Here is a 72089-nt window from a genome sequence, read left to right as displayed (position 1 = left end):
TTAAAAATTTGTTTGAAATGCCTTAAAGCAGTGAATATTCACTGAATCTAAGTGAGGGGCCTGGAAAATACTTGGTAGGTTTGGTCAGACTTGCTGATTGTAAGATGAAGTCTTTGTGCACAAATGAGTTGATCTGATTGAAAGGCCTCTTAGCTGAGGACCTCAAAAAGCCAAGTTTCTTTAGACCTGCATGTTTTACTCAACAATGAGTACTTAAGAACTCTTTAGAGTAAATCTGCAGAATTTATATTGCAGATCTGTAATATTCCATACTATATCTATATTCCCTGTTTCCCCTCTTTCATAAATGATAATGGATTATGAGCTATGATGTAGAAAAGCAAATTTTAACATAATTTTACAATGGAAAATCAGGAGTTCTTATTATTGAGTGTCAGAGCTAGTGCTCACAAAGCTTTGCCTGATGACACAGCTGTGTTTCTGCAACAGTGGTCATGGGTTCTCCAGGACACAGCTATGAAATGTAGCTTAGGTATTGGGGGTGGGATGGTTCCTTTAGCATCCAATCTCATAAACTGAGGACTTTAAAAATAAGATAAAAACTTTGAATTGGGCCCAGGATGGCCATGTTCAGGAGAAAGCTAAGTGAAGCAGCATTAATACACCTTAAGAGTGTGTACGTCTGCAGAATGCATGTTCCTTTTTCTGTTCAGCATAATCACTGAATTATAAAAGTGGAGGGGGACAAGAGACCTCATGAGATCTTACACTCCAAGTGTCACTTCCTTCCATCCTGGGAGCAGAACACGCCAACTGAGCAGATTTTGCACAGTATGCACCAGGGCCTAGGGCAAGCTCCAAAAGTCTGTGAGAGAAAAATGTGTGAGAGGTGATGTTTTCCACTTCCTGGCTCCTATCTGAGCTGCCAAGTCAGAATAAGGTCTGAAACTTGTAGAAACAAAATGCCTTCAAAAAAGTGGCCAGCATCTTTTCACCTCTGCATGATATGGTCTCCTGGCTTCCTCTGAATTTTGTCAGCTTAATTAGCCAGCAATTTGGGAAATAAAAATACAGGCTTGCAAAGACCCCTTGAAAGCTTGTCCACTTCTAAGTAAGTCCATCCTTTGGACTTTAAATAGGCCATCTGGAAATACTTTCCTCTCAACTTTTCCTTAAAAAGACCTACTTAAGAGGTTCCGTTGTATCTTGGCATCATCTATTATAGTGTGTCACGATCCCTGTAGCGAGAACATTTTCCCTAATTTTTAAACCAGCTCTCCTTTGTCACAGGTTAGGGCTGTTTTCTAATTGTGCTGTCCCTCACAGACACAGTGAACAACTGATCACTGTATTGTTTTTACAACCTTTATATAAATTAGAAGAGTCCTTTAATGTCCTTTACATCCTAAGATAAGCAAACTCAACTCTTTCAGTCTTTTTCCACTGGTCATGCTTTCTTACACTGTTGTCACTCTTCCTAACTTCTACTAAACTCACTGCAACTCACCTACATACCTCACAAAGTGTGGTTTCCAAAAAATAGATAGTGCATAAATATGGCCAACAGGGAGTTGCCATTGTGCAGAGGAGTCATGTTTTGGTGCAAGTTTGACATAGTGCTTTGTTGGGTAGCAGGAAGATAATAGTTGTTAATATGTGAGACTGAGAATTGTCATTTTTCTTACATGTAAAATGATAAAGAGTGAGACGGGAAAATTTTCAGAAAAATCAATATTATCTTTCTTTGCAAGACTGGAAGCATTTACATTTTAGCAATGAATTTAAAAGAATCTCAGCTCTGAAGCTTGTCCTTGTTAAATCAAATTCAATGTCACAAATGTTTACATAAGCAAGGATAATTAGTACCTCTGTAATCACTTTTACTGGCAATCTATGAAAGAGCTGAATGCTTCAACTTTAGCACTTTAATCTAGAGTAAAGAAAAGTCAGTGTTATGTAATCAAAACTATAAATATTGAACACAAAATTACCAATTAAGTTTAGGTACTAATAGGTCTCCAGGAATAATAATAATAAAAAATTACAGCATTCTAATTTTAAGCAAAGTTATTAACTAAGAGTTGGGTTTGTAGAATCTTCATTAGAACATCACCTCATTTTTCAGCATGTGTTTGCACAGAAAATATTAAACAAATAATGACTAACTCTGAATGGAATTGCAGTAAAATTTTTACAGTGGTAAAAATAGTCCCTGAGACTACCATATAGAGCTTGAAAATAAAAGGCATGCATAATCAAAGGAACAATTTCTCCTGATGGCAACTTTTTCTTTATTTCAGGAGTCATGCACTTCATGTACTAGAAAATTCTGTTTCATAATTCCTTCTTAAATATTGGTAGGAAGATTGCACATCAGGATACCTTGTGGTCACTTCTCTCAGTCATTTTTTATGAGAAATAGCATCCAACTTGATTTCCAGGATTAGCCACAATTTGACTCTCTTTCATGTGACCCGCAGTCAGTTTTGCCTTAATTATGCTATTTGAAAGGATGCTTTAGGGTTTTTCCATATTCAGGAGGTCTGCTCATCTGCAGGTGTTTTTCTTTCTGAAGAAGTTAAGTATTTTGAGTGTGGATGGGCTTTTACATATGTTTAAGCAAAACCATTGATACTGGAACAATTCACTTTCTTGTAATATCTATTTGATAGAGAAATTAAAATGAATAATAGCTTTCTTAGCTGTGTGTCTTTAGAACAGCTGATCTTCTCTGATTTATATCAGTGATTATGTTAATGCTCCTAAAACCTACAAAATTGCTTCTAAAGGTTTTCTATGATGAAATGTTCAAACCTCAATCCTTTTTTTGTTCCATTATAGATATCTATTTAGAAAAATTATCTAGTTCTTGTATATTGTACCTTTATTTTGTGAACCCCCTTCATTTTAAGATTATAAACAAATAGTGCTCTGAAACAAATATGGGCCAAGTTGTTCCTTTAGGGGATTATTTTAGACATCTGCACAGCAAATAAGTAGTGTGAGGCTTATTTACACATGGTCATTGAAGCATTCATTTCACTGATTTATAGGACAGCAAAAGGTCTTCAAGACACAGACCCAGCAATTTTGAGCTGAAGTTGAAAGAGAGGATTTTCTATCTCTGCCCCCCCAAAGGTATTAAAAAAAAAATCAATTGAAGGATTTGTTGCCAGAACTGATAGATACAGTGCAGTCCTACATCCTGGATAATATTGATCTCAGATGCTGAGTCTCCATTTTTCATGCTGTAATCATAATATATAGTTGCAAAAGTCTTAATAATATATGGTATTGCTTCTGTGAAAGGTAAACCATGCAGACTTGTTTTTAACTAAAATGTGAAGGTAATACTATGACTAATGCCACCAGGGAGTTTTGAAAGTGAAATGGACTAAATGTTAATGTGTTGATTTTGGGACACCAAAGTAGGGAGTGATTTTCATAACCATTGTACATATTCTGATCCCATTGACATGTTTTATTGATATTGAGCATTTCTTAATTTAATTTACCCTAATTAAAAAAGAATTACACCTCTGCATATGAGCTAGTTATGCAAGCTCTTACCTATAGGTATCCCCAGGAAGTGCAAGTCTTATCATAAGATGAAACCTCCAGGCTCTGGAGGTGCCTGTTTGTCATTACTGATGGTAGGGAAAGGGACGGACTAGCTTAGACTCAGAAATATGTTATAAAATTGGTTAGCATTACCACCCCCCCAAGGTATATTAGTGTAAGTAAGAAAAAATGAAGGTTTTTAAAATCAGTGTCCACTTCTGAAATGTGGACAGCTTTACTGAAAAGGGCAGGATGGGTCAGCTGTCTATGAGAGTAGCTGTTTCTCTCAATTAAATTAAACCTAAAGCATCTCTCTCTCTCCCCCTCTCCCCCTCTCTGTCCAGCCCGCCTGTCCCCTCCCAGTAGGTATCTACAGTACAAGGTCCTAAAGTTATACAAAGTGAATCTTTACCATGGAGATTTGAGAATGAGTGGTCTGAATAACAGATGTCTTTTAGAATTTGAAATCAGTAGTGTGAATGTTTACTTATGAAAATGTCTTTTGTCATTATTGTTGTTGAAAAAAAATTCCAAGGATTAAAAACCATTCACATCATTCTCAAAGAATGTGTATGAAATTTCATCTGTCCGTTTCATAGACTTTTGAGAATGATTCACACAGAGATGGTAAAATTGTCTTAATAGCCTTGCTCCCCTATTCAGCAAATGTCCCTGCTTGCAAGCAGTTTGTGTTGGTATACTAGCAATGTTATTATCCATGTAACTAAAAAGAAAAATACAGCAATATCAGTAAAAATGACTTTGAGATGTCTTTGGAAGGAATAATCTCTCAATTTCAAAATAATTCAGTTTAGAAGCATTACCGGAATCAGGTACCATTATGGTAAATGGTACATTTTTACTTGATTTATTAGTCAAGGGCAGAATAAAAATGCTTAAACTCTCTTCTAAAGGTTAAAAACATATACTTATCACAGACTACATGTTTCTTAGAAGGAAAAAACCCCCAAGCCATTATATTTTACGAGCACAGATTCCTTCAATTTCCTTCATACCTCATACATTCCAACTTCCCATGTCACCTCTGCAAAGCTATCAAATAGAAAATGTTTTAGTAAATTTAAAAACTACTTGGATAAGATGTGATAAAGCAGTAGGGTATCCATGAATAGGCTGATTTTCAGGACCCTGAGATCTGTCAGATCAACACTGATATTTATACACTATTCTAGATTAGGTTCAAAGGCATAAATGAAGTTTAGGGATACAGTCAACTGCTGTAATTTTTTTTTTGACAATAATGTCCTTGAGATTGCAACTCCAAACATCAGAATTTCTCAGAGTTTAATTCAAACTATTGAAATATTCTATACAATTAAAATTCAGTTTCCACAGCTTACAAATAGAATGGTTTATATTATTTAGCTGTTATTTTCTCCACTCTAAGGAAAAGTCTTTATTTTCCTTTGAAAAATATTGAATTGAACTTCTATATGATTCTGAGAGGAATTAAATTACTTCTAGCAAATAAATGAATACTTTTGCCTTTTCTCTCTACCTCACTGTCCTATCCTGGCATCACTTTTGATCCTTTTCTGAGCTAAATCAGCTGTCTATGGCTAGTCAAACTTACTGCAAAATGCAGTAGAAGACTTGAAATGTGTTACAATATTTTCCAGGTCTCTGCTTACACACATGTATGCTAGCTTCAATATGGACAGTGGTGTATGGTCAGCTACTGCAGTTATTTCCTGAAAGAATCCTAGTTCAGTGGTTGCTCACAAAGGGTCTAAAGAATCAGTTCCAATCAAAGTCAAAGCAGAGAACAAACCCTACCTTTGCTCTTTCCTTCCTTTCACTCCTTCTCCCTCAAAGCCATGTTTAAGTAAAAGCCTTGCACAACTGCCAGATATTATTCCCATGAAATGGATTTACAAGTTTAAAAACCTGTTTGTTAAATAAAATTTTAAAAATGTTTGAAGAGATGTCAAATAAACAAGTGCAAATATCTCTGAATCAGCTATGGTTTTGGAAGCAACATGTATATGCTAGTGGAGTGCTCAGCATGTGCTAAGCCACCACTATCTAATACTGCATCTTGGTAACACTGGAGCCAGCTAGTCATGTCTATCATAAATGACTTCATTAGTCTCAATCAAGCCTATGATGTCATTATTCAAATACATTTGTTTGAAGTAATGCTGACTTTGTTGACAAATTTTTATTTCAGTTTGGCTCAGAGAGCCTTCTACTTTAGGTAGAGCCATGTATAGGCAGGAGGAAAGAGACCAAAGACAGAAGGTTCCCAAGATTCTTCTGCCCTATTCTGACGCTGGCTTCTTGTTCAGTCCTTCCTTGGGTATGAACTCTGTGAGGCCTTTGTGAGAGTTCAGGGATATGTGGAGGGCAGTGGCTTCAGACGACCTGCGTCTTCCTTCCATCATCTTCTGCACTTCTGGCAGCCTCTGCACACCAGGAGGCACACACAGTCCAGGGCTGGCTGCAAAATCATCCCAAGAGATGATTTTGTCAGCAGGATCAAGGCCTGCATTAGGAAGTTTTAATATGGAATATGTAGCAAACTCCAACCACTAAATAAAGTGTTAGATATATATGGTATAACAATCATCGGAATAACTTCAGAAAATCCTTTATTTGTTTCCCATGTAGAAGAAAAATTTTCACAAGTGTCATCTGGTGACGAGCCATAAAAATAGCTCACACCCTAAAGGTCATTCTCAACCAAAAAAGCCAGTGAAGTCTACTGACAATTGTTTCAGTATAATTTGGTTTAGAATCATAGTGGTATACAGGAATACAAAGGAAATAAAAGGTATACATACAAGATTGCAGTATGAAGATACTAGATGATGATTTTATGCATGCCTTTAAATACATCAACAAACCAATATGATTCTGTGATTATGAGATATCTTATATTCGATCAGTAACTAAGACAGACATGAAATAGTTTCTGAAGTTAGACATTTACAGGCAAGCCCAAATTGTTTCAAAGCTTGCTATAGAGATCCATGGATAATTTGTGCTAGTTTTCTATAGCTGTCACAGCAAGGAGGAAGCTCAGGAGAAGAGAGATAATGTTGTGCCAATATTTAAATGGAATGACCCTTAGACATCAGCCTGATATTGATTCTGGGCAAAATAACGGAACAAGTGATATAAGATACAAGTAATAAAGAATTAAGGAGGGTAATTAATGCCAGTCAACAGTTTGTACAAAATAGATGTTATTAAACTAACATAATACCCTTTTAATGAGATTACAAGTTTGACTGATAAAGGTAGCAGTGCTGATAGAATACAAATGCTTATATGTAAACATCTGCAAGGGATTTGACTGGACTCTGCATGACATGTTGATTGATAAAAGAAAATATAATAAAATTAACATGATTTTGATCAGATACATGACATAAACTGATGACTTGTCTCTACTTTTAACTGTAAAGAGGTAATAATCTTGAGGGCATAGGTTTCCAGCAGTACGCATGATTTTTTTCAAATCAACGTTAAAGAAGAAAACAGAGTAACTATTGATCAAATTTACAGATTAACAAATTTAGGGGAGAGGTAAAAAACAAGGAAGGGTCTTCATTGCAGAAAGATCTGAATTATTTGTTTGCCTGGACATAATTTAATGTAGTTAAACATGCAGCCATCATTGGCTGTTTTGAAAAGTATTTTGACCTCCTAAGGACTTTCAAAGAGATTTACCTGATATGGTAGATGACCAGTTAATGGTAAGCCTCTGGTCTGAGTTTTTTGCACTTCTGTGTCCTTGGCCAACTAAACAATAAACTATCAAGAAAAGCAGACATTTCATTTTACCACTATATTTAGTATAGTGAGTCCATTCCTGGCTTGTTGTAACCAGGACAAGTGGTAGAAAGCTAGAATGCACACTTCAGCAGGCATTTTCATACCTCAAAATTTATTATCTCGTGCTACAGAAATCCAAATATTTTTAAATATGCAATGATATTGACAAACAAATGAGTATAAGCTTTGCAAATTTTCAGCAGATTGTATTTCTGATAATCAAACTTCATCCTGGGATTTTTCCTTTTATTGATTGTTTCATTTCTATATAATTGTCCATAATGTAAGGTGCTGACCCTGGTATTCAGTGACAGGACACATGGGAATGGTTGAAAGCTGCATCAAGGGAGATTCACACTTCATATTATGAAGCATTTCTTTACTGAGAGGGTGGTCAAGCACTGACACAGGCTTCCTAGAGAGGTGTTTGATGCCCCAAGCCTGTCAGTGTTTAAGAGGTATTTGGACAATGCCTTTAACAACATGCTTTAACTTTTGGTCAGCCCTGAAGTGGTCAGGGAAATGGACTAGATAATCGTTGTAGGTCCTTTCCAACTGGAACTATTCTATTCTATTCTATTCTATTCTATTCTATTCTAATTCAACTCATCCCCTAATTCTCTTAGGAAACAATCTCTTTCCGTCATCCTATTACTTAATTATACTGATTATATCAATAACAATTTACAGAGATTAATTACACTTTGCATGAGCAAACAGCATATACCCCTTTACTAACTTATTACATACATTAAAAATAAACTTTTTTTGCTTTATAATCAGTAATCTAAGTAAGAAAATATTGTGTTATTTATTCATAAACTAAAATATCAATGCTATCAAAAACAATTAAACATTTAGTGCAAAAATAATTGTAAATTCCATCTAAGTATAGTATTTATATTAATTTTATGCTACTAAAAACATATAAAAAGCTGACATAATTTTTATATCAGTGTGTCTCGAAGCATCTTATGACATTGTAGAATCAAAAATTCATTCAGACTGGAAGGGATGTCAGGAGGTCCCAGGTCCAACCTCCTGCTCACAGCAGGGTCAGCTATTGGGTAAGGCCAGGTTGATCCACCTGGGGCTTGAAAACCCTCAAGTACAGAGACTGCACAATCTCTCTGGGCAGCATGTGCCACTGCTTGACTGTCCTCATAAGAAAAAGCTTCTCCTTACATCCAGCCTGAACTGAACTTATTTGAAGTTATGCTGTTTGTTGCTTGTCCTAGCACCATATACTGCTGTGTAGAGCCTGGCTCCTTCTCCCTGATAACTTCCTTGAAGTTCTGGTTCAAGGTTTCAGATGTTTGTATTGTAACAAAACATCTTTGCATTTTGCACATAATAAACAGCCACTTTGCTTAAATACTAGAGCTAGAACCCTTCCCTTAGCAACAATTTTAGTATCATTTCCACTGATTTTCACTGAGGACTTTGGTGACACCTATCCATAATATCTGTAAATAATCATGTCAAGCTAATACAAACCAGCCTCATAGCTAAACACTGGCAAAGCTATCTGCATAGTTTAACAAAGGAAAAGTTAAGGCATGACCTCATAATAGAGAAGACAAAATATGGATGTCTTCTTTGATCTAGCAGAGCACAACAAAAGCCCAGGGCTGAATGTTGAAACCATGCCAATTCATGCCAGAAATAAGGTGTACACTTTTAACACTGAGGATAAGTAGTGCTTCAGATAACCTGCCTGAGGTCATGGCATATTCTTCTGGAAATATTAAAGAGAACTGAATGCTTTTCTCCCTAAAAGACATGCTCTACTTCAAACAGGAATTAAATCAGGAGCATCCTGTGGCTTGTGTTATGCAGGGGGTCAGACTAGACAATCACAATGGTCCCTTCTGGCCTTAACATCTATGAATCTAAATGGAAAATAGCACCAGGAGAACTCAAATCCCCTCACAGATTTAATAAAAGCCAAGAGCACATGACCGACCCAGAGGCAATTTTAAGAGTTGCTAGCATGACCAACTGCTGATAATGTAGGGCTCTGCCAAGTGGCCAGACACTGGCACTGAGAGAACACATTTCACAACCTGACATCTGGGATTTCAGGTAGGTGTGCACATCACATGCGGCAACGCAAATGCCTAGGGAAGATGAGGAAAGCTTTAAGATGCTAAGAAAGAGATTCTTTTAAAGAAACAAATAGAAGAAAACTCAGTTTGCTTAATTTTATCTCTTCACAAATTAAATAATAGGATTAATCAACTGAGTATTGCAGTATGTATTTTTTACTTATAAATAAATATCTAGTAGTTATGAACACTACATATAAAATTTATTCAGATTCTAGCACTGGTATTTATTTTGAATTCTTAGCTGAAAACCTTATTATTAACACTGCAATAAAACCCGGAGAAACTATAAAGGAAGAAGACATAGCTATAGCTGACATAGTGGCTGATCCTGGATTTTTCATTTCCATATCTCTGTACACAATGAATGAGCCAATTTTATTGTTTCATAGTCACTTTTTCTTGACCACCTTAGCTCTATTCATTTATTGCACCCTGGAATCACTGCACTAATTTCAATATAATTATCTCTCATTTAAAATGAGGTATTTCACAGAAACAGAGGATGAGACTGATCTCATCTAAATTTAAAAGTACACAGCACAAATGTCTGGTTTTTGGTTTAGTCATCCTGGGCTCCCTCAGTAATCAGTAAAGAGGAACTGGCACTTTTGAAGTGTGATTTGTCTGACCTACTTTAGATGTATATTTGAGGATGAGATTAATTTCTCAGGCTAGTACTCTTCAGACTGAAAAAGAGACAACAGGGAGAAAGGATGTGAAATGCTAAAGAGCTACAAAGTCATGAATGGCCTGCAAAAAGGTGAAAAGAGATCAGCTGTTCAGTGTTTCTAAAAAAAATAAAATCAAATAGAAAACATTAAACAAAGATGACTGTAGCTTCACGAAACCAAGCACACTGAGAATGAACAAAAGGAAGTGGTTCTTCAGATTTGTCAAACTCCATGCCAAAGGGCTGTGTGGCTGCTTAAAGTGTGTATGGGTGTTAAAAGTTGTACAAGTAGATGTAAAAGAAATAATTTGTAAATTCCTAGCATCTCAAAATTACATGCACTGTACAAAAATCCTTTGAGTTGAAATAACTGGAGACCAGGAGAGTAATCAGGAAAAGTGCCATGTATGCTCTTACTTTTCCCTGAGGTAGGTGGACCCCTGGTCAGCCTAAGTATGGTTGCTGTTATGCTCATACATTGACTATAATGGGGAGCTTGGAATAGTGGTTCAAGGTGAAAGTTAACATCTACACTGCAGATGACTACATTTGATCAGATGAAATCCACAGAGTGTCTTTGACAACAAGATGAGCTTAGGTTTAAAATAGGTTGTATGTGGGAGAAGGAGGGAAAACAGCCAATAAGGTGCTGGATTTAGCATTTTTGTAGGCAATCCAATCTCCCACCACTGTTCTGATTGTACCTGGTTCCTGCAGTCCATTAATATAATCATAGGGCTGTTGGCTGTTCAAATATTACTTTTCTAGTTCTTGAAATCTGAAAACCAAGGGGTTTTCCCCACGGAGGTTAAAAAGGACTACTGTAGATTAACCCCAGTAGGCAGCTAAGCCCCCCACAGCCACTCACTCACTCTCCCCCAGTAGGATGAGGGAGACAATCAGAAGGGCAAAAGTGAGAAAACTGAGTTACATAGCCCACCAGTGGGACTTGATTGTTATTTACAATAGGAGTTGATTAGACATCTTAGTTTTAATGTAAACTAGATTAATTCCACTCTTCATTTCTGTGCTTTTCAGAAAAGGTTAAAATTATTCTGCGTTAATACGTTGAAGGTCGGGGGGGATGTTTATGTGTGTACATACTCATGCAGTGACAGAACAGAGAAACTAAGGTATGTTTGGACTACCATCCTGTCAAAATATGACTCTTCTCCACATCACTATTGAATTTAAAAACTGTATTATGTTCATCTGTGAACTTAGAAGAACATCTAAGCAGATTATTTCAATTACTATAATGGCTGACTATTCATTTCAAATACCTAAAATAGCACACCTAAAAACTTCCACATTGTCTCCCCTTTCCTGTGACTCCTGCCAGATCTTGTAACACAGCTTGGCATATGCATATCATCACATTCTCTTTAAGGAACTACAAGGTTTGTATGACTTTCCTTTGGTCTTAACTGACTACTCTAATGAAAGTCCTGGCAAGAAGCAATACTGCCTTTAAGAGCAGAGTAAGAAAACTGTGCTGAGAAGGCTCTGCAGAGCTCAGGGCTCTCTGCACATGCTCTTCCCATGATGCCCATAGTCCATTTTCACAGTGTTTCCTTGATTCCCTGATGGACCACAGACAGAAATCTGAGCAATATCAGCAGCCACAGGCTGCTGCCCAGTTTACTTCCCTCTTACATTTCTCTCCCCTCTCCAAAACTGGTGTTCAATACATAATGAAACTCAGTATAGTCTACAGGATGCAGAATAACGTATCCTATATTTATACTCCAGTGATACTGCTATATCAGCCAAGATAACAGGTATTTTATACACACAATTCATACATTTTCTGAAAAGCTGAATTATAGTTTCCTTAAATCAAAAAACAAAATGAAGCCAGAATGTGTAGCAACATTACTCGGATCAGTATCTTCCTCTACGTTGATCACTTCGAATTTTTCACACCAGAGATTTGATACATTTAACTACAGAGAAGCCTAAAGCGAGTGACAAAAAACCAACCCTCCAGACTTCCCATATGCTTTTAAACAGAATGTGGAATTGGGGGGGGGGGGGGGGGAGGTGTGTGATAAAAAAATACTTTATAGTACATTTCGAAGAATAGGCAACTTTACCTACTGTAACATTCTCAGTGTGTTTCAAAAATGTGCAGCATCACAGAATATAAAGTAATAAATAGACCTTCAGCTAACAGTGAAGCAGGGAGGTTTTTAAAATATTGAGTTAATGTGTACAGAGAAGATTCTCCAACATTGTAGATTGAAAGGGATATAAATCAACAGGAACTTTTTTGATAAAATGTCTGCATTGCTCGAACAGTTTTATGGAATACATGAGATGATCTTTGGAAAATTATGGTGTAATGTAGAGTACAAGGAAAGATATTCTGCTGAAAAAATAGAGCAACGCTGTGGCTAGAGATGGTGGAAAATATCCTTTGGTGTTTTGTAGTGGCAACCAATGCAGTTTAAGGGTTTTCTGTATCTCACTAATGTTCATGTAGTTTGAGTATTAGATCATAAAGAAGCTATCTTAAGGATTTATGAACAAATTACAATGCTGATTTTGCTGATGACATTACCTAGCTCAGCCCTGTGTATTGATGGTAAACAAAAGACCCACCAAGCAGCAAGCAAATCAAAACAAAACAGGTTGATGGTTTCATCAATGCAAGGAAGACAAAAATATGGTTATTGATGTCCCAAAAGGAGCATAACTTCAGAAGGACAATATTAAAAGAAATAAGTCAGTTTTCCAATCAAAAGTGGAGCCTTACAATGAAAATGATACTGTGGCAGACATCCAGCAATGATGACCAAATGCTGCTAACAGCTTTTATAACCTTGAACAGATTTGGAAAAATAGCATGATTAGCATTGTCCCAAAAATGATTTTTCAACACTGTCATCTTTATGAAATAAAGATTTTCAGTAGTGGTTAGGAAGAACTATTAACGAATTCAAAATCTTTGATTGCAGGAGTTTATCAAAAAGTATTGGGAAGCTTATTATACTGTAATTTCTACGTAAAGGAACAAATGTCCTGAATCAACTATTAGAAAGGAATGGGGATCAGCATATTCAGGATAAGCTTTAAGAGTAATATCAATATGACCTTTATGTTCAAGTGGTAACATGAACACCATTCAGAAGCAGAAGATGAATGAGAGCTAAGAAAACATTACAAAGCACAATAGGGAAAGAAACCCAGTCCATCAACATGACACTTAAAATTTGGAGTCCATCATAAAAATAATGAAATAAATTGCAGAAACCAGGGTCCAGCCTATGAACAGGATGGTGCAGAAAAACAGACAGCAAGAGAAAAATTAATTTTCTTCACTGAGGATATTATAAAAGGTTTTAACTCCTCATGGAGAGCTGAATAATCCCTTTAGGATTTATGATCAGTTTCTCACTATTCACAGTTTAACTGTGCCTGTAGTCCTTTCCCAGTATGCTGCTTTTGTTTAAGGAATACTAATCAGCAAATCAGTTAAAAAAAAAAACCACTATGATATAAGACACTGTGAGAGGACACAAGGGATTCCTTCATGACCCTCTACTAGTCCCCATTTAATAACATAAATATCAGTCAAATTTAAGGAGCAGTGTAAAGAGTAATGAAGAGAGGTTCCAAGTCAGCTTCTCCTCATTCTCCTGAGAGACTTTGATCCAGTGTTATTAATGTCACTAGAAGTCTGTCTGCTAACATCTAGGAGCACAGCAAAAGGGTCTTACCTGCAAAACCACGTTAGACCAAAAACCCATGCTCTATGTTGAAGGATTCTCTTTTTGTTACAAAATGTAGCTATTCTTCTTATGCCACAGTTTTCAAATAAATATATTCAAAACATTGTCTAAAGCGGTTGTGTTATTATTTTGTATTTGTTTTTAATTTCAAGTAGTGTATTCAGTATTCTGTGTTTACTAAACATCAATATTTTTGTAGTCATTCAGAGATACATGCTAAAGACATGGCCAATTGCGCCTGGCTAATGTTATACATCTATCTAAACGTGACCTTCAACTGTTCTCTCTGATCAAAACTATTTCTTCACTGTTCTTCAGCTAATGGATTTTTAGCACCATATGTGAAGTGTGGAGTATGCATCAGCATCTTTCACATTAGCTCTCTCCAGAAGACAGAAGGGAAAAATCTGACTAAAAATGTCTAAACGGATTCAGCTGTACAAGCACAACCTATTCATTTGCACAGGAGGGTCTGAATGACAGAGCTAAGTTTAAATGTGGCAAACTGCCAACTTAATTGAAACTGATAAATATGCATATGAAGGGCAACAGACATCCGGTTTATTATTTGTGGGGTTTGTTCCTGTAAATTCTGCTCAGTGAAAGCTGGTTAAATCTTTATGTCTGACTAGAATGAGTCCCTTTTTCAGACTTTATTTTTATTGAACTTCTTTACATTTGACACAAGTCGTTTGGGTGTTCCTTTAAGGGTCTTGCACCTGCTTTCTTCTAAGGCATGCAGCCAGATGTGGAAAAACACACTGAGTCTGTGGATGAAGGGAGTTCACTGTAAGATAGCTGCATATCCCTTCAGTATCTTTGAATCTAAGACAATGGATTTCCACAAAGAAATTCACATGAAGTCATGCCTACTTTTCACTTTAATGGAAACATATCGATATGATATGATATGATATAATGTCATACTAAGTAAAGGTATATTTTTATTGCATTAGCTTTCATTTAAGTAACTAGAAACATAAAAGGGAAGTAACTTCATGTGTTCGTGGGGGAACCACTGCTCTTTACAGACTTTAACTAATTTCTCTTTTCCATGAATATCACCATACTCTTCCTACCTGTTGCCCATCCATTACGGTTAAAGTTTAGTTTTAAACCTTAGTCTAGTACATATTTCACATGTAGCTTCAAGCATTAAAATATTCTTCCACAGTTCAATTGCAAAACTTGTGTGTGCAGATACTATATGTGTAAATGAATGATTGGTGTCTTGCATTGTCAGGCGACTGAATAAGGGAACTTGAGCACAATTCCTGGCCAACATGTAAACACAAAGTCAAATGGACATGGACAGTGAATAGTTAACTATGACTGGTAGTTGAAAGAAGGCTGTTTTAAATGTGATTTTATGGGCTTGGGGTCCTCTGTGAAATTCAGAGTCTTTAATTCTGACTGCTACTAAAATGCCTTTTTTTCTTATATGTCTTTTGGTATGCAGTACCTTGCATTCATTTTCTCTGTTTATAGGTCAAAGTGCATGCCAAACCTTTCATTCAAAAGTTTATGTCCAAAAGCTTTGCAGTCTTGCAAAACTCTCATGAAAATTTACAAGAGAAACCAAAGACCTTAGAATCAAGCCACATAGAAATCAAGTCTATTAACACACTGATCCCGGATAATGAGAAATCTGATAAATCACAGAGTTTAAGGACAAAGGGGGCCATTATGATAATCTATACTGATCTCCTACGTTGCACAGACTATAACTTTTCACCCAGTAATTCCTGATCTCTGGATGAGCTACAGCTCTTCTTCTAAAAAAGACAAACAGCTTTAGTTTAAACTTTAGTGGCAGATACTCTGTCTGAACCCCGTGTAGTAGTTCTAGCAGTTAATCACACTGATTTTTGCATAGACATGGTTGATTTCTGGACTGAATTTACCTAGCATTCTCTGTCTGCCTTTGGATGTCAGTATGCCTTTGCTGTATCAGACAGCTCTCTGCTATCAGAATTGTTTCCCCAGTACTACTGTCATCATTTCATGATCACTAAATCTCTTCTTTGATAAATTGAGAGAGATATCTAGTCCTTCAAAGATTCAAAAAATTTGAGATTTTTTTCCATCTCTGTTCTGAGCTCCTTCAATAGGGCTGTTGAAGCATTGACTTAATTAGTTTACATGATCCAGTAACTGTACCTAATCTGCTTCTTCCATACCAGCTATTAACTCAGCCATAACTGGGGAAAGTGCCTACCAGAGAACACAGGACCATCCTGCTAGTATGACCTGTATGTCTGGTTCCTAGGCATATGGACTTATATTTGGCTTTAAATGAGAAAAGCACATCAAGGAGCTCTCAGGAATCTATTTTTACACATGATTATTCCTTTTCACTCAACCAGTTTCACTCATCTGCAAATTTTATTACAGCTTTATGTTTGCTTCTGGTAAAGTACTTGATTAGCACTGGGCCAAAGAGAGATTCTTCCAGATCTCCTGGTTGTCATCCAAAATTTAACAGCTGAAGATGCCCACGTTCTCCAACAATCATTACATGCAAATTAAAGCCTACATCACTTATATTCTCCATGAATTCTGCATTCGGATTTAACAGTCAGTCCTCAAGGATAAGGTACCAGACCAAACACTTTATGCAATTTATGAGCTGCAGTAATAAACCTTATACGTGAAGGCAAGAATTTATCGCTAGTTTAATTCATATCCAAACAATCTTATCAAATAATTTAGTCCAGCTGTAATGACAGTAAAACTTACCATTCAAATTATCTGATTATCACGTCTCTTTCTCAATAATAATTTAGCCAAAACTGATACAGACAGGCTTCCTACTGTCTCCCTTTTCTCTGATAATATGCTCACCCTTTCACTTCCTCATTAGATTATAAGCTTGATAAAAGCTTTTCCTCAAGAACTGGAGTGGTGGTGAGCCATTTGTGACCCCAGATCTTACCTCACTCATTGAAGAAGTGTGATATCGATGTTTTCTTCATCTTAGCTCTTGAGTCTGCTTTGGGTCATTTTTATATTTTTTGCGAAAATCACCTTAACTTGTTCTTTTTCCATTGATTATCCTTAAATCCACTTTTACCTGGCTTCCAGGTTACATTCCTTTAATGATCAGTGTGATCAATTTGTGATTTGTGTTGTGAGCTCTGTGGCCTTTGGTATCATTCTGTGCTTGTACATTATGAGGCCTTATAATCTTGTGTTTTGAGGGCCCATTGCAATCCTCTGCTTTTTTTCAGCAATCTCCAAGCTGCTCTCGGTTAATCCAACTAATTTTTTATTAGCTTAGTGTAGTAATACATACATCTTTGTCCTAGGGCCATTAATAGCACATTTTACAAAAGCAGCAATGTGGACACTGTGCTCTGGTAACTACTGACTATCATGTTATGGTAGTTATGGTAATAATATTGGTAAATTTTTTAAAGCTGCTTAATGATACAATCCATAGCTGGAGTTGAATCATATTTTTTTTTCTTTTTCTTTTTCTTCTTCTTTTTTTTTTTTAATTTTTAAATTCAAGTTCAAATATTCTTATGCCTACTTACTCAAATAAGAAAACAAACCAACAAACCAGACCATTCTCTGAGCAGATCAACTGTCTAGTCAGAAAGTAAAAAAACCTCTCTTGGTATATATACTCTGCCTTTCACAGATAGGCACAAACTTGCTTTGGCAACATTTAGAGTCAGTTGAATTGGATTCTGGTCTGATAGGAAAATCATGTAGCTTTGCTTGGTGTAGCACTATATGCATTACCTAATAAATTGTCAGCAGGTTTTATCAGTTTGAACACTAACCTTATTAAGTTTACCTACTGCGTTAGCTGCATAGTTTTTGGATCAGAGGTGGTTTATAACTACCTGGTTTGGGGTATGGTGAGGGAATAACAAACACATGGTTGTGTTTGTTACAATAAACTCTGAAAATTACATAGACACAAAAGTATTTAGAGCAATGATTTTCACTTGGGAACATAGGCTGTGAGAGACATATGCATGATTTTTACCAGATCCATAAAAATCTAAAAAACCCAAATATTTGGTCAGTAACCTTAAAAACTTGAGAAAGGGGATTGGATCAGATGATCTCCAGAAGTCCTTTCCAAACTCAACCATTCTGTGATTCTGAACATTTTCCTGTGGGATCCAACACTTTCTTTTAAGGGAATAATCACCAGTATGGCTTTGTTGGATACTTTAGGATTCAGGGAGGAAGAAAGATCTGGAATTTAAAAATCCCCAACACATTGTTTGAAAAGCATTGATCTACAATAAATCACAAAATTGGAAGTAACTACTGAGCTGATTTGCTCTAGATTTATATCTATGCAACTCAAAGAAGCATTTTGCTGCAGGAAACTTGCTCAAAGAAATTGTTAGAGAATTTTTAATGAGGTAATTATAAAATAATGAGACACATTAACTAGCAAATCACTTTTGACACAGAAGTTAGATCAAGTAGTTACTTGTATTTTATGTATTTCTGAATACCGCACAATAGTGGTAAGCTTATTATATTCCAAACATAAACATAGCAATAAATACTTATTGTCATAAACCTGTAGTTTAGGCCACTTGTTTTTGCTATCGGTTCAGTTCCTTAGATGCAGAAGAATCAACTTTTCAGTTAGTCAACTGCAGACATCACATTTTGATGACATAACAGCCATCTAAATTCATTCATCTGAAAACCTTCATTCTTTGTAATAAGATTGTTTCAGACTACCTGACAAAACATAAGGGTTCATTGCAGGTAATGAAGCAAATTCACTCCTAGGATTTGTAATTACTCTGGCACTATTTCTCCCTGAAAATGACTGAAGAGAATTAGTGGACTTTTTAAGTTCCTGCTAACTAATAAAGATCAGATTTTTTTGTGGGGTCTATGTCACAGTGCCCAGAAAACAAAACAATTATACAAGGTAGGTTGATATTCTAGCTGTTGCACTTGTCCCTATCCAGATTCAAAATGCATATATGACAGTAACACTAATAGTCTGAGATTGACTTGTCTATTAAAGGCTGGATTTTCCCTCTGATCACAGCATAACGCTTTCACATCTAAGACAGAAAGATTTCTTGTGAGTGTTACACTCCAGTGAGACGCAAAAAGCACTCTTGGTATAGGTCAATGGGTCTAATTCTTTGCCAAAATGCAACAATCCCCACCAAAGTCAATGCAAAATAAAAATGCCAGGAAAATTTGCCTTGTATGTGTATGACTGAATTTGGCGTGTTGTCTCAGGTAAATACTTTTAAAGACAAACAGTCTTGCAGCTATATGTCTGGTAGCAATTTCTGAAAAACTGCTATTGCAGCACATATATGTGGTATACATACGTTAATTTTAAGTGTCCAACAGCACTGAGCAGCGAGCATGAAATATTTATACCAAGCATAATGAATTAAACCTTTATATCTAGAAAAGCATTTTTGTTGTTGTGGTGGTTGTTTTTCTTAGGAAAGGAGGTCTTTGCTTTGGTAGCTACTTATTGGTGAAGACTAAAATTAAATGGTAGTCTCCATAAGTTCCTAATAAATTAGTGCAAATGGTAAAAAATCTTTAAATGAGCTTGTGGAAGATGAAATTCACAGAAATTCACACACTGCATCCAAATTTGCATTTCAGATGATCAAGAATCATTTGCAAAGAAAAAGATGGCTTTGATAGGAACTGATAGGGATTTCCAGAGACCTTGACTCAATCTCCAAGTCTGTCACAGGTTTGCTATGTAATTTTAGTCATCCAGATGCAATTCATTGGACTAAACCTAGCTGTATATAAGCATAGTTGTTAACAGAGATGAAGACATTAAGCTGCCTTTATAGTCAGTTGAGAGAAAAAGACATTTTTAGGGTGTGATTTATCTGCTCTTTAGATACTTAGTTGATGTTGAGAATTACAGCTTGGAAGTGCCTGTTTTTCAATCCTGATTTAAAAGGGATCCTAAAGTCATTGACTTACATATAGATATGTACACCATGGACAGCTACAACTGTTCAAATGAGCCCTGCTGCTTGTGTATTTGTGCCTTAGTTTCTGCATATAAATTGAGGATAATTATCTCTTCTTTTTACAGTTGTTTGCTCTTTAAGTCTGTATAAAGCATATGTTCCCAAGATAAGGTCTTCTCTCATTTTATATACAAATGAGGTTTCAGCTTGGAACAGTTCAAGAACTACGTTGGTATGAACATGTTCACGTTTTTAAGAAATAAATCACTAAATTAATTTTAATAAATTATTTTCCTGACCCTAAATGGGGTTTCTTTTTTTGCTGATAGTAACATAGTTTCTTTTTAATGGCACATATATCTGCAAGTTGTCAGAGCATCTCAATGTCAGGGTATGCTTTAATATATGAAACTTCATTCAGAAAATTCATAGCCTTAACACTGATCCCATTTTGCCAATTTCATCAACTGAAAACCTACCTGAAAACAAAAACATAATAATTTTTAATCATTTCACCCTACCCTACAAAGATACTGCATGTCTCTGTCAGATGCTGTTGCTACTGTAAAGCAAGCATGTGCAAATTAATGCTAAGGAAGACAAAGTGCCTGAGCGATTTTGGACTTTGCATAACTTTTTGAGAATGTGTATCCCCTTGATGAATACTTTCAGACAGCAGAAGGGTGAGGACATCATAGAAGCATAGAATGGTTTAGCTCTCCAGTAGTCAAAATAGTGAATTTGGACATGTAGATCTCCCTGGATTTCAGTACTGCAGAGCATTTAATTTCTTGTTAGTTTTGGTTTTCTAAATTCTGATATTGCATAGTCCCTAACATTTGAAAAACAATGTTAATGGATAGAAAAGGATTAAAGAATGCTAGATGTAACTTCTGCTAGGCTTAACTGATCATAGTTATTCAACCTAATGAGAACCTCCAAGTGGTTTCCAAAAGGTAGATGGGTGTGTAAACATACAAATCAAAGAGCAGGTAAAAGCTAAGATTTCACCCTGCACAGCAACACAACTGAAAATGAGCTACCAGGCTACCATGTGGTGATGGAAAATCATCTGGCTTGCTGTGAACAAAGGCTTGACACTGCAAAGTTAAAATCTCTAAGTGACTCTTACATGAGGGGGCCTAGCTGTAGCTGACTGTCTTATGTGTTGAACAGGCTGGCTTGGCACTAAAGAAAAATTGCAGAAGGCTGTCCTCCCACCAGAAAATATGAGTAACCACACTGATGCTTTAGGATGACTACATGAGGGAAGTCATATGCCACACTGAGTTTTTATTTTGCTCTTTGAGGGGTGTTTTCATATACCAACAAATTTTCTGATGGTATCTTCTTTATAACAAACATCTTTGTACTATCACCCAGTGAAAGACCTGAAATGTCAGATGGAAACTGAGAATGAAGTAGGAGTGAAAAAATACCAACTAATTACAATTAGGCAAAATATTTGTTCTAACATTTCAGGAACAATAAGGTTTGTTTTTTTAAAAAAACCCAACATTATATTAAATTATTTTGATCATATTTTAATAATGCATAATATTTCAACTTTAGACATAATTAATTACATATGGCCTGTATCCAGGGCTCCCACACATATTCAGCAGGTCTGGCTATCTGAAAATTCCTGCCATGCAGCTATATGGACACAAGCAAGAGATATTTCACAGCTATCAAACTAAGGAATTTTTTCTTTTTTTTTAATTCTGTGGTTTATCCTCATATCCCATGAAAACTCTATATCTCCATTGATTGACAATGAAGTAGAAGAGCTGAGACTTTTTAACTAAGATAAAACATTTTTTTCCACCCAAAAAAACACCCACCTTGAGCTGAAAAAGAAATTTTAAGACAAAATTAAATATTTATTTCTTAATTAATTTTTCTTTGTGCTTTAAATTATATCTATTCTTTTTGGTTTAAATTTCTACAAACCAAAAATATCATATAAATGTCATAAAGCTATTCATTTTAACTTCTAGGTATGAAAATCTTTACATTTTCCAAACTTCTTTCATTTATGTGAAAGTACTTGGTAAATTTGAGCTAACTTTAAAAATAATTTAATTTCACTTCTTCTCTCAACAAGCTTTCTTTCTCCGTAGCTGCAACATGTTTTACAGCTATTCATTCAAAATCTTTTAGAGACCTACAAATTGTCAACACGTAAATACCAGAAATAAATTAAAACACAGTCCCTTCTTGACATAGCCATCAATATTTATTCCTTAATTTATAAGCCAACTGAATTTCTGTCCTAACTGTAAGCAAGCAAATAATGAGCTTCTTTTCTCAAGGCTGTATGTCATGATAGCTGAACTGTTTTTGAAGATTTGTATTTTTCATAAGCTTTCTAGTAGTTGTCTCATACTTCACCTGGTCTGCACTGAGCTCATACATATAGCTATTTTATTACCTGCTAAGTGTTTTGATTACAGATTCTAATCTTTAAAATAAAGCAATCTCTGCTGATACCTTCTAGCTACAGTCTCATAGCAACAAAGCTTCCCCGTAGTTCCTTTGATTCTGAATTCAGAATAATTTATGGATGCTTAAGCTTTTTTGTTTTATTTCAAGCAGTCTGAGTTTTTCTCAGGAAAGGCTTTATTTCCTTAAAATGCTATAAATCCATGCAAGATCACAAATAGGCAATTTTAAACATCTTTTGTTAAGGAAAACAACACCTTAACACACTTGCAATCTTATTTGAATTCATTTGGTCCACAGACATATTAAACTTTTATTCTCTGTATATAAGGCTGGCAGAATTCGATAGCAAATGGAGAAAGTTCCCTTCTTAAAAGTGTAAAAGAGGAGTTTGTAGCTGGTAGAGTAGTAACTTTCACAAACCTAAATTCCCTTCTTCTTTGAAACACAGAAAACAGTTTCCTTTTATTCAGTAAATATTTTGTCGTATAAGGCACCCTAAAATAGCAAACCTTTATTGATAAAATCTTATTCGCTAGTCATCAGCAAAGATATGATTGAAGATTTGACTTCTTTACTGTTCTTTACTCTTAAATGCAAAACTTGTGAAGCTCACAAACTGTTTTCTTCCTGTCCTGTGGCCTTTGCATAGCTGTGTGAAGCCACATAATGCTGAGCACTGTCTAGCTCATTACATTACTATGCTCCTTCCTGCTACTGGCACTTAATACTAATAACTGAGAGACCAGTTCAGTAATTCTTACCCACTTATCAGCTCAAGTGTATAACAGATTTGAATTGTATTTATCTGGTCATCTTGATGTAAAATGCTGTAAAATCTTTCTGTTGTTGTACAGAAAGTGTATTTAACACATGGCAATCTCCCCTGCCATCTCAGTCCAAGGGCAGACAGTTTCCCAATGTCTTTATTGCTTAATGCTCATGCTTATAAGAAGATGCAGAAAAAGTGGGACTGCCATCCTACCACAACCTTATTTTGTTCATGTTCCCTCAAGTATGACTCTTTCTAGATTATTATACTCTTTTCTCCTGATGATCATAGAATCATAGAATCAGAATCATTTAGGTTGGAAAAGACCTTCAAGACCATCGAGTCCAACCATCATCCATGCCCACTTAACCATGTTCTGAAGTACCTTGTCTACATGCTTTTTGAATACCTCCAGGGATGGTGACTCAACCGCTTCTCTGGGCAGCCTATTCCAATGTCTGACAACCCTCTCAGTAAAGAAATTTTTCCTAATATCTAACCTAAATCTCCCTTGCCTCAACTTGAGGCCATTTCCTCTCGTCCTGTCTCCAGCCACCTGACAGAAGAGACCAGCACCCACCTCACTACAATCCCCCTTCAGGTAGTTGTAGAGAGCGATAAGGTCTCCCCTCAGCCTCCTCTTCTCCAGACTAAACAGGCCCAGTTGCCTCAGCCGCTCCTCATAAGACTTGTGCTCCAGGCCCCTCACCAACTTGGTTGCCCTTCTCTGGACACGTTCCAGCAACTCAATGTCTTTCCTGTAGTGAGGGGCCCAAAACTGAACACAGTACTCGAGGTGCAGCCTCACCAGTGCCGAACACAGGGGAACAATCACCTCCTTGCTCCTGCTGGCCACGCTATTTCTGATACAGGCCAGGATGCCGTTGGCCTTCTTGGCCACCTGGGCACACTGCTGGCTCATATTCAGCCAGCTGTCAACCAGCACTCCCAGGTCTTTTTCTGCTGGGCAGCTTTCCAGCCACTTTTCCTGTAGCACTGCATGGGGTTGCTGTGACCCAAGTGCAGGACCCAGCACTTGGCCTTGTTGAACCTCATACAGTTGGCCTCAGCCCATCAATCCAGCCTGTCCAGATGCCTCTGTAGAGCCTTCTTACCCTCAAGCAGATCGACCCTGCCTCCCAACTTGGTGTTGTCTACAAACTTGCTGAGGGTGCACTCAAACTCCTCATCCAAATCATTGATAAAGATATTAATCAGAACGGGGCCCAACACCGAGCCTTGGGGAACACCACTTGTCATCTGCCACCAACTGGATTTAACTCCATTCACCACAACCCTCTGGGCTCGTCCATCAAGCCAGTTTTTCACCCAGCAAAGAGTACACTTGTCCAAGCCATGAGACACCAGCTTCTCAAGGAATATGCCATGAATCGAATCAAACTGGTGAAACAGAAATTGATAATGTTCTACCTAGTCATGGATACATTCTCCTGCTGTTTTCTATGCATCCATTTAAAATTTATTACATATAGTTAAGATTTCTTATGAATGAGCTAAAGAAGGTTCTGTAATGTCTGTCTGATAACCATATACAAGTCACAGTAATTAGAGTACTCTGCCATATGAGCAAGAAATTCATCACACTTCTGATAAGATTTTATATTGGCCATGTAACATTTGCATTAGTTCTAGTCAGCTGCATGAACATCCAAGAATTTCCACATTAGTCTGATGCCTTAGCAAAATACACAGGGACTTTGACTAGATTCATCCTCCAGTGTTATCTTGCATAGACAGGACAGGCAATTTAAATATGTGCTCCATGATTCCTCTTTCAAACATAAACCAAATTTGGTTCTTCAGTTAGAAAGTCTTCTATCTTGGTCAAAATATGGAGAGGGTAGAGGTCTCAAAGACCTCAAAGACTCAATAAGCTGTTGGGTAGAGGAAAGATCCTTCAGCTACTGAGCCTTTTCCACTTCCAAGATCACAGGTGTAAGAGACTGTGTTGGTTCTGCTGACTCAACATCGCTGCTGCCTCGACATCCTGTTGTTGTAGGGGAGTGCGCACAAGACGTCCCCGAAGAAAGCCACCACATCCGTGCCTGCTGAGCTGTGCCTGCCCACAAGCAAGGTGAGAAACCACCACAAGCACCTGGGCATGCGCCCATGGAGGAACTGGGGGCGGCACACAGGATAATGAGTTCTGAAGAAAGGGGTGGACTTTTCGGAGAAGTGATGGGGGAATGGGACGATAAAAGAACTGCGTACTCCCCTCTTGCGTGCGTGTGTGTGTGAACAACTTGGACTGGGAAGTTATCTGAAGGACTGTAACATCTGGAGCAGAGGGAGAGGCATTGGACTGGCAGCAGAAGGACCCGACCCTCCAACATCGGCGTCGGAACCAACTCAGCAGGACATTGCTGGCTTCATGGTGGTGGTAACTAGTCTCGCTACCTCTCTCCCGTTCTCTTGCTTAGGTCTGCCTTTTCTTTTCCTTCTTCCTCACTTTGTTCTATCGCAGTTGTTGGTTGTTGTAGGAAATAAAAGTTGTAAGGTTGTACAGCATTTGACCTCGTTTGTGTCTTCATCTCACTCCCAGGATCATTTAACAACCCTCCCCGATATTGGGTCAGGACAACAGGAAAGACAGAGATACTTGAATCCAGGTTTTATTAGTCCCGATACTCAGAGAAATACTAGTTATTATTAGAAATCATCAGAGACTATACTCTAGTCTCAGGTCATTTTCCAGACTCCCAGATCATTTTGACAAGTTTATGGTATTCTAAGGGGGGGGGGGGGGTTATTATTTCTCAGGTTTTACACCACATCCACTTTTTTTTTTTTTAGTTACTGGAAGATAAATACCATGATGCATTAAGTTCTTTGCCTAGATCTTTTCCTGTCTCCTCTCTGGCTCAGATCATATTCTGCAAATCTTGGCAATCTATTCCCAGTATTAGGTAAGCTAACACTTTTTTTTCTACTGAAGTGAACTTTCAGAAGATACTTGATAATCTGGTAGTCTTCCTACAGGAGTTTTCTGAAGAAGCATCCGGTATGCTACAGCATGGTTGTCTGAGCCAATTTTCTATCAACACTTTAATTATTGCAATGACTTCTTATCTTGTGCTGCGATATTTTTCTACTACACTTCTGTCTGTGGCTATGGCCTTAAAGTCCTCTGTTGATCACATAATCCTTGTGATGCCAGGTTTATTCTGTGGAACAGTTCTCCAGGAGTTAGTCTGTAGCATCTTCAGAGAAATAAGAACTGGTGTACCCTTTCTGATTTGTGCCATCTGAACAGAAGCTGACTGACACACCTATTTTTTTTTTTTTTGTGAACTTCCAGTTTTTCTATGTTAAAATGAGCTCTAAGGATATTTACAGGCAACTTATTACTTGAAAGTTTAACTTCAGTGCTGTCTGTTAGTAAATTATGACCAGTGCTGTGTCAACCTTTTAAAAGACTTTCTATCACACTTTGATAGTTCCTTGTTGAAATGATGGGGCAGTCAATCTGACTGTAAATCCACTGATCTGTCACTCACAAAAAGTCCATTACCTCATCGTTTTATGCTTGAATGAAGTACTTGTTACTGTGAAGTCACAAGAGTCACTATTCCCCACTTTTTGTCTTGTTACACTAAAGCATCTGGGAACAATTAAAACATTGTGAACAACTAATAAGACCAAAGTATGAGCTTCAGTTATCTTTTTTTAAAAAGCAAGATGTTTATCAGAGCATAACGACTCATTCTTCCTTGATGTTACTGAGTTTCTCAACTTGCCTGTCTTTATAGCTGCTAATACAGAGGTAATATTTGGAAAATACCTGTTTTATAGACAATGCACATCAATCTGAGTGTCTTCAAACTGTGTTTTCAAGCCAAGGGAGACTTTTGCATGTGGACATACTGCACTTTCCTGAGGAAGGCCCCATTGTCTGACCAGTTTTGAGACACTTGGAGCCCAGTCATCTCCTCAGGCATGTGTTATTTGGATACAAACATGCTGCTTCCTCCAGGTGTAGTTGTCAGTCTGGTGCCTTTATGCTCAGGTTTCACCATTTCTTTGGTGGTACTGGGACCAGTGTAGCTTAGAGAGTGGTCAGGACCAGGCTGGGGAAGAATATGGCAACAGGCAATCTACAGAAGTTCTTGTCAGTGCGCTGCAGCAGCTGGGGCTTCCTGAGGAAATAGGGCATGCCAGCCAGGGCCTGTCCCACTGCCCTAGACAGGGAGCAGGGCAGCTGGGGGCACCCGGGGCCCATGGCTGGGCAGAGCAGGGCTGTGGGAGCTGGAGACCATCCTTGCTGTGGCATCACTGGGACAGGGCCTGACAGCCCTTGGGGGCAGCAGTGGGGTCCTGGTCTGTGGTCAGGGCTGGGGGAGGCCTTGGGCGAGGCCAGACAGGGCTGGTAAGGCCACTGGTGCCCTCCAGACCCTGACAGGTCTCTGCTTGGTGGGACTTCTGGCAGTCAGTGAGTTGGGGACACCTAAGCTGGACACTGCATCTAGTTCACTGCCTTTAATAGGCACAAATGGACCCTTTCTCCATGTGTTTATCTAATCCCTTCTTCAACCAGAGCTTGAGAGCTTTTTTAGCTCTTCAATTCCTTCTGGCAGTAATTTCTACCTCATTTTCAGCATATGTGATTGTTACCGTTCACAGATGATCATCTGCCTCATGTGTCATCCAGCCCCAGGTTGAATTTGCGGGTCCCCCCCCATGCACAGGCTGCCTGCCAGCACTGCGGAGCTCTGCCCGTGCTAGGCTCCGTGGTGCAGGCACACGATCCTTGCACCGCACCAGCTCAGCAGAGTGAGCAGGAGTTTGTCAGAGGTGACTGCTTTTAGCAACAGATTTGTTTACTTAAGCCTTGGGTGTTGATTCCCAATAACATCCTGCTCTTAACAGCCCTTTCTGGAGGCATCAGAAACAAGATTAATTAATTAAATATTGCTTAAAGCATTTTTGAAAGTTACTTAATCTTCTCACCAAGGTAGGTCTTCTCAATGACCTGCATTTTGAAAGCTGCTGACCTTTACACTTATTAATCCTATAGTCACTCAAAAGTGGCTCTTATAAAATAAGAAACAATGCATCACAGTACCTTTCCGCTGCTAACTTTGATATTGTGTTGCCTAACTCTATTCTACAGTTGTAGGTGTAATTACGCTTTGCTGTTCCTGTTTCCTGTTCTTTACAGACAGAGCTTCTTTTTTTGGTGGTAACCTTTGAATAATGATCAACAATAATATCTGTGAAAGAATCCTAGCCTACATAGTAGAGCCCAAGTTAGGTTTGTTTTCATTTATATGCACTTATAATGATCCATATTATTTCAGATTTAAGTGGGCACAAAAAAGAACCCATGGGGAAAATATATGAAAAAAGTTTTTTCTTTACTTTCTTAATTGTTGAATGAAATTTCAGGCTTTGTTTATGAAGTCTCCTAAATGCATAATCTGTTCTCATTTCTTGAAAGCTGGAAGATATTTAAGGTTTAATGACATAATAAAACATGTGATAGAATACTTCTGTCTGCTAAAGGTATTATCTTTTGCTATAATAAAATTTAATAGAACAGAGGAAAATCTTTCTTTCAGACACTTTACATTTATGGAAAATGATTGTTATATTCTTAATATTGGTGATTAGTGATGTAGCCTGCAATTTAATGAGAGCTGAGCTATCAGTGAGGTTTAATGATATTGTGAGATGACTGAACCACAGCTATTTGTTAAAGGCATGTTCACAAAACTATGATTTCTATCATACTGTGTATGAGTGGAAAATGAAAAGTCTGTGAAACAAATCGATAAAAAGAGATGATGAAAGCAAAATATACTATATACACCCTTCTAACATTTATGAAGAGTTAAGTCCTGGCTCAATAAAAATTTTGCTACAAAATTCAATGGGGTCATGCTCTTCCCTGTTAAGATTAAATCAAGGATCACACATATGCCATTTTGGCCCATCGCTTGATAGGAGACTCCTACCACTGTGGTTTCTAGGACACCAAGATGTCATTACACCTCTGAGAGAATAGAAAATTACCTAAATGCATGGGAGCTATGTAGGATCAAGGGACTTAGAAAGAATGAGCAGAACATGGTTTTGGCCAGAAAGCCTGAGCCAGAAGTGAAAAGCAAAAAAGCAGATCATGATGTTGGAGCTGTGATGGATGATACCCAGGATTTGGACTGTAGGAAAAGCAATTACTGTACTTTAAGAAAGGAAAGGCATATAAGGAATAATGCATTCCATCTGCTTTTTCCTTCAGGGGACTATTTTTCCTCTCTCTTGTGGAGTAGAAGCTGGTGAAATCTTTTACTCTGCTGAAAAGCAAGAGGAAGAGCTGTAGCATAGGATAAAGTGAAAGCAGGAGACGCACTGAGATCTCCCTTCCCTCTTCAAGTGACTGGTGTCACCTGCATTGTGCCTGCATTCCCTTGGATTGGTCTGTTTCCTTGATCTTTACCTCTGCCAGAAAATAATTTGGAAATTTCTGATATACAGAGAACTTAAAAAAAAATCCCATTGAAAGCTACAATCTCCCTACTGTTAAGGCAAGGTATGAAGCGTGTCTGAACCCATATCTCTTAGCACACAAGAAAGACTTAATCATTAAGATAACCTATATCCTTGAGGAACAAAGTGTGGGGAAGGTTCTTCGTCCCTTTTGGTGAAATTGTTGTTTAACTTGAAACAATTTAATGTCAGAAATTAGTGGAAAGAGAGAAAATGCAACCACAAATCTAAAATGTGTTGATTAGAGAACTCATCTAGAAAAGAGAGAGAAGCCTAGTTATCACTCCATTGTCCATCAAATACTTAATATAAAATTAAAATAATAGAGCAAAGGCAAAATTCCAGTCTTTCTTCCTCCTTAGATTTGTCCCGAACACGAAATTACAATTATTTTTGTGCTTGTCTTCTCTTGTTTCTGCTGAATATTTAGATATTTCATGCAAAGTAGGAAGATTTCCAACAGCAGCAACTGAATGTACTTATTTTCACCCTATCCTGACATGCCCAACAATCCAGGGACAGAAGGGCCTGAAAAGAGATGAGAGGCCTGGATAAAAAAATCCTTTCAAGCAAAGGAGCTACCTGAATCTAAGATGTCCTTAACCTCAGTAGTGCCCTAGATACAGAGCGATTAGCAGATGGACATGTTCATAGACACATTTTGGAGAGAGCTGGAGCTCTTAGACTTGGTCTGAGAGCACCAAGCAGATGAGGCCCTGCAGGCAAGGATATGATGATTCTGGAGAGAGATGGTCCTTTACCTTCTTCCAGGGTCAGATGGCATTTTAACAAAGCAAGGGAGGTTAGGAGGATTAAGATTATGTATCCAGGTGAGATCCAGGTGAGATCCAGGCTGCTTGCATTCTGCTCAGTTTGGGACGTTGTTTAAAGCACCTGTTTAGGCAAGAGTGGATCAGTTTTCTAACAATCCTAAGCTGTTATTTTAGGTACCTAAAATTATTCAATTCAATGGCTTCATTCTGGCGTATTTTATAGTCCATTACAGAGATTATATATAGGTGTTCGCTCTAGGTGATTGCACAGTCATGGCATTCAGTTCACTTTCAGAAAGCTTTCTTTGGGGCAAAAGAGATTAAAAAATAAATTGGGGGAAATTAAGTAATGGATATCAGATTTTTCCCTTCCTGGCTAAGCCACTAATTCCTAGGCCACTGAATCAGGCTCCATTTTCTGCAGGACCACCATATCCTCCAATCTGGATGCTAATGTGTTGCATTTAGTGATAATCTATCACATTACTGCTTTGGGAATTGACTTCCTAAACACTATCCAGAAATTCCAGATAATGGCCACAGTATGTAAAATGTGGATGTGTTCTGCCACCTATGCTTTGCTCTATGTCCAATGCAGAACACATCACATATGTAAGGTCTCGACCTGCCAGAGTTGGTGGATCATTCTCATATTTTATATGGCACAGTGGACTGTCTTCAACAGGAGGGGTAGAATATGCATCCTTCCCCAGAACACAATATAGACTGGTTGTTCGTGTACTCTTCTGTGAAGTAAATGTGAGCTGCAATCATAGAATCATAGAATGGTTTGTGTTGGAACGGACCTTAAAGATCATCTAGTCCAACCCCCCTGCCATGGGCAGGGACACCTTCCACTAGACCAGGTTGCTCAAAGCTCCATCCGACCTGGCCTTGAACACTGCCAGGGATGGGGCATCCACAGCCTCTCTGGGCAACCTGTTCCAGTGCCTCACCACCCTCACAATGAAGAACTTCTTATTTTCATCTAATCTAAATCTACTCTCTTTCAGTTTAAAACCGTCACCCCTCGTCCTATCACTACACTCCCTGATAAGGAGGCCCTCCCTATCTTTCTTGTAGGCCCCCTTTAACTATTGGGTGTTGCTATAAAAGCACATCCCAGATACAGGTGGCAGCAGCATGACTTCTGAGTTAGCCCCTTAAAAGCAGTAGACCAGGCTTCCACTAAATTCTAATAAGAATAAGACAGAAGCTAAGAATGTAACTCCCCAGAAAGGCAAATCTTGTCTTCCTAGAAACAGAATCATAGGCACTCATGGAGCTGTGAGATAAAAGAGGGTAGCCCCCAAATGAGTTGAACAGGCAGAATTAGATGAATGATAGATAGAATTGAGGGAAAAGGTTTTATTTCACTCTGTCAGTCATAAATCAGTTGTCAGTTGAAGCTTGTATGCATGAGGAGACAGCTCACTACCTGTGGTGTTAACTGGGAGCAAGAGAGATGTGAGTTCCAGTTCATCCGCTAGCTCCTGATACTGTACTGGATTCGAAGCTGGTTAATCAGTACTACATTCACTCAGTGCTTTCCTTACCCAGGATAATGGCAGAACCCCTATACTAAAGATAATGTGAAAATTGTTTTCCCTTCATCCTAATTTCATTCCTTCATTTATCCCCAGGTATCTTACAGCTTCTTCTAGGGTATCTGTTGTGAAGCTTAGAAATTGTCAGAAGATCATAAGGGAGAAGAAACAATTGAACTTCGCAGCCTAGATCTAAGATAAACATGGATATTAATTAGTGCGCAAACAAGGTGTCAGCTATACCCCATGTGTCCCAGTTCAGTGCTTATGGACAGAGGGATCAGGTTCCTGTAGCTGTATAGGAAGAAAAATGCCTTTTGTTGTTGTTGTTGCTTTTGCAGAGGGTTTAACTGAACTATGACAGTCTTATCTATTTCAGGATAAGACACTTCCAACATGTTGTGAAAGGTATTGGTGTTAAAAAGTGCAGTGTTCATAAAAGTCTGATGATGCCAGAGTTAGGTAGCAACTCCATGACTGCTTGGGAAATCTTGATTTTGGATTCAGGTGTGAAAATTTTGAAATCCAACTTGGGACACTTAAGGTCCATTTTGCATGTGAGCCTGTGTAGCTGAGATGATAATGCTTCATTAAGAGAGAAATTCAGAAATTCAGTGAGGGTGTTGTTTATGCAGTCATTGTTGGAAATACTATTTCACCCCCCTAAAATGACTGTGGTCAAATTATTGCACTCAAAATACATGTCTCACAAGAAGCAAAAAGGAACAAGATCACTGTAACAGTCAAGCTCCCATACAAAATAAATCCAGGAGACCACAACATTTCATATCAATGTAATAGAAAGGGCTAGTGAGATGGCAGGAGATGGAGATAATGAATCAGCCTTGGAGTGAAGGAAGCTGGAGAACTGAACAACAAATCCAAAATGCAGGGTCTAATACAATAGGGTTGGCAGCTGGGAACATTTATTTTGAAAGATTGCATGCTCAGGTAAAGCAGATAAACTCCAGGGAATAGAATTGAAATTGAGCAAAATAATAGAGCTCTGATTGTTTCCCCATCTGAATAAAGCAGAAAAGCCAAGATTGAATATTTTGAGAATTCCCAGTTCTACAAGCAGAATAAAATTTGCAGAGATATCAGAAAGACAAACCAGTGAGTTTTCTGAGCAAATGGACTTTTTTTAATCACTATGCAGTTCCAAAAGGAAAGCAACCAATTTTCGAAGACTAACAAACAGATGTGAAGAATGAAGCTGTGATGCTGAAGAGAGATCTGTAATTTCTCTTTCAGTGTTACCTTTGTAAATCAAAAGCTGGAGAGAACTTTGTATTGTATGGATTATTCTCAGACAAAGAGTAATTAGAGGTTGCATATTTGAATAGGGAGATGGAGGTATTTCATTTCAAAAGATCTGTGAATGGTTGCCTTATCTCCTTCATTATCAGAATGTGTTAGAACTTAGGTGCATATTTCAGATGACTCTACTGTTTCACTGCATAGTACGTACATGGGAATATAGACTTAAAAAACTAAGATTTAACTACAATACTGTGGGGAATGGTGGTAGTTTAAATTCCAGTGATAACCAGAGGACATTCCAACAGATGCTTAGTGTTTGTAATTAGTGTGGGAAGCAGACTCTAAGCAAGACTCTTTAAAGTTTAAATCTCACAAGGGAAATATAAAGACTTAATATGAGGGAGAGAAAATGTATAAAAGGGAAGATCTTACCTGACAATTCTTTTGTTCTTAATTGTAATTCTGTCCTGGTTTCCAATGTTCACAATGGGATTTTTGGTACCATAGTTTTACCTGAGGCAGATCTACATTTTTCAATCAAGCCTTGATTTCCTGTGGTATGATTGTATATAGTGTGGTCTTGACAAAAAGGCATCTTGTGGTGCCTGCAAATGTATATTACAATTCTTTTCATGTGTTTCAGACCTCTTGTATAGCATGCCTCAGAAGAGAAAGTGGCCATTGTTCTATCTGAATGTAGTCTTAAGAACACCAGAAACACTTTCACAGGTGCCTCTGATAGCAGCCTTAGCCTCATCATTAAATAGTTATTGTTGATTATGATGAATTTAGTACTGCTGTCCAGCTCTATGGAATCTGAAAACCCTCCACATATAGGGGACACCATACAGTGCTCAAATTGTTTTCCTGTAATATATTTTTTTTATTCTTCAAGGCAAAAATCTGATAGTGGAGGGGTTTTGGTTTCAGTTGCATTCCCCTCTTTATTTGGCTGCTAAAGGCCTATTGTGAGGAAGCGACTCTGTCATTCCTGATGTGTTCCACCTACCAGGTTCCCTGGCTCTGCTAGGCTCCCTGCCCTTGCCAGTGTCCTTGCTATCTTTCTGCTGGATATCTTTTGAAATACTGGACTTTTTTTTAATAGAGTATTCAAGGTTATTTTTTTGGACCATGGTGTGCAGACCTGTAGTAGAAAAATAGTAGCTTGGTCATAAATCCTGTTGTTCAGTCATCTGTGGTTTAAGAGGACTTGACTTAATTAAATGCTATTAGTTAGTACTTTATAAGGAGAGAGACTCATTTAACCTGCTCTGAAAAAAACCTTAGATTGTATTTACCACTTTTTAACCTGCAGTTTGAAATAGCTTATCACAGGTTTTGACCATATTGCAGAGCTTTCATTTATGAGGTCCATTGAAGCAGCCTCTATTTTTCTTCTGCTCTTTTAGCAGTATCATTTGAAAGACTTTACACATTACTTGAGCCCAGTATGGAAGATGTCACATTTTCATAACAAAAAAGTTTTGATCTATGCAAGTATTTCAGTTTGAATAGATCTTAGAGTGAAGAGCAGCAAAATTTTATAATGAAAAAGAAAAGGTTTGTACAAGAAGGGGATGAAGAGGAGAATGTAAGTGTGCTGGGTCAAGACCCAGTATTTCACCTTCTGTCAAGCTGCCTCCAAAGATCTTCATCATTGCTGTGTGGCTTTGCTGCCCTTTCTGAAGTCTATCCACAGAACCCTCCACCATCTGCCACTAACCTTCCTTCCCTGAGGGCCAGATTCTCAGCTGATGCAAACAAGTGCAACCCCAATGATTCCTTTACATGTGACCTGATTTTTATTCAGACTTTGCCTCAGGGTTACTTTGTCTACTGTCATCACTCCTGTTGTCAGACCTGACACAGGCTGAGTTTCTCCCAGAGGCTTGGCAAGGAGTGACCTTGGCATCCTTGCAGAGTTCCATTAACTTCAAACCAGGTCACCCTGTAGGACCTGGTTGTAGTTCTGGGACTTAAGCTGAAAGCTCTTCAAGAAAAATATTTAATCTCTTTGTGTTCTGAAACTCCATCTGCAGGAACTTCAAGGTGAAATGGAGGGTGCAGTCACACAACAGTGCCCATTGCTTGATTGTTTTACATTTCTGTAATGTTACCCTTTTTTGTGTCTACCACTTCCAGGAAATATATATTATCCTAGTCTTTGAGGAACGTTCAAGACAGCGGTTGCAGAATTTTAACTCAATCTTCAAAGGTATTCTTATCTTTCAAGCGATTTGTTTTCTCAGCGGAAAATCCACTTTTTGATAATAGTTTATGTAAACTAATGGACCCATGGTTACATGTATTTTTAGCAAAATTACAGGTTTTCCTGTGAAATTTGCATTAATGAATGCATCTACTAATATCTGATTTTTTAACATTGTTTTGCAAATACTACTCTCTATAAATAGCACCTTCAAATGTCTGTAAAGAGGAACTAAAATCTTTACAATTTCTAAATTTTCTTTGTTTCCTCACTCTTTCATTCCCTTTCTCTACCCTTAGGCTGTCCTTTCCCTACCCCATCCTGTTGTAAATTTTGCAAACTGTAGTGGGAAAAAAATCCCCTTCCATACGTCTTCTATTCATAGGTGTCTGACTCAGATTATGAAGGTCTTCCCTTCCCCCTAGAGGGGGGGAGGGGGGAATGATACAACAGATGGTTCTCTCTCTTTTTTGACTACTTATTTGGTGAGATCTGCATTTTCTTTTTGGAACTCCTTTTTGATGAGTTAGAAAAAAAAACCCTTAACTCTGCAGTATGTTTTACTTTCTGAAGTGGGCTTTCTCTGACAACCCCAGCTGTAGCAGTTGTACCACTTTTCTCCTTACTCAATTTTTAAAAGAAATATTTATTTTTTTTTTATGAAGTCAGCTTGGCAGTGGTGCTTAATTGCTTTTTCTTCATTTGCTGGCCATTTCTCATTACCTGTCTCTTCCTACGGTATAGTGAAGGCACATGCAGCACCCTGTTTTAGTCAACACACAGCAGCACTAACAAAGATACATCAATAGGCTGGAAAAATTCTAATACTAGCTTTCATTAACAAGCAAACAAGAGGCAAAGTAGTCACAGAAGTCATGAATACAAAGCAAGCCACACTATAAAAAACCTGGCAGTACAGAGTCATTACCTATAGTCCCCCAACCCCATAAACTAACAGGCATTTGCTTAGTTCTATTTGCAATAAGCCTGAGTATTTAGCAAGAATAGTCATTTTTAGACCTTTTTTCCATGCTTCAGTAACCATTAATATTGTATCTGTGTGCTACCAGATAACTCGAAATACAAATTTGATCCAGACTGGGGGCAGAGAAGGGCAGGAAGGGGTGCTTGCTGGCATTTCTTCAAGTGAGCACTGAAGCATACAGTACAGTGTTTAAACCCTTTTTATTCAGGCATGTAGGAAAACAGATAATACATTGAAACCTACTCCAGGAGAAAGTCTGAAACTTCAAAGTCAGCACAGCAATGTCTTTTGAGCAAAACTGACCATACAGAATCAATTTATATTGCCTTCTTGCTTTGCATCATGGGATTTTCCTTTGATCTCATACCACAAGACCTAAAGACAGATTTATTCTAAGATCAAACTGGAGCCTAAATCCATTGACTAGTGAAGAGTTTGCAGGGATGTTCCCCATTTTAAGTAAACCCTAATCTCTTGAGAATAACATAAAGAATTAATTTTCTGTATTTTTGTCAGGGAAGAAATCTTGCAAATTATCCTAGAAAGATTGCCTTCTGGGTGTTCTAGGAGATCATTCCTCATGCAGACCATTTAGTGTATCTTTGCCTTCAGTATGCTTAGCCTTGCTTCCTTTATGTTTGTTCAGCTGCAACAGGTACCTGCGGATCAACTGAATATGCAATAAACACCTTCATCTGGTTATATTTTTTCTATTTGATTTTGCTCAATGGAAAGACTATTGAGAAGTCACCTTTTCTGCAGAGAAATTTTTGTAAAGTTTTGAAAGCAATCCACTTTCCAGCAAAAGAATATTAAACCTGTGAAAGACTTGCAGTAATATTTTTGCTAAGGCATTATTTTTCCTCTGCATTGTCAAAAAGAAAGGTTTCAAAGACAATATTTTCTTACACACAGATTTTAATAAGGCTAGCCATAGAAAGGTTTCTGCCTTCCAAGGCAAAGTCTCTGATCACTTCTAGAGAGACAGGGAGAGGTCAGAATGAAAATTTGAAACAAAAATAAACACTTTGACACCAATCATTTTTCCAGAAAACCAGGATTTTTTCTCCTCATTCTGAAGTTGAACAAATGTATTTTAAAATCTCAGAAATTGTCACAAAATTGAGATGTCGTTTTCCTGTAATTTCTAACAGTAGCTCAATTTACTAGGTAATAATGCAGTTTAAGCTCAATACCACAAACTGAGACCAAAGTAGATCATGCGGTTGCAAATTGTCATGGGAACATTCAGTAGTGTCTTCAGAGAAAGTCTAAGGGACACATTACTAGTGAAAGGTCTGCAAATGACAAAACAAGGTGAGTCTGTTAGAGAAAAGAACAACCATAGTCAAAGACAATTTATTTGTAACCAGATTACAGACTTCAAAGAAATTACTAAAAATTCTGTTCTAATTAGGAGGTTTAAACATCTTTAATTTTGTTCTAAAAAAAACAGTTACTGCTATCATAATCCAATATTGTAATGTGGAAAAGAAAAAAAAAAAAAAAAACCTGGCTCAATTATAACAAAAAGGGAAAAATCCCAAACCTTTTCTTTTCTGCTAGTTCATAAAATTTATAGCACGCATTGGGAAAGTGGCTCAGGGAAACTGTAAGCTGATCTAGAGATGTGCTCTTGAGCTCTTATTCCTGTAAAAGTCTTCCTGTCCTTCAGTTTGGTCTGTAATATGTTTCGGGCACAAAAGATCATCTTTCTTGCAGAGGTGATCTTCAGGGACTGCTTTTCAGCATGTTTTTGTTTTTCACCTAAGAACAGCCAGACACTATGTGTATTAAGAGTAAAGGATAATCAACAGGACACTACGTAATTTTTGACATTACTCTGTGTGTGAGGTGCAGAAATTGTATATCTTACAAACTACCACAGAGTTTTTGGTAAAGTGAAGGTAGCTTCTTTCCTCAAGTATTAATTAATAAGGTTCCTGGGGTTTTGCATCAGAAAAAATGTGTAGCTGCAATTTTTTTATTTTAATAACTGTTTTAATTGGTGAAACATTGCTGTATATCCCACCCACAACACTTTTATTGCCCTCCTTTGTTCAGCTTTTCTACTTCTACTGCCCTTCACTTTGAAAACTTGCTCTTCATATTGTAGAGTAGTTTTTCTTGCTTATCTGTTACCATACTTGCTTTAGATTGAGTGCTTATCTTTCCATTGAGGGAAAGTTCTTACCTGGAACAACTACACATAAAAAAGGGAACAGGGAATTTATGATTGAAACTTGGAATACTTCCATCACATTCAAAACAGGATTTCAGACTCATTTGTTAGATAACCACCTCACCAGAGACAGTAGTCCTAATTTTTGTCTCACTTGCTATCTATGCCTTTTTTTTTTTTTAATCAAAGATCTGTGAGTACATTATTTATATTCTCTTGCAAATTCTTTTTGCTTTATTTACTTTGGATTTTAAATTTTCATTTCAGGCACTGAGATGCACCACAGTACAGAAAAGTGCCTTGCTAAGGCATGCAAAAGTTTATTGACAGCAGCTAATTCAGGATCATTGTTGCTCTCATCTTGATTTGGCAGTGCAGCTGTATTTTCATATATTTATACTATTATAAAATCCACTCAATATCTAATGTAACTTAGAGACAGACAAGTAGCTCCACCAAAATGTTTCTCGCAACTCTAAGCTTCTGTACAGACTTTTGTGGGGAACTGATTTGTGTCTCTGCTCTGATCAGTTTGTGTGTTCTCACAATACAGAGGTCACCAATCTGTAAGGTCAGGGATTTCTGATAATACCAAGGAACTGCAGAGACCTAAGCATAAAAATAAACAAAACAGTGTCTGAGATAGTGTTGTACAGGTACAAATATGTGGCAGTCATCCAATAACTCAGGAATGTCTTTCTTCAACTTCAGACTGCAGAGTGTATGGAAAAAAATCAAGTACTTCTCAGTGAGAACTGAACACAAATACCTGTAGTCCTTTACTAAAATTACCATGCTACAAGCCTTCCCCAAGTGTTTACATTTGCACTTGTGCAATGTCCTCTCTGGAGAAAGTCAGCTTCAGTTCCTACTCTTAAGGGAGTTATTCTTGTCACAAGAATGCTTAGGCTTTGCTAACTTTTGTACTGACTGTTGAAAGGCAGTTGCAAGTAGTGCAAAACAAAGCTCTGATTAACATAGTTGTTATGACTTGAGCCAAGAATGCCTTCTGGGAACTTTCCTCTTTCATTTTTGTTCACTTTTGGATTGTGTTCTTAGAAGAAACAATCATCATTTCCAGTGTGTGCAGATGATACCTATATTTAACACTTCTGTCTAACTGCTATATTGAGAACTCTACTCACTCTAATTGCTTACATAAGACAAATTGTTGGATGTTAGCTGCAAGATAATAAGTCCTTTAAACAGATTAAAGCAATGCCATCTAATTTTACTAAATAAAAACTCTGTAAAGCAGTGTTCACTAACTAGCTTTAAATCTCTGCTGATTTTTCCATGCACAACATCTGTAACATGCTCTACAAAAAATCTGAGGTTCAAAAGAAACCAATGAAAGTTTTAAAAAGCTAATTCTTTTGTAAGAAGTTTTCCTAAGAAAATCCCATTTACCCTCCTTTACAGAAAGAGAAAGACAAACTCTTAGGCCCAGTCAGCAAGAAGGTTGTCAATCTAGTTCACCTGACATTTTCTTAATTTTGGATGTGGTAAGAAGATAATTTAGTAGAGTATCAAAGAATATTGATTGATTTCATGAGAATAGACCCAAAATATTACATAGACATCTCAGTAGCAATATATTATTGGTGTCATGCAGAAACATTGGACTAACAGATTACATCTAATTAGACTGGGCCAGCAGTGTGCTTCCAAAGTGAATTTCCTGCTCTTCTCTGTGTTCTGGTTCACATCACAGAGTGGGCTTGGAGTTCATGAACTGTAACCTCTTAGATGAAACAAAACTGGAAGAGGAGCTCCAGGAGGATGGCTAGTGCACTCTGTCAGCCAATGGTCACTCAGTCCATGGGACCAAAGTAGAGTTAGCCTAAAAGAAAGAAAGAAAGAAAGAAAGAAAGAAAGAAAACCCCTTCAGAACCTCACCACCAATTGTTTTTCTTACAGATGATCCACTCCAACTGGTCTGTCACTACTTGCTACCATAGGCACAGCTATAAAGGACCTCCTGGAGTAGCAAGTTCCATCCCCTTCCTGGGAGCCTTAAGGCATGCACTTAGTACATTGTTTCATATCTACATGGGTACATTTTAATGCATGCCTCAATATCGCACAAACATTTTCCTTTATCATGCATGATGCCACAATTAAATTCATTAAGAAATTAATAAAAATGAAAAACAATCTTGAGCCTGAATTAAGAAAAAGAAAGGTTTGACTATTCAAGGTGACCATGACCTATTTCTGCATACTCTGTGCATTACTCAAGTGAACACTACGTTTGTGTGCAGACAAAAGAGTATTTTGTGCTATAAAATGGGTAGTTCTGTGAAGGGACATTTTTACAGTAGTCTCATTTTGATTGTTCACAAACATGACAATTTCTTTTAGACAAATTATTGTCAATTTTTTAGGCTTGACCTGGTAAAATTTAGTAATTGTAAGAAATAAATGTAAAAAATAAAAAGGAAATATGTATATAACTGTATATACACTTGCCTGCTGTTGGCCCACAATTGAAACATGTTTCCCTCAGAAATAATGAAGAAAATCACCTTCAATATTTTATACCCCAGGCAGCTTTTATTTTCAACTTTTGAACTTTTTCATTTCTATCTCTGAGGAAAAACTTGCCTAGTAGCAATGTAAGGTAAAATGGGAATGACAGCTTGAAACACGAGAGGATTGCCAGTTTTCATTATAAGTCTGCTAAGTTCCCAGCTAGAAAATGTTAACAGCCAGAAAATTATCCTTGGAGAGGTGTTTCAGTTTCCTTCACCATGAACAAAGTGCAAGATTTGTATTAGCATGCATGTATTGATTTTGATTTTTTAATGTGTTTCATTTGTTTGAGTTTAGGTGATATCCATGGATCCAGTGTACATCTTAAGAAATCTTATTTGTCTCATCTATCTTCTGAGTAAATTTTTTAAGCGAGCTGCTCATGCCCCAGACATTTTTACAAAGGAAGAAAATTTCTAGATGAAAGCTCAAGTGAACTGTTCCCATTATGGTTCAGTAAATGCCTTCACAGATTTTTTCCACACAGAAGAAACCTCATTCCCTCCTTTGGAACCTACTGCATAGTCTGTTTGCAAATATTTTTTTTCCGTTACCTACCATTCAAGAGCTTATTGTGCAGGTATAGGTTTTAAACCAAGTAACTCTTCATTAACATGATACACGGATAATTTTCCTGGACAACTGCTTGAGAAAGAATGTTCATGTTTTCAAGGGGATGCAGAGAAAACATTGTGGCTTTACCCTACCAAAAGGAAAATGCTATAGGCATGCATGATACAAAGAGAGAAAAAAAACCCAACCAAACACAAAACCAAACCAAACTAAAACAAACAAACAAAAACCCCCAAATACCAAAACCAAAAAAATGTAAGATGATAAGCAGCGTTTTGTCAGGAGGCAGATATAATTAGGTTCCTTGGAGGGCCACATGCCTCAGTAATTGTCTTAGTAAGGGGAATATTCTCTCTCACACATTCAGCATTTTCAGATTTCAAAATGACCTGCCTAACATGAAGTTTTAGGCCTATTAAACCAGACACAAACTTTTATGTTTTGAGGTTGTACAAAGAAATATCATTTCTTGATTATTTGTATTTCTTGCAAAACTGACACCTTCATGTGATTCATGACTCAAAAGAATCTGTTGTCCTTTTTGATAAAAATTAAAGCATTGTTCCACCAGATAAATTCTGAAGATATTAACCATATGCAACATGAACTTCGCCCACATCATCGTCCTTAATCTCAGCAAAGGTAAACCCCAAAATACGGAGCTTGCTGTTGCATCACAGAAGCTGAGGAATCTAGTAAATACTACAGAGGACTGCATGTAGTATACTGTTTGAGGAAGCACATGTAAAAAAAGAAAATAAAGCTTGATTTTTCCTCTTAGTTTCATTTGAATAATCAAGCTCTAAATTGGAGCACTTAAATGGAAGTCAAGGAACTTGGAGTGTGATGAAGGAAGCAGTAATCAGTTTGAAAAGTTGTTGAATATCTGATGAGCTTTGAATATGTCAGATTAAGTTATGTTCTAGAAAGGGAGGTTCCCTGAACAACTGCTAGTCACTTTAAATTATTCTGCATTTCAAACAGGAAATCATCCAATTAGACTAACAGCTGCAGAGATTGGAATAAGCCTTGCATATTAGAAAATTAAAGAAAATGCAGCTGAGTACTATGTAAAGCAGCTAAGGTAAGTCATTTCCCCTCTCCTTTTATCTAATAAAACTTAATTTCAAGGACTTTTAGGATAAGACAATAACTGCAAATTTGTTACATGTGATTAAAACTGGGAAAATAATTTACCACAAATTGTGCTGGATAATTTTAGCTGACACTTCAGATAGATGTTCTATTTGTCCTAAACTATCCATTGCTTTTTTCAAGGTGGGTGGAGACATCTGTATTTCTTCTTTTCCCAGGTCAGTTCCAATACCATCACTATTATTTCAAAAGTTTTTAATGAAGATGAGCAACACTATTATATTGGAATGACTCTCTAGCTAAAGAATCATCTACATTTGAAACTTTCTTCTAGAAGACAGTCTGAGATTGTAAACTACAAACTATATGTGAAAAAGGAAAAGATAGTTAAGGTCAGGAAAAACAGTAACTCAGTAGAAGGTGGAAATGAAATTTTATATAATAAAAAAGTCCCTCAACAAACAGAATTCTGATGCCAGAGAAAATAGGATGATAAAAGAAAATAATATTGAAGATACAACTTACTATTTATACAGTGTCCTATAAAAACACCTTGAGCATTCTACTGTATCTGAGAAAAGAAATAAAACCAGTAGACTTTTACCTAGACACTCTCCATGTAGTTTCAGGAAGATATAAACCAGCCTGTATGTCAAAATTATATTTACCATTTAATAACTGGACTAACATTAGACATCAGTCTCTAAAAAGACAAAGCAGATGGAGTGATGAAGTGTCAACTACAAATGAAATTATAAAGTTATTTCTATTTTAATTTTTGTGATGAAATGTGTTTTAAGCCAAGAAGATGTTAACACAGTAAAGCTATATATTTCCATAATGATTCTCTTAGACACCTACAAATACCGTCTTAGTGCTTTTGGCAGTGCACATCCCGTAACTGGCCTTCCAGAGACATGCTTCATTTTTGAAGAGGTTGTTCCTTAAAGAACCTCAGGTTAGATAAGGACTTTGATTTTTTTAACTCACCATGCACTAAATATCAGGGCACATTCTCATGCTACATACACAGTTCCTCCTAGAGGCTTTGCACCTAAGTGTTTTGCCTGCGGTCTTTGTCCCTTTAATACACACACAACATCTTGTAACTTACCACAAGAGTTCACTGAAATCACAACTGAATCTCTAGCAGGTGGAGATACAGCCTTTAAAGTGCTGCAATTCCTCTCAGCTTGTTTCAAAATGCTTCCTTCCCCTGATGCTTTTTAAATGAGCCTCAAACCATAATTAGGAAAAAGTCTAATAATTTTCCTTAAAATGTAATTTCAAATCGTTTCCTTTAGAAGATCTTTAACTAGTGTTCAAGCTTTGAAAGTCTTGATAGGATCAAAGACAAACTCGGCAGGAAGAATATATAGAGGAAGGTGACTAGATTATTTTACCAGTATATATTCACCTCACATTAAGATTTAGCCAGCTCTGGAAAGATTAGATCTGAATTGCCACTGAAAGGATTTTTTTTATTATTTTTTTTTTTTTTTTTTTTTTTTTTTAGTTAAAATGCAAAATTTCAGTAAGAAAGTGGAATTAAAGAAAATCCAGGAGACACTTCCTTGCCTGCTGATAGACAAAGAATTCATAGACTAAGCTGCCCCTAAGGACTGAATTTTCCTAGACCTACAGATGTAATCAGTCAAAAAAAAATTCTCTAATCCAAAAACTGTGTGCAAAAAGTACAATTTAACTTTAAATATGGATTAAAGAAGGTGTTTAAATGGTTGACGGAATCAAAGGTTGAAATATGTTCAAATGAAAGGTTCAAATAGAAAGCCTGGGTTTTTTTAGGTTACACAGAAGATGCTTGTCCTTGGAAAAATTATAATCTGCATTAAAATGTTACATTTTATATTCATCAATGTGTAGAGTAATTATCTAATGGATTGGTATCAAAGAGTAGTGTAGCACTGCATTAACTCAGGTTGACAAAAGCATGGCAATCACTCTGGCTGCTGCTGAAATGCAGAATTATATGGTAAAAAAAGAATGTCTTTAACACTACAGAACACTGTGTAATTATTGTGGTATCACAACCCAGACTGGACAGACCAGGGATTCATGTTTAATTTAAAATTCCCTTGGGCTAAATTAAGGTGAAACGACACCAAACAATCAGTGAAAGTTTTTATTCATGACAGAAGCAAACTGAACTGGGGAGGTGTGGTAGTAGGTGGCAGGGTTTCTCACAACAGGAATTGGCATAAGACTACTCTGTAAACCATGTAACCCAGGGTAACCATATACATCAATTCAGGGAATAAGGAGATCCCTCCCGTTGAGTCAGGAGGTTCAGAGCAGACCCCCTTGCTTTCCAGACTCCTCCTCAGAGAAGGGTCTAGGGGCGGCTGGACCCACTCTTAGTCTCAGACTTGGTCAATGGTTTATATCTTGAAACAGATGAGGTGTAGGGATTGTGGAAAAGGAAAAGGAAAGAGAGAAGAAGACAGAGAGAGAAAAAGGAAGAGAGAAAGATTTCACTGGTCCTGGGTCCAGCGTTGGTTCAGTCAGCCGAGGGGTCCAGTCAGCCGAGGGGTCCAGTCCCGGTGGGCTTGCGCACCCGGGGGGCTCCAGTTTGTGGCCTTTTATCATCCTTGCCCCTCCTTCGGGCAGGCACCCAAACTCGTCAGGTGAATGAGCAGTTTGTGAGCCTTTGGGCTTGGGGGTGGTTTGTGGAGTAACTTCTCCTTCCCTGCAGACGTGGCCGTTGTTGTTTGATCTTTGTATCAGAACAGCTGATCAGAACAGGGAGCTGCGCGCCCTCCAGCACGCCCTCCCCCTCCTGTTGCTGATGGCTGAGCTGATGGGCTCTTCACCTGGGTTCCTTGCTGTGCGGGGTTTGTCTTTAAGCAGAACTTGCCCCACCACAACGCTTGAGGCCTTAACTCTTTCAGTCTCTCACATGTTTTCATATGGTCCAGTCCAAAACACCAAAAAGAGGCATTGGCCTACTGCTCTCAAAGTGTGACTGATCAGTGCGCACATCACCGAACAGGTACCTGAAATCTTTTCAGTTTGTGCAGTAAGTCCAGCACTTGGCGTTGATGCTGACATACAAAACAGGCAGAGTCCAGAGCTGCCCAGCTGCCTGCAACATCACTGCTCTCAACCAGAAATGAAGAAAAAAAAAAAAGGGTTTCCAATCACACCCATGGAACTTAATTTAGCCAGGAGACGTGTAAACACCAGACAAGACTGTTTCTTGTATTGTTTAGTAAGAGTCACTTAATTTGACTGTAGCACATCTAATGTATGTGAGATGGTATAATCATGATGCAAGGCCCATTGAAAATCAGCTATAAGTTTTCCTGTTTTTTTAAAGCTTCTCATGCTTGGACTTGAAGGCAGTAGTTACCTGGAGGAATCTTTTTCTTGTGGTCACTAAGTGCTGATTTGATCTAGCAATGATAGTTTGTATGATCAGTGTATGCTGATGTCGTGGCTTTTTCTTGTATATTCAGAGATTTTAAACTGTTTCATAGACTGTTTCATCTAAGTAACTCTTTTTAAACTGTTTCTTTTGAGCAAAGGAAGAGTAACTGCAATCATCCAGTCTAATCTCACACATACCACGAACCAAGACTTCCACAGATGAGCTCCCCACTCCTGTTTAGTCACAATATTTGAAAATAGGATGCATTTTAGAAACATGTCCAGCCCATCTCCAAAATTGTTCACTACAATGATTGTTGTATTGCTTCAAAAATTGAACAGCTGGCTGGTATGAACTTTACTCTTGAAAAAATTAGAGGTTAATATCATAAATGTTACTCCCCACATAGTTCTGAGAAATAGGTCTTGCCAAACTAATTTCATTTTACTTTTATGAGATTATAAGTTTATCTGACAGATGCACAAGTGCTAGTGCAATGGATTTCTGTAATGCATGACTTGATGCCACACAACTCAGGGTTAAGAAACTTGAGTGACACAAAATTAGTGTGGTGTGTATGAGGTGGATTAAACACCGATTAAACAGTAGATTTCAAAAAAGGACTATAAATAATAAATTGTGAACAATTAGGTGAACTTCTGTGGAGATCCTATGAGGAAAAACTATTTGGACTATAATTTAAAGTATATCTCAGCTCTTGTTGAAAAAGCAAAATCATTGTCAATTAAAAAAAGTCCTTTTCACCATTCACAGATAGCATCAAAGAGGAGTGTTTGGCTAGGAGGAAGTCAGACAGATGTGGGAAAAGGTAGATTTTTCAGAAAACTGATTTATTTGATGTGCATATACGCATATATATATAAATTTATAAGTATTTATATGGCCAAACGTTGGAATATCTCTCATAGCTGCAGACAGAAAGCTTTCATAAAAAAGCAGTGACAATGGAAAAGACTTAAATACTAGTGGATGGTCTTCTGAATATGAGCATTTACTCTGGTGCCACAGCCAAAAGGGTTAATGTGATCCCTCCATATATTAATGATGTTAGTACTGGTGGCCAAGGGAATAACATTTCTCATATTGAAGAGCTTGGTGGAAAACTGGAGGATTCAAAGGAGTGCAACAAAGCTTATTAAAGGGTTGAACAAAGCCTTAGAATGAAAAACCTGAGCAGCTCAACTGATTAGTTCAACAGGAACACAAATGGGTAATAGATCAGAATCTATAGGGAAAAGACATGTAATAGTGAACTTTTCAGTCTAGCAGAAAGTGTTGGAAGAAAGCCTAAGTGTGAAAGCCAAAGATGGACAAATTTAGATTAAAGTTCAAGGATATTACTAAAGTGAACAATTCAGTATTTTCATTGGAATATATGTACAGATGTTCATTCTCCGAAAATCATCATAAATAATCCACAAGGCTTTAGGCAACTTGGTAAGTTTTCTTAAGTACTTCCCAATAATTATTCACATTTTTCTCTTTAGTTTCTATTTACCAGCTGACTAAGCCCATAATTATCTGTATGCATGTGAAACTAGCTCCTGGTATGCACCAGAGAATGTGTGTTATTGGCTTCCACACAAGTGTAATCAAATCATGATCACTTGCAGTAATCACCATTAATATTTAGGCTTGAATTAGTTCTTCAGTACCTCTAAAAACAAACAAAAAAAAGGACTAACCTAGAATTTACTCTCTTGGAATGTTACATTTTAAAGATTAGAAAACTGTCACTAATAATTTAAAGAAATTATTTTGGTGTTAATATTGAAAGAAAAAAGAACTCCAGTATGCTTCTGTTTAAAGTCCCTATGTTTTTACTGTGGGGTTTGGGGAAGGGGGTGTTGTCCAGGTTTGTTTTTTGTGTTTTTTTTTTTATTTTAAATCATATTTTCTAGACATGCTTGACAATTTATCTCATTTTCTCTGTTCTGCTTTGGCTTTCCTTAGCTGACATGAGAAACAATGAGTCCCTCATCTTCTCTTTTATTAGTTAGGAGACTACTCTCAAGGCCAGCAAGACCGTTTACTTCCAAGTTTTCCTGGATTCAGAAAAAAGGTAACAACGCATTGACTCCCTTTTCCCCTCTTGTACATTTGACCTTTATTAAATGGATTTAAACCTAGTCATTTTAACATTCTAACTAAGGAAATTTTCCCATCAGGTTTCAGAAATATCAGCTAAATTTTTGCACATACGTCAGCAATTCTAGCTTATTACCAATGATTCTGAAATTGGTGTATAAGCAAATAAGAATTTTTTCTCCAAGGCCTTATTGCTGAAGATATCATTTTGCTGACATCTTAATTTTCTTCTGAATTAATAATCTTCATCTGCTCCCTTTTTTTCTACTTCAACATATTTTTTAATAAAAACTATATGAGAAAATTACTTTAGTGAGACAGAACTAATGTAATTTAATCTTTACATTGATATTTGTTTGTATGTATTTGTCTACTTTATTAATTATTTTCCTATTTCAAATTATCAGCATTTTGGAGAAATGAAAGCTTTTGAGTGTATTATACACTTAACTGTAATACAGTATTTCTTGATGAGTTAATATTTACATTGTTTTCTTTTACTTCAGATACATTCAGAGGAAATTCTGGTCATTAATAAACTTTGTTTTGTTTGATTCTTAACTAATTTGGAAAGAAAAAATAGTTTAATTTAATATGAAGTTATTATTTATAATTTTTTCTCACATTTTTAATCAAAGCTGACAAATCCTGAAATTAAATGCTAAGATGAAATGCTGAAAAATACTGTTTTAAAAGATCAAAATCAAAATGTGAGCTTTTCAAAACAATCTCTATTAAAAAGTCATTTCAAGTAATAGGGAAATTTCAGTGACCTCAACACTGCACTCTTTAGTGAATTAACTATTCATTTCATTATTCATCTTTGTTTCTTGAGCCTATCTGGATAGATTGCTCATTCCTCTTCCATGGAAAAGAAATGACTTACTCATTTTTCTTGGCTGATGTTGCAATACATCTTTCCCTAAAAAGATTGTAGGACTGGCAGGAACAAAAAAGGGAAAGATTAACTGTCTTGAAGCTACACATTAATGCTTGGGATGCATGAGAAGAAAAATTAATGTTTCCCTCTTCCCTGTGGGTCTTAAAGTGGTTAGTATTAGACAAGGTTGCTCATAATGATAATTTTTTTTTTCCCTTGTTATAAATTATATCTGTTTTGAAGGGGAATACACAAGGCACAGAACCTTGGTGTTTGACAAGACATGATCTTGCACAGAGCTTATTTTCACTGGGTCAGCTCAGAGAAACTGGTGAAACTAGGAAACTGTCCTGCAGAATTGGCTTTCTTTTTTTTTCCTCAACTTAGCAGTCACTTGTGTTCCTTTCCACACTGAACAATAATGTGAATTTAGTGGGTTTGTTTCCCAGAAAATATTGCGTTCATGGTATTTTTCTATCCATAGTCTGAAGACCACCATCAGTTCCCTGTCACGTGGTCACTTGGATAATTGCAGTCCTTAAAGAAATTATTACTTTCTGGATATCAAGAATGTGACCGAGTATAGGCACAGAACTGCTACACGGTATTTTGCATGTTTATTCAATAATATAAAAGGGAATGGTCTTGTAAGATTAGAGGCACAGTCACTGTCTGTATCGATGAGCAGCAGCCCTTGAGTGCTCTGTAAGGACAGGCGAGCCAGGAGCCAAAGGTGGTAACTGCACTGGCAGGGCAGGGCCCTCGCTGACAAGGGCGCAATGCCACAGTGCCGGAGCAGCAAAGAGCAGAGCAGGCTGGCAGCGGTGACCAGAGCCAGCCATGGTCCAGCCTGCCAGGTGCATCTATAGTGACAAGGCAGGGCTGAGACTGAGGCAGAAATTCAAGTCAGAGGGACAGGATCAGGGCTGAAATCAGGCTGAAGCACTCATGGCTCACAGTTTTAGACAAAGCATCTCAGCTCCACCTCCAGATTACCGACACTGGCAAACACTGCCCTTAAATCACAGAAATGTTGAAGGTGTAAAAAAGAATTTATTCACTGTAAATTAGGTCCTCGCTGGCACCACGGGATACTTTTAGACTGATACACCTGGAAGACACAAGAGACTACAGCTACAGATCTGTGAAACTTGAATGGTGCTAATTTTGGAGGAGTCCCACAGACTAGGATGAAGGAATAGTTCTCTAACAGTCTAACGTGCAAGATGGAATAGTTGACTAGTTGAAGAGAGCAGGGAAACCGGTCATAGAAAAGGGAAGCTTTGCACAGAGTAAAAGCATGATAAAAGACAAAAATAACTGCAGAGACAAAAACCAGTATAATTCTTTTTAGTCTCATGCTCCTAATATTGTAATTAACATTAAAATTAACATATAAAAAGTTAATTAACATTAAAATGAATATTTATGGGGAAAACCTTGTACTATGTATATTTAATGATCATATTCTCTATCAGAAATCCCAATACAAAATTTCTGCTGCAGTATGGAATAATGTGGAAGAGATTTCAAATTAATTTTTCTAAACAGGAATGAAAACATTTTTCTTAAATTGCAAAAATATAACATTATGTCACAGATTTTTTCTGCAAAACACTGTGATGCAAAACATAATACATTCAAAAACTGTTGTGATTATCCGTATGAAATGCTTGAAATTATTTACTTCTTAGCTGTTCTGATGTAGTGTAAATGTTAAGAAGTTGCCTAGTTTCTCTTGCTTGGACAACTTGTTTTTGCACTGCCTTTCTTACCAATCAAGCTTTTTCCAGGATGTTAACACCGAAAGAAGGATAGTTCCAAGGAAAAAGAGACCGTTACCTGTGATTTCAGGTAAACTTCCTAATCTAACGATAGTTTGCACAAATTATAGATACTATATTCCAAAGACAGTGCCACAGTGACTGTCATGAATTAAAAAGACTGTTTCATTAAAGTAGTCTTATAACATTATGGATGAGTTTCAGATGGGATTAATAAAATACGTGAGATAAAGACACATAAAAGTGATGTCTACATATATCTGTCCATCCGAGAGCTATGTGTCTAGTCTCCCATTATAACTAGTGGAGAACTGATCATTAAAATCAGTGAAGACTACAGAGATATTCAGCCACCTACACATAGTTATATAGTACTATCTGTGGTTCTTCTGGGCATCTAAGATACCTAGATGAGGCTAACATATATGGCACAAACCTAGAGAAGCCATACTCTCCTGGAGTGGTAGCTAGACATCAGGCACCTAGGGTGTTTCCAATGGCCCTAGATGCCTATGCATGACAAGTGAATTACTCTCCTTGTGCCTGCTTTGCCAAACCTCTCTGTGGGTTTCACTGAGTTTATAGACCTCCAGCAACTATAATGGCAGCAGAGATGCCTACCTTCTATTGCAGTTGGTTGACCTTGGCTGGCTGCTGGGTGTCCACCAAGCCGCTCTGTCACTCCCCCCTCCTCAACAGGACAGGGTGCGAAAAATACAAACAAAAGCTTGTAGGCCAAGATAAGGATAGGGAGATCAATTGCCATCATGGGCAAAACAGACTCAAATTAGGAAAATTAATTTAATTTATTGCCAATTAATCATAGTGGGGTAATAAGAAAAAAGAAAAAAACCTAAAAATACCTTTCCCCCATCCTCTCTTCTTCCCAGGCTCAACTTCACTGCTGACTCTTCTACCTCTTACCCTGAACAATGCGGTGGGGTGGGGAATGGGCATCGCAGTCAGTTCATAATGCTTTTTTTCTGGTGCTCCTTCCTCCTCACACTCTTCCCCTGCTCAAGCATGGGATCCCTCCCATGGGAGATGGTCCTTCATGAACTTCTCCAATGTGGATCCTTCCCATGGGCTGCAGTTCTTGATTACCTGCTGCAGCACAGGTCTCTTCCATGGGATGTGTTCCTTCAGGAATGGACTCCTCCAGCATGCGTCCCCCATGGAGTCACAGGACCTGCCAGAAAACCTGCTCCTGTGTGGGCTCCTCTCCAGGGGCCACAGGTCCTACCAGGAGCCTGCTCCAGCATGGCAATGATGTCTGTACTCTGCCCAGCTTGCTTCTTGGGAGCTTATGGTGTCTCCTCACTATGTTCTTCATGTTATCAACCAATTAACAGTAGAAATATATAGCAGAAATATTGCAAATGCATAGTGGGAAAATGAAAAAAAAAAAAAAGTAATATTGAGGAAATGATCAAGAATCTGTATCTGCCCCCTCACAGACCAGCAGCGCAACTACTGGGCCATAGAACCTTCCTCCTAATTCCTCTTCTTCAGACTCTAATTATGTGCTCGTGTCCTCAGAGTAGCATACTAGCAAAGTAAATTATGCCATCCCATATGGTGCATATGGCCTGGTGTTATGATACTCTTGGTGTTTAGGGGGCACCATTAAGAACTGAACTTAAAATCAAAGTATTCCTGCATTGCTTTTTCTGTCATATTTAAAAAGATTATGTATTGACATTTACATTCTTAGAAGAGCTTTACAAATACGGGATCATGGTTAGACAGAAACATGAACTTCACCTTAGGGCAGAATTCTTGAAAAACAAAATAGCCTCTCCACTGATTTTGTGTCTTGGGAAGCATAAAGCTGAAAGAATACAGATTTGCATACCTTTACTCAATGTTGCAGTTACATTACACCAGGAAGCCACTTGATTTTACTAGATATTTTCCAAAATCTATGGGATGTGGTGCAAAAATTACACTTAAAATATTAGGTTCAATCATAAAATAAGAAAAAAAATGTGAGACTGGACATTGACAAGGATTTCAGAGAATAATCTTTTCTAGGAACACCAGTTTCAATATTTTTTACTCCTCCCATACTAATTTTCTACTGTTTATTTACATTGTTCTTTTGAATTTTATTTGCATTTTTTTATTTCTTTCTTGATCTTTGAATGCTAATTTTCTATGGTTTGGTACATACACAGCATAATAGTTCAAATATTATTTATGTAATAGCTTACATAATAAATATATAAATAAAGAGATGCAAAAATCAAAAGATGCTTCATTCCGTTGGTCTTGGAAAGCCAGGATTCAGCTGTTCTTGGAAAAGTTTGTAGTTATATTATCAGATAAGGTTTATATAAGCATAAAAATTCCCTAGAGTTTTTGGATGGCTTGATAAGCTTCACTTTTCTTAACTTTCACATGTACAAGAAGTTTAACCTGTGAGATAGTTTATGGAGGTTTTGCAGTAAATGTTATAGGGCGGTCATTGATAGTAACTAATGGTAGACGAACTTATCAAAGTGAGCATTATTCAACAGATAATATTATTGCTTCAAGCTGCAGTCCTGGTTGCCCTAATATTTTCTTAAATTTTCAATAAAAGCAAAAATGACTAGATAATTAAGAAATGCTTAAGTTTTTGGAACAAATTGTTTAGGGGTTAGATGTCATCATCACTGCACAGAAACATAAGGTGAAATACACAGTCTTGTCAGCAGAATGGTAAGCGATTGTTTTCACCTTGATGCTTTTGCTCAGGGACAACACTTGTCTGCAATACCCATGTGAGGGAATCTGAATCCAATGGGTCCAAGTTGGTGGGCTATGAACTGCTCTAGGACAAGTAATTTTCCGTCTTTCCTGCTGATACTGCATCCTCTTTTACATTTTCGTTGATCCAGCAAAGCAAATGATGGATGTAACCGATGTTGTTATGTCATTCTTCTGAAAGGTCAGTCTTCTGCATCTAAAACATAGCTAGTTGAAAGCTAATTTGGTGACAACAGTGCTATCAGCAATTCTGTTTGAAGTATCAATAGCATCCAATTGAAGGCCAATTGAAAACTGAAGGCCAATAGCACCCTGGCTTGTACCAGAAATAGTGTGGCCAGCAGGGCTAGGCCAGTGATCGTCCCCCTGTACTCAGCACTGGAGAGGCGGCACCTCAAATACTGTGTTCAGTTTTGGGTCCCTCACTACAAGAAAGACATTGAGGTGCTGGAGCGTGTCCAGAGAAGGGCAACGAAGGTGGTGAAGGGTCTAGAGCACAAGTCTTATGAGCAGCAGCTGAGGGAACTGGAGTTGTTTAGCCTGGAGAAAAGGAGGCTGAGGGGAGACGTTATCACTACAACTACCTGAAAGGAGGTTGTAGCGAGGTGGGGGTTGGTCTCTTCTCCCAAGTATCAAGTGATAGGATGAGAGGAAACGGCCTCAAATTGTGCCAGGGAGGTTTAGATTGGAGACTGGGAAAAATGAAAGGGTTTTCAAGCATTGGAACAGGCTGCCGGGGGAAGTGGTTGAGTCAACATCCCTGAAGGTACTTAAAAGCCATGTAGATGTGGTGCTTAGGACATGGTATAGTGGTGGACTTGGCAGTGTTAGGTTTACAGTTGGACTGAATGATCTTAAAGGTCTTTTCCAACCTAAATAATTCTAGAACTCTATGATCGATGTTGTTGTTCCTAGCACATGGCTAAAATATTGGGATATTATTCAGTGGATCCCTTGCATTATCTGGAGACAAAAAGCATTTATAGAGAAACAAAAATATTCTTTACTAGAACATCATTGTCCTGTTGTGTGAATGGTCTGATTTTCATAACATCTATTGGGAAGTTTGCACAGCCTCTGGTATATTAATAACAAATCAGTCAGAGATTGTTAAAAGGCTACCTCAACCTGTCTAAAATGCATACAATTTCAGATAAAATCCTAAAAAAATACAATTCAGCCCAGAACTTGATGAAAGTATGGAAACCTTGAAAAGAATGTGCATTCTTTCCCTTTTCTCCTTTCCAAACTCACCATTAGTAAAAAGTAACTGTGCTGGGATAAAGTTTACCTTTTAAATAAATCTAAGTAATTAAGATGTGCAAAAAGGTAAGATATGACAAACAATGATTTTCAATATTTTACACCATAGTTCTGTTAATAATTACTAAACACTTCCAACAAAGACAAAAGGACCAACTTAATCCTAATATAGTTTTCAGTCTAATTTCATTAAAGTTTAAAGCACACCCTACTAGACTTGTTTCTCAATGGCGTATTTCTTTTGCCGATGTTCACAGTGAATGTCCAATTGCCACTTGATGGTTCTTTTCAATTGTTAGGGTATTTTAATGTGTAACTCTGGCTTCATATTCCCTGTATGTAAAGCACAATGTAAAAGTGGATACAAAATTCAATGCCAAACCACCATATATAAAATGCTTTGGATATCCCAGACCCCTAGAATATATGAGGAAACTTTTTAATATAAAAATATGCTTAGTGACATAAATCTGTGCTGCATGTTTCCTATCTTTGTTTCAGGTAATGTGGCATAACCTTAACTGCACTCCCTTAGCACCATGATCTTACCAAAACCAAATGTGTGTATAGTAACTGTTATATCTATTGGCGATAAGAGAGAGGAACTAAGCATGACTGGTGGAAGGAAGCCATGAATGTTTTCCTGGAAAACAGCAACCAGGTTGACCAAAACACGATAATGAAGTAAAAACAGTACCTGGAGATTAGTAACCAAAAGTAAATATGTGACTCCATGTGTGCATATGTGTGTGTGTCATGTTATTATTTGTTGTTGTTGTTTAAGTAGTGACAGTTTATTTTTATTTTTTATTCATTTCAGTTAGTTTGTTAAATTTAGTTAGTAAAGTAAGTATTATAAGTATTTGAATTAAGCAAGAGCTTGTCTGTTTCCCTGGCACAACCACATCCAAGCTAATCAACCAACTTTCACAGAATGCTGTAATGAAATTTGATGGGAGGTGTGTGGGCAGAAGGCATTGGGATTCTCAAGAGCTGTGAATCAATCCCTGTGTTTGAGCACCAAGCTCCTGTGTGACAAATTGCTGGAGAAGAGATAACATATGAAATCCTAAATCTGTTTTAAATACTCTTTTGTAATGGTTATTTTAATCAATATCTTTGATTACATCTCTTAACCAATCTTTAATCTTATTTATGACAGTCAATCTCATAGTTAAATAATTTCTTTTAGTTTTACATTTACTTTAGAATTTTTTTTTAATACCCTTGCACATCAAACCTCATTATGCAAAAGAGATCCACAACTGAGTTATACTGGTCTGCTAAATAAATTCATCATTACTCTTCTATAAGAAACTAAATTTCTTAAATTTCTTGCTTTACAGATGGGACGAAGAAAAATTATACAAACAGTCTGACACATGCACATTGTTTAAATCCATATGTAACTCAAGATGTCAATCCTGAAAATATTGGCTATTGCCATTACTGAAAACACTACAAAACTCGAGTAGGAAGAAAGAGGTAGAAAGCTTACAGAGTCCATACAGGTGTGTTTCAGTAGGGCAACAATTTCACCTGACCTTACTGTATGTTGATACGAAGCAAGAATAAAGAACTGTTTTCTGTGTCATTCAGATTTGTTAACCTCAAAACACTTGCAGAACTGTTGGCAAAAAAGTATGAGATTTTAACAAGAGTTGACTTTGCCATCACAAGGCATGAGGAGATGACAGGTTAACATCCTTCTAAATGTACATTACCATATGCTTGAGTGGAGTTTTGTAGAGCTTTGTCTTCTTAGACTCTTATGTTCAAATAATTCGGTTGGATGAAGTTATGCCTGCTTACATTATGTGTCTGACTGACTCATAACTGGTGCTTATATTAGATGATTGCAGGATGAGGAAATCATGGCCTCATTTCAAGTAAAAGTCAGAGAACATCCTTTGAGAAAATGAATGCTAGTCTCTTTTAAAAATGCATTATGCCTTCTATCTCATTTGAAGGTGAAAGGTCATTTTATTACCAGGTGGCTTTAACATTGTATCATTGATGTCATGTAAACGAGGAAATGAAGTCTTGTGACAACAGAGTTTCTTAGACGGAATTTCTGATTTTACTCTTTAACAAGTTTATAATTTTACCTCTTAAATCTAGGTATTTCCCCTTATAAAGACTGGTACTGGTGGAAGGCACTAGAAAGCACTAATATGAATGCCACAGTGTTATTTCAGTCACCAAGACCCTTCCTTTTATTACCAGTTCTTCACAGACATTTCCGTGATTGCAATACTACACATAGAAGACATCAGGCTCCTATTTTCACTGAATTCAGTGCTGAGAAGCCAGCTGATCTCAACAGCATGAGATTAGGCATCATTTTTCCCAGACAAATGGAGGCATTTTGCATAGCTGAAAAGTCTGTCTCCTACTCTCATGTTTAAGAATTTTTTAATTACTATAGCAGTGCAAACAAACAAAGTTTTTTATGTTAAGCTCTGTCTCTCTGTATCTATACACTTATTTCTTTAAATTGGTGTGGCACTGTTTCTTCTCTGCTTCTGGCTTCAAGATTTATTGCTTTGATTTAGTTGAAAGCTGTCCTTATGGCACTACGGTGAAACCTGAAAAGCATGTCTTTTCACATTGTGCTGTCTCATTTCAGGTTTGCCTCACATTGTTAGTTGAAATGATGCACCTCTGTGTTCAAGAAAGCATCAGTTCATCAACTCTGTGTTATTACTAAAAGCAAATTTTTGTTCTGAGGACCTAAACTGTAGGTGCTGTAGGTGTTCACAAGCAAAGATCTAATTTCCCTGTAGACTTATTTAATTGTATCTAAAGTTCTACAATTTTACTATCTAGGATTCTAGAAATTCAGGACACTAAACACAACAGCTAAATATGATCAAAAATCTTTGTTCAGGCTTCCAAGTAACTGAAAATTAAAATATCTACAATTTATTGAAGATTCTGGTAAAAAAATGGTTTTATGAATCCAGGATTTGAAGCTTGAGTGACTAAAAATTTTGCAGTTCACCTTGTTGGAGCCAGAATGCCTCCACTGTTATTCACACACATTGTAAGCTACTATGTCCCTTCTTTCAGCTGTCAGAATCTCAGAATTGTGAAATACAAACCATCTTTTTAAACTTTCTGCTGGTTTTGTAAGCACATGTTCCCATTTCATCTGTATTAGCATGTATCCAAAGATTTCTGTCACTTCCTATCTTTACCATTGCTGGAGTTCACAGTCCTGAGGGATATGGGACAAGCAAAGAGTAAAGCCAGGTCCCTGAATTTTAGGAAAACAAAATTCCAGCTGTTCAAGGAGTTAGGACCCCTGGGAAAACTGCACTCAGGGACAAGGGAGCAGAACAGACCTGGCAGAGCTTTAAGGATGCTTTCCATAGATTACAAGAACTCTCAGTCCCCAGGTGTAAGAAATCAGGAAAGGAAGGCAAAAGACCCACACGGATGAGTCAAGACTTGCTGATCAAACTAAAGGGCAAGGAGAAAATGCACAGGTAGTAGAAGCAGGGACAGGTATTCTGGGAAGAGTATAGGTATGCTGCCTGGTTGGATAGGGATGGGGTTAGGAAGGCCGAGGCAAGGCTGGAGCTGAATTTGGCAAGGGACACAAGGAATAATAAGGGCTTCTATACATACGTCAGGCAAGACTTGCCCTTGGTGAAGCCATGCTGGCTGTTTTGAATTACCTCCCTGTCCACCATGTGCCTTAGCATAGCTTCTAGGAGGATCTGTTCTATGATATTCCCAGGCACAGAAGTAAGCTGACAGGTTGTTCCCAGGGTGCTGTGTTTCCCTTTTTCCAGTCACCAGGGTCTTCACCTGACTGACATGACATTTCACTCATTCATCAGTAACACAGGCAGTGAGGTCAAGTGCACCCTCAGCAAATTTGCAGATGGGTGGTGCAGTTGACACACCCAAGGGACGGGATGCCATTCAGAGGGATCTGGACAGGCTCGAGAAGTGGGCCCATGTGAACCTCATGAAGTTCAACGAGGCCAAGTGCAAGGTCCTGCACATGGGTTAGGGCAATCCCTGGTGTCAATACAGGCTGGGGGATGAAGGGATTGAGAGCAGCCCTGCAAAGGACTTGAGGGTACTAGTGGATGAAAAGCTGGACATGAGCTGGCAATGTGCGCTCACAGCCCAGAAAGCCAGCCTTATCCTGGGCTGCATCAGAGGAAATATGGCCAGCAGGTTGAGAGAGATGATTGTCCCTCTCTATTCTGCTCTCATGAGACCCCACCTGCAGTACTGCATCCAGCTCGGGAGTCCTCAGCACAAGAAAGACATGGACCTGTCGGAGTGGATCCAAAGGTGGGCCACAAAAATGATCGGAGGGATGAACACCTCTCCTATGAAGAAAGTCTGAGAGAGTTGGGATTGTTCAGCCTGCAGAAGAGAAGGCTCTGGGGAGACCTTATTGCAGCCTTTCAGTACTTAAAGGGGGCTTATATGAAAGTTGTAGACGTACTTTTTAGTCAGTCCTGTTTGGTAGGACAAGGTGTAATGATATTAAACTAAAGGAGGGTATATTTAGACTAGATATAAGGAAGGAATTTTTTATGATGAGGGTGGTGAAACACTGGAACAGGTTGCCCAGAGGGGGGTAGATGCCCCATACCCGGAAACATTCAATGCCAGTTTGGATGTGGCTCTGAGCAACCTGATCTAGTTGAAGATTGCCCTGCTCATTGCACGGGGGATTGGACTAGATGACCTTTAAGAGTCCTTTCCAACCCAAACTATTCTATGATTCTATGATTTACTTGAAAACCTTGAAGTATTGGTGTATTTTGTTAATGCTTAGAGAGATAGTATACATCTTAAAACTTGCTATCCTCAAATATGACAGTGCTTCAAAATCATATCAAATCTTTTAAAAAAAGGCTTTTTTGTAGTTCAAAGCATATTAGCTATTAAGTATAAATGCAGTGAACTGAAAAAAATAATAAACTGAACAAATATTTTCAATTAACTTAAAATATCATTTTGTAGAAGGGCTTAGGAAAATCCCATCTTGCTGAAAAAGTGTGTTGAAATTAAATTCTTTCTGCAGTTTTTTCCACCATCATTATAATTCCTGTCTTGAAATGTCATTATCACTGACGTCAAGTTGCTACAGTTCAAGAGTTATGTTTCTGCAGATATTTCTTCATTCAGTTTTAATGTTAGGAGGATTCTTGGTACTGTCATAACTTATATCAACATTAGAAAGGTTCAGTGAGCTCTATAGAAATCTATTATTGAAGTGTATTTGGCAGGTGAGTAATCTGAAATTTGGATCTTGATTGGTTGAGTTGCATTTTGGTTATCCATAAATAATGCAGATCTGAACTCAGCTGTGATCAGCATTCTCTGTCTTACCCATTTGTTATTTCAAATGTCCATGCCCAACTAAATGAAAATATAAGCAAGCAAACATGACCCTTTCTTGCACTATTTTCTCTGTAAAATATTTTGTAGATGAAGATTCATTCCCAGCTAACCACACACCAACAAAACCCAAAACCTGTTCATTGACTTTCATATGCTCCTTTACAAAAAAATAAGAAATGAACATCAGAATGATCAGAATGATTATGATGATTATGATGAATAATTAATAATGCTGTTGATTCCTGTAAACATATTTGCAGAGTTTTTTGAATATGTCATACCTGCTATTTGAACACATCACTCTGCTGCACAAAGATTGGTCTAAAGACGCTTCAAATGCTTAATTCCCTGCAATATAGTAGGAAACACTTGAGGAATTCTATTGGAAACCATCTGGCAGAAAATAAGTAGGAAAAATTAAAAAGCCTATTTTCAGTCCTGAGTCCCCTTTTAGTGTCTGCTGTCTGTTCATGTTGTTGTTCACCCAGCTGCCAAGTGGAACAAAATGTGCTGCTGCTATTCTGGGGTTACAAACAGTATATTTAAGAAGACAGATAACATAATTCAAGATTCTGCAGCTGAAGTTTTTTGGAAAATTTTAAGGCATGTAACACTTTAACCTTGTAATAATCTCGCACACTTTGGTCAAAAAAGTATTAAAAAAAAATTGTTGGGAAATACTAAGTATTCCTGTTTCTGCACAGAATTATGAACAGTTAAAAGGAAAAGTAATTTGAAGATAGAAAAGACAAGATTTAATGAGGCAGTCCAAAAGACAAGACCTAGATAACCCTCTAAAGCAGATTTAAAGGAATAATAAGGTTTGTGCTAGAATATGTATCAGTTTGTTTTACAAGACATCAAGCTTACCCTGTGAGAAAATTTAAGAAAATTGTGTTTTAGGGAAAGACACGTCTCAGAAGCAGCCAGTGTACATTGTTTGGGAATACTGCAAGTCTGGAAATACATAGTCACCTTTCAGATAATACTTGCATTTGAGCTATACATCTATGCAAGAGCCAAACTTATCTTTCTCACCCTCCAGTTTTTTACTAATCATCCCAAGAAATACCAAACTTCAGGAAAACTCAGTGCTTTTATTTATCTTGCAAAATTCTCCATGAGGAAACGCAGATGAGTGTGGATCTTGCTGAACATTCCTTAGTTCTAAGCAAATTATTTAGTCAGGATCCGATCCTTGATATCAGTACTATGTCTATGTTAGTAAACAAAGTGAGCTGGGACCACTCTGAAGGCAAAAGGAACACCATAGCACCAGTCTACATGATTAAACTCTCTCCTGTCCTCCAAGTAACACGGCCTTGTGCTTACTGCCCACCAGGAGCAGACTTTGGCCAGTGCTATCCAGAGTGGTGCCTTGGCTTTGTACAGTGCTTGGTGGTCTGGGCTAAAACCATACCAACAGTGTAGCTAATCACAGTGCTTGGTCTGATTTAGTTTTCAAACATAAATATGGGCTGTGAGTCCACCTGAATCCACGACAATGTAGCTAGCATCCTGAAGAAATGGGACAGCCCACAGATGGGAAAAAACCAACCATAAAACACCTGGCATGAAGTCTGCTCAGGTCCATAAGGCTTGTCTGAACTAGCTAAACTGCTCCCAGACTCAAGCGCTATTCCTGTGTGAGTCAAATAAACAGGGCTAGGGAACATTCCCAGGTATTGGAACTTGATCATCCACCCTGTGAAATTGTCAGCGTGGTCCCTAGCAGGCTTTTTTTGATCTAGGCCACACTCTTCCACAGAATCACAGAATGATTCTGAAGCACAGTGCAGAGGCTAGCATGGGATCATTCTCAACAGGCAGGAGGTTAAGAGTTTAATGCAGTGGGTACAGGGTGTTCTCTTCCAATTGACCTCAACTCTCAAGAGCAAACCTGCATACAGCTAACTAGTTTAGCTAGGACCATGTAGTCCTTAGAAATAATCACTCATAGAATCTTAGAATAATTTAAACCATAAAGGACTTCTGTAGATCACCTAATCCAGTTTTGTTCAGAGTGGATCAGTTGCATCAGGTTCCTCAGGGACTTGTTTAGTCAAGTTTTTAATATCTCCAGAGATGGAAATATACCTATACTGTTAAATAAAAGAGGGCCAGTGACTGAATTGGAATATTAGACCCTCATTACCCAGATGACTGAACTGCTAGTTTACTCTCCGGGTTTGGATGATACATCTTTTTTGCTTCAGGGCAAATGCCCCACTTATTATGGGGACAAGCTAGGCGCCACACTTGGCCATTGCAGTTATAGTCCCCAGGTGTCTATCTTTAGCAACATAGACATAGTCAATATGGCCACATTTGCCCAGGATGTTGGCCAATCTAGTCAGGTCTTCCAGACCTGAGCTACATAGAGCCCACTATGGTGTCTCTGCATTTGTAGCGTTAACAAAACTCTAACCTTAATAAATCACCAGTGAATTAGTAATGGAGCTGATTGTGTTTATTTATTCATTTCAGTTTAATATAATAAAGACATTATACAAGGCTCTAGGTGGTCTAATATTTAATTATATGTTAAATATGACTAAATTACACCTCATCAGCATTTAAATCAGTTCCCAAAGCAGGCAAACACCTACTCCCTCTGTGTACCTCCTAACCACATTCAGCTTTCTCCAGAGTACAAATGTAGCTGTTGCAGAGTGAACTCTGAAGAAAATCTGAGCATCTAGGAAATGCAGCAGGCACTGTTCAGCTGGGTGCATACTTTTCCTTTACAAGGAGTGGGAAACAGCTTGAGCATTGCTGCCACACATGAATGGCAACGAGAGTGCCATAGTCTCTCAAGTGGATTGGTCCTGAGCCATATAAGGTTTTACAGGCCTTTAATTTAATTAGTACCTTAAATTTCAGTAGATCATTTAATGCATCAGATTTCTACAGATACCACAATGTGTAAGAATCTTCAAATCCTGAATAATTTCAATGTCTCTTACGCAGAGGATCTTGTGCAATCCTGTTGTGAAATGACCAAAGTAGGGCTAACAGAGAAATGATTGGACTCTGAAATTAAAAGTCAGGAGATAAAAACTATAAAATAAAAGGATTTTATGGAAATTAAACTTGTAAGGGATAGATGACATTTTAATGAGATCTCAGGTTCAGTTGTGGTTGAGTTCTCTGTCATTCGACTTTGTCCTCTACACAATTCCAGCTTCAAAATAGAAGCATCAGACTAACCGATAGTGCATTTGCTTAAATATTAAACAACTTAGAGTGTAAATTTCATATTTTAATTGTCCGATATTGTTTATAGCTGCTGCTGTCTTTGGCTACACCATGAGAAGTGGACTCTTCTCATACATGTATGGTAAGAGGACAAGAGGCAGTAAACAAAAGTTGCAAAAGGGAATATTTCAAGAAGATATTATGAGAAAATTTCTCACAATGAAAGTAGTCAAATACTGAAACAACTTGCCCAGAGAAGCTGTGAATTTTCTTATAGATATTCAAAACTAAACTGAACATTCCCCTGAGGAACCTGGTCTCATATGGCCCTACTTTGGGAAGAGGGACAGATCAAGTAGCATCTAGAGGTCCATTCTAACCTGAATTAGTCTATGATTCTCTGACTTTTTTTTTTTTTTCTGTTTTTATGTGATATGGTTTATTATTTATATGATAGATGCAGAAATTAATTATAAGTGGAAAATCATGATAAATCAGTAGGAGAATATCATGAACCAGCAAAAAATATGTAATTGTTACTTGTAAAAATTTCCAATAACTTCAAAATATGGTGGAGTCACAGCTAGCCATGGGCATAGGGCTATGTTAGACTAACTGCATCATTTGGCAATGATTTGGTATGATTCTGATCATGAATGCTATGAAAGGACATAAATCTAGAAGTAAAGAATGTAAGTCTCACAAGTAAAGGAGGGTTGTGCTCTGGAATTCAGTGACTCTGAAAAGGACCCATAATAGCTACATATGTGGTAAATAATAAGGTAATATTGAAAAGCCAGGAAAACGATTCTCAGATATACAAGCAGCGAATTACCAAACGTGAGAGGAGCAGCAGAGATGTTATTATTAATGAGATATTGATGGAATATGGAGTATGCTTTTCAAGTAAGACTTCAACAAATTGTAGAGAACTCCAAAAAGAAGAGTAAAAGAACAGTAAAACTGAAATTTTCAATCTGGGCAATATATTTTTGTGGGAAATTCGAAAAAGAAAGCTTTTTAATGATTTTACTCAAAATAATTCTCTTAATCAGTTTGTCATCTAAAAATTATTCTGCCTTAAAGAACAACATGGTGGGATATTTTACACTATAGTCTATCATACTGCAATTTTCTGACTTTATATAGTATAAAGCTATAGAAATTCCAGTCCTTACACACTTTTCTGCAAAGGAATAAGGGCTGACTGTATAAATGAAAATCTACCAAATTGCAGCAAAGACTCTTCTTTCATTTGCATGACTCCACTGATGACTTCTTGATCTTGTCTTATATCAGTGCTCTGTGCTTAGGCAAAGTTCTTTACATTCTAAAATATGCAATCATTTTGAGCAAAACAGAACAAAGCAAACATTTATGTAAGGGAAAACAATAATTTTGGTGTAACAGTAATTTTTTCTCAGTTTATAGAGACCGCTAAAGTGGTCACTTCTTATGCAGACACTCTGCTGCAGAATCTTTGAGTGAAGCATCTTATAAGGGGGGTAGCACCCATGAGAACAGCAATCAGAAGCAGCATGTTTCTGTAAACACCTTCAGCGCTTACCTTGCATTTGATTTTAGCTTCACTGTAGGATGGCAGAGCTCCAATGGTTTCATTAGTCAGGACTTTGCTACCTGAGCCCATATTTATTTTATTATCTCTGTTTTCTCCACTTTCAGTCAGCGTGTTGTAAGAACTTCATAAGCACTCCTGGCTTGTGGCAATCCATGAGATGCACAAGACTGTCTCTATTAACATCCATAAATCCAGTATCTGTCTGAACTTGAATTTATTAAACTCACACTTGCAGCTAACCTTTGAGCCTTGCACCAATCTTATTGATGTTTAAATAACATCATGTGTCTTTACTTTTTCCCCTGGTGCTTGCAAAAAGTTTTCATTTCAGTCATTATGGCAGGTAAGGTGAAAGCAGCAATTCCAGAGAATCTACAGGTACTAGGGAATAGTCCGCTCCCTAATAGATTCTCACACAATGTTTTTGTTATTTTTCAGTAAATAATTGGAAATTCTCAATACTGAATGAACATTCTTTAATGTCAGTTATCACAATAAAACAAAAGCATATTTACTCAAATCTTTGTTGAGATACTCTGAAATATCCTTTTAAGGCAAAACAGCCTAGGGTCAGGGCATCTTGCTTGTTTTATTGCCAATCAGCACAAACGTCCCATATCTGACTTGGGTAATAAGTAAAAGAAGAGCACAGATAGGCAAGCATTGCACAGATATCTGTCCTTCCTCTGCCCCACCTCAGCTTTCCTGGTTTTCACCACTGGTTGCACACTGAGGAGGTGGTGGGCAGCACAGGAGTTTGAGTACACGTAATGGTTTCTGCTGCCTGTACATAGCAGGTTTCTTGTTGCTCTGTTTGTAATGGGTTTTGCTGATTTATTCCTTTGTGTCCTTAACACAGAGGGGGTCACCCATGGCCACAGTCCCTAGGGGGGTATTCCTACCCCTTTAAGCATGGAGTGCCCCCTTAAACATGTGTCTCTGTTCACATGTGCTCCTCTGACTGAATAAAGTTTTTTGGCCCCAGTGATTTAGTTTCCTCCACTGTTCTTTCATTTGCCTCAGGATGAGGCCTACATCCACCAAGAAGCAGACAGCCCATCTGCACAAAATATCACTCCAGCTTTGCCTGAAGGTGGTGACTATGGGTTTTGAAACAAAGGTATCTGGCAAACCAACATTTGGCAACTGATAGTAGGAAATAATGACCAGCAACTTCCAGACAAGCCATAGCCCTCCACAAACTTCCTCAGTGCTAGAGAGGCAGCAGGAGTTACTGTAGAGGGAAAAATGTGACAGGCCACAGCTATTCAGGTGGCTTCAGTTCATGAGTCCAGTTTCCCATGAAGTAACTTATTTAATTACTTCACACTGAAGTTGCAGATTTCTGCTAACCTTTAACAAACTTCCAAACAATATATTGAGTTATTATAATAATGGAAAGCCCTTAGAAAAATCTGAATATACTGTGTTAAGTATTGAGCTATTTCTTCATTTTCCAAGCTATGGATCTTTCAATTCTGCCATGGATATCTCTGACACCAGTCACTTCTGTTAATAATTTCATACCTACATTGCTGGTAGCCATGGTAGCTGTTAGCCAGATGCTGAGAAGTATTATCTAATCTAGGTGGAATATTTGCTTCTGACAAAGTCATATAAGTGACATATTTGTTAATTAAATGAAGTCAGACAAGTCCTTTATCATGCATTTTCCATAAACAAAAATGTTCAGAATAGCCTCTTTGACATGGAAGGCCAGAAGAAAAACAAAATCTGTCCCAGTGTTCAGGGACATTTCATTTTGTTAGGTTTCAGGCTGTCGACAATGTTATTTCCCAAATCTTCAGGAAGTTATGTTCATGGGAAGAATAAATTTGAGATAAGGCGTCTTCTTTATGTTGAGCTTTATGAAGGCTACAGCATATGGAACAAATGGTCCAAAAGACATATAAGGCTGGAATCTCATGTTTTCTAATATATCTGCCAGAAGCTCTGTAAGTGTCTCAACAAATCAAACCCAGTTCTGCACATGAAGAGAAAGCCACTGATCAGCATTTTGAACAAACTGGAGGGACATGTATATTTCTCTCTAGAGAGGATAACTAAAAGGAGATTATGGAGACAAAGTCTTGGCTCTTGAAACCTTGGAAAGAGAATTTGGCTGAAATTTGTTAGAGGTAAATCCAGTTATTAAATTGCCTATGTACTCTTGCTACCTATCTTCAGCTTTTAGACATGATGATTGCTGCTCATGCTGCTCTTTGCTTAGACTATAATACATCAGTATTATGCTTTGGGGCCATTTTGCAAATGAGGAAAGGAGAGGCCTTCTAATCATTGAAAGAGTTGCTTATCCTGCCCAGAAGGTAAAACACACAAAATCTAGCCTCCTCTGTATCCTCTCCAACTTTAACCATCCAAAACCCAATAGCATTTAAAGCTTATTTCTCATTTTAAAAGTGTTTTCTAAAAAACATGTCCAAACAGTAAGCCCAAATCCATAGTATTAATTGTGCCCATCTTGTATAAAAGACAATATGGCCCATGAAGATTGCATCCCATAAGGAAAGTGGGAGGTCTGTGCTGCATAGGCCTATGCCTGCACACAGCAGGAATTGAGACTCTCCAGATTCCTTATGGGATGAGTGTTCAAATATCCTTCCCTAATTGTATCATTTTTCCACTACAGATATTCAAACACAGAAATTTCTTTCCACAAATATTCTCTAATGTACTTTCAGACCTCTCTGTCCTGCTAGTAATCAACATTTCTGAAGAGTCTCTAGCACTGTGAAAAGAGTTGAAAAAAGGTTGCTACTATGTATTATTAACCTGCTTATGCATGGAATATGGACTATGGACTGGAATTGGAAAAGATCATGTGGAACTGATCTCCTATGGAAGTGAGGTGTTCCATCTAAACAAGTAGTGTCATTTCTAGTTCACCTAAATTCCTGTTTCACCTGACTTTGAATGTCTGTAATGTAGATATCTCGGCAATGTAGAACACCGTAACCTTCCAGTATAGTTACATGGAAAGAACAATTCATTCATCTTACTTGTGTCTCTACTTCAGTGGGTGATGAATCACACTGAAGAAATGCCCATTTAACCCCATTGACTATATAGAAAGCCCAGCTGAGATGTAGACGTATATATAACAGCAGGATTTGCATTAGGAAAAATGAATCCAACTTCTAATCTCCCTCCGAATTCAGTGAAGAGAATTACATGCATCCAGAAGGTGATTAATATAGATATACACCTTTCCATAGTGCAGTGTATTCTCTTAACTGTCTGTCTTTCTCCATTGCCTATAACAAGCATGTACAGGTATAGATGAAACCATATGGTTAAAGTTAGATGAGATGAAAGCCACTTATGCAGTTATTTGCCAGTTCTCCTGGAACACACCTTCATCATATTCACAAGTGTGATGAAGGCTAATATATTGTCCATATGCTTCCATATCAGTTTGAAATCCTTGTCTTAAAGCACCAGCAGAGAGTAAAGGAAATGTAATCTTTTTTCTAGATAGTGACTAAATGGGTGCATCTACATTAGCAACTAGTGTAAAGTGAGAAGGTGTGGTGGATTGACCTGGGCTGGTCACCAGGTGCCCACCAAAGCTGCTCTGTCAGTCCCCTCCTCAGCTGGACAGGGAAGAGAAAATATAATTAAAGGCTCATGGGTCAAGATAAGGACAGGGAGAGATCACTCGCCAATTACTGTCATGGGCAAAACAGGCTCGACTTGGGGTAATTAGTTTCATTTATTACCAATCAAATCAGAGTAGGATAATGTGAAATAAAACCAAATCTTAAAACACCTTTCCCCCACCCCTCCCTTCTTCCTGGGCTTAAATTTACTCCTAATTTTCTCTACCTTTTCCCCCAAGCAGTGCAGGGGGACAGGGAATGGGGGCTGCGATTAGTTCATCACACGTTGTCTCTGCTGCTCCTTCTTCTTCAGGGGCAGGACTCCTCACTCTTCCCCTGCTCCAGTGTGGGGTCCCTCCCACAGGAGTCTCTCCTCCATGAACAGCTCCAGCGTGGGTCCCTTCCACGGGCTGCAGTCCTCCAGCACAGACTGCTCCAGTGTGGGTCCCCCACGGGATCACGAGTCCTGCCAGCAAGCTTGCTCCAGTGTGGGCTTCCCACAGGATCACAGCCTTCTTTGAGCATCCACCTGCTCCAGCGTGGGCTTCCCACAGCGTCACAGCCTCCTTAGGGCATCCACATGCTCCAGCGTGGGGTCCTCCCCTGGCTGCAGGTGGAGATCTGCTCCACTGTGGACCTCCACGGGCTTCAGGGGGACAGCCTGCCTCATTGTGGTCTTCCCCACAGGCTGCAGGGGAATCTCTGCTCTGGGGCCTAGAGCACCTCCTCCCCCTCCTTCTGCACTGACCTGGGGGTCTGCAGGGTTGTTTCTCTTACATCTTCTCACTCCTCTCTCTGGCTGCTGTTTTTTCCCACTGCAACTTTATTCCCTTCTTCAATCTGTTATCCCAGAGTCACTACCACTATTGTTGATGGGCTCGGCCTTAGCCAGCAGTGGGTCCATCTTGGAGCCAGCTGGCATTGGCTCTACCAGACGTAGGGGAAGCTTCTAGCAGCTTCTCACAGAAGCCACCCCTGTACCCCCCCTGCTACCAAAACCTTGCCACACAAACCCAATACAGAAGTGCTAGAGTTTGACTTGATTGTATGTATGTATATGGCATGCCTCCAAGTATAGACTCAAGGTAAATTTGCACAGAAGAAGAATCCTCCCAGTATGCTGAATTATGACTTAGAGACACCTCTAAGTCATGGTAGATTTTCATGTTTGGAGACTGTATGCATGCCATCTTTTTTCCTTTTTTATAAGGTTTAAGGGTGACTACCACCATAAAATCCATAAATCTTGAGAGTAAGAGCAGCTTCTTGCTCTCCTTTCCATCACAACCAGTAAGACAGACCATACACGCCAATTTCAGTTCTTGTTGACAGCTGTGAGATCTTACTGAATGCTCAGAGGTGTAACTATGGAAATCATTTGGCTTGTAGGATCTCTTTTTTTATTTTAAAACTTTTTTATACCTCCCTCTAAAATTGCCATCTCCTGGCTCCTGTTAGGCAGAGGATATGCAACTTTTCTAACCTACCATTTCATATCAGTGGTGGTGATGATTGGTAAGAAAACAGCACAGCTTGTCTATTAGAACCAAATTGAATTTGCAAGGATGCTAGTGTGATTATATAGTTATGCATCCATGTGTGTGCACAGACATACATATATGTCTAACATATCCAACATTAATCAATGAACTTAAGGTTTCTGTGCAATTTAAATTAAAGCTCAGGATGGGTTACATTTTCTGTAGAAGAAAGCTTTGTTACTCTTCTCTGCACCAGGCACAACAGACATGCTGAATACATTTATACAAGGAAATGAAAAAGGTCCATAGTGCAAGCTAGAGAATTTACTTGTGATCCTTCATACCCTTTTTTAGCCTGCTTTCTCACACCCATTTGGTTTGTAGAAATTAGCAATCTGCCAGATAATGCCCAATGGATAATACATGACAGAACCTATTCCCAGAGGGCAATTGGACACAGTTACTCTTTTTTGGAAGGGCAGAGGCAGCAGCTTTGTGAACTCAAGTTCTGCCATTGAACAGCTACAGAGCTGACTCTGCCCTGTGTTATTTAGTAGTATGGATGTACCCAGATGGATCCAGGCTGTGACACTTGGCAGCAGCAGCCAGAGGCAAGAGGAGTTAATTTTTAAATAGGAGTAATCTTTTCTACAAAGATGTCTCCTAACACAAGCTCCCACAAAGCAACCTCATTGGTATATTAGAATAGACTTGCTAGCCCCATTTAGCTCTGTTTCTCTGCAGCTAGTAGTGACAAGAGGGCAGAAGAGGCTATAATTCAATGGTTATTTTCACCTGGGACAACAGTACCTGCTTATAAAGTGCTTTAGGTTTGTGTTTACATTCCTTGGATTAATCTGCTGTCCTTGATCCGCAGTAAGACTGGAGGAATGTAGTAATGCAGTGGAACAGATTTAGAAACAAAAAGACAATGAAGGGATACTGGGATACACTGATCCTAATGAACTTTTACTCTTAAAGAAACACATAGGGCTTAAATATGTACTTTTACTGGGGGGGGGGGGGGGGGGGGGGGGGAGAGGGAGGGGCAAAAGGGTGAAGTTTAAAACACAACATTTCTAAACTGTTAAAATAACTACAGGATGTTGTCACCCCGACCTCACTTTCTGCAACACCATAAGCTCTGTTGCTAAGTAATTAACAGAGCTAAAGAAAGAAGAGAGAGAAAAAGAATGCTATTTCTAAATTCTCTTTAAGGAGCTCTTATATGGTTAGTAGGTGACAGCACATCCAGTTATAACTGTTATTCTAATATAATGCAACTCACACTGAAGGGAGCATGGTGAAACTGTTATTTGGGTCCAAATGGCTTTATCTTGCAAAGCACATATTCATTTGCCCTGGACTTTGGCTAATATTCACATTGTTCTGAAGGAGAAAATTACTTCCTTTCTCCAGGGTGACATGGTATTTAGATTTGACCCCTAGTTAGCCCTCAGAAATTCTGAGTATGAGCTTTTCTGCTGGTAGAGCACCTCCTTTCAGCATCACAGTGGGATCCACCCCACTGCTTTGTCTAAAGTTACAGAACAATTCCGTGATGAACGCAGGGATGAAATTCAGCTGCTTCTTTCTCATTAGGATACTTTCTGAGCAGTTTCTCCTAACAGGCTGCTTTAATTTGTAAGCAGAGGCAAAATAGAAGCAAACAGCTAATCTTTGTGGCTGTCTGCATTCAGAGGTCTAACAAAAAAATTATCCTGATAGCAAACCTGACATTTAATATTTCAAAGGAATAACATATACTCTTCAGTATACAAAAGATGTTTCGATTTCAGCCTTGTTCAAGCCCTGCATTGAAAGGCACCCATCCATCCTATTGTAAAATTGAATGAGTTATTTATTATTACTGTAGTGAAACTGTGGGATCTTTAATTTCATCAGGATTACTAGATTGCAGATATCTGACTACTTAATAACCTTGTATTTACTGAGAATAAAAGGCTGCTGCTGAAGTGACAGAGATG

At 37.9% G+C, this 72089-nt stretch overlaps 1 long non-coding RNA gene across 2 annotated transcripts; it reads left to right on the top strand.

Annotated features, from left to right (window-relative positions):
- Window positions 1-42164: 42164 nt before the first annotated feature.
- On the top strand, window positions 42165-52990 carry LOC126048422 (uncharacterized). 2 transcript variants are annotated; one of them, XR_007508860.1, is made up of 5 exons: window positions 42165-42661; window positions 48078-48143; window positions 49534-49653; window positions 50843-50903; window positions 51724-52990. It is a non-coding gene; the product is annotated as an uncharacterized LOC126048422 (long non-coding RNA). The 2 variants fall into 2 exon arrangements; XR_007508859.1 differs by lacking the exons at window positions 42165-42661; window positions 49534-49653 and having other exon boundaries at window positions 47968-48143.
- The last annotated feature ends 19099 nt before the right edge of the window (window positions 52991-72089 follow it).

Source organism: Accipiter gentilis, chromosome 19 (genome assembly GCF_929443795.1).
Source record: "Accipiter gentilis chromosome 19, bAccGen1.1, whole genome shotgun sequence".
Classification (NCBI taxonomy): domain Eukaryota; kingdom Metazoa; phylum Chordata; class Aves; order Accipitriformes; family Accipitridae; genus Astur; species Astur gentilis.
Note: the sequence above shows the minus strand (reverse complement) of the source record. Positions and strands in the feature narration are given on the sequence as shown.